Source organism: Canis lupus, chromosome 35 (assembly GCF_048164855.1).
Source record: "Canis lupus baileyi chromosome 35, mCanLup2.hap1, whole genome shotgun sequence".
NCBI lineage: Eukaryota > Metazoa > Chordata > Mammalia > Carnivora > Canidae > Canis > Canis lupus.
Genome location: NC_132872.1, coordinates 28,398,489 through 28,470,577, shown reverse-complemented (window position 1 = coordinate 28,470,577; position 72,089 = coordinate 28,398,489). Strand labels below are relative to the sequence as shown.

General features: G+C 37.3%; 1 long non-coding RNA gene and 1 pseudogene across 1 annotated transcript; both read right to left on the bottom strand.

Moving 5' to 3' along the window:
- Positions 1-14,010: 14,010 nt before the first annotated feature.
- On the bottom strand, positions 14,011-36,114 carry LOC140624710 (uncharacterized). The gene is made up of 3 exons (XR_012024189.1): positions 36,016-36,114; positions 35,463-35,520; positions 14,011-14,142 (listed from the first exon to the last, which is right to left on the bottom strand). It is a non-coding gene; the product is annotated as an uncharacterized lncRNA (long non-coding RNA).
- On the bottom strand, positions 26,726-26,823 carry LOC140625268 (U6 spliceosomal RNA; annotated as a pseudogene).
- Positions 36,115-72,089: the final 35,975 nt, after the last annotated feature.

The window sequence follows — 72,089 nt, the reverse complement described above, 5'->3', positions numbered from 1 at the left end:
TGTATCATATATATCAATATATATATGATATAAATAACTTAAATTTAATGGTTTTTTAATTTCTTCTTAAAGATTTCCAAGTGGCCAGATTACAATACATGGGAGAAAATGCACATACTAAAAATTTAAGTTCTAATTCTTTTGTATAAATCAACAGCAACAACCAAACACATACAGGGAGCCCTAGAGTTAAAAACCTGAGAACCAGAATTTAAAGGCCCAGCTCATTAAAATGATTTAGAATCATCTATGTTTGTTACAAAATATCTACTTGTGACTATAAACTCTCTTTGCATATAAGCAAAACATCATTGGAAATAATAATGAGTAAGATGCTGATGAAGTTTTGGAATATAGGTGAGGTTTGGTGGGGTGAGATCTGGAGCCAATGACCAAGAAAGAATTCTTGAGACGTCTCTGGTGCAAAATGGTGGTTTTATGAAAACCCAGGGACAGGACCCCTAGGCAGGAAGAGCTGCTGTCTTGGGCCTTGAAGGGTGGCTGGTATACCTGGGAGTTGGGAGGGGTTTGAGGATAGCGTACTTTGTAAAGAATTTTGGAAGCAAGGTCTCCAGGACCTTGAGGGGGGCTGGTTATCATTGGGAAAGGTCATGTATTACTGTCTAATAAAATCTGAGTCATGAGACCCTTCAGGTGTATATCTGTGGGCCATGTGCTTGGAGGATGATTGCCAACATGTATCTTGGGGGTTTAGAGATAAAGGAAATTTCTAAAGGAATTTTTATATGTTAAAGTAGACTTACTGGCTCCTGGGGGTCATGCTGAGATTGCCTTCTGCCCTTAGCAAGGTATTAACATGGTGGCAGCTGAGGTCCCAGAGGAAGGTCCCCCTGCCTGTTTCAAGGGCTTATCAATATACTGCCCAAGGTTTGTGCTTTGTCCTCAGCTGGCCCTGTTCCCCCATCAACGCCATGTGCTTCTCATCATACTATTGTTCTAAAGACCAAATTGCTACTTTGAATGGAGATTTTTAAATACATATCAATAATAAGTTTTTAAATGAGAAAGTAGGTCTAACCTAGGTAAGTACCCAATAAAATATGGTTAAATCAGCCTGATTGGCCAAAATTAATATAAAGTCTATTCATTGACAGGGTCCTTGATTTTGTAAAGCTTATGTTCAAAGAGGAAAGAGAGACTCCAAACAAGTTAAGATTAAATATAAAGCCAGGTGGGGGGATCCCTGGGTGGCGCAGCGGTTTGGCGCCTGCCTTTGGCCCAGGGCGCGATCCTGGAGACCCGGGATCCAATCCCACGTCGGGCTCCCGGTGCATGGAGCCTGCTTCTCCCTCTGCCTGTGTCTCTGCCTCTCTCTCTCTCTCTGTGAGACTATCATAATAAATAAAAATTTATAAAAAAAAAAAAAAAGCCAGGTGGTTGAGATGACTTACTTATTAACAATTCGTGCTCCAACTCCCCAAGTAAGGAGTTGGTGGGAGGCAGCTGCCTGCACATCTCTTCGCAGACACACACAGACTCTTTTGAGGTATTCTCTCCAAAGAAATTAATCAGAAAATATGTGTACCTTTTTTAAAAAATATTTTATTTATTTATTCATGAGAGACAGAGAGAGAGAGAGGCAAAGACACAGGCAGAGGGAGAAGCAGGCTCCATGCAGGGAGCCCGACGTGGGACTCGATCCCAGGACTCCAGGATCATGCGCTGTGCTGAAAGTGGCGCTAGACCGCTGAGCCACCCAGGGATCCCCCATGTGTACCATTTCTTAACTAGTATTTTATTTTTTTAATTTGTTTTTTATTGGTGTTCAATTTACTAACATACAGAATAACCCCCAGTGCCCGTCACCCATTCACTCCCACCCCCCACCCTCCTCCCCTTCTACCACCCCTAGTTCGTTTCCCAGAGTTAGCAGTCTTTACGTTATGTCTCCCTTTCTGATATTTCCCACACATTTTTCTCCCTTCCCTTATGTTCCCTTTCACTATTATTTATATTCCCCAAATGAATGAGAACATATAATGTTTGTCCTCCGATTGACTTACTTCACTCAGCATAATACCCTCCAGTTCCATCCACGTTGAAGCAAATGGTGGGTATTTGTCATTTCTAATAGCTGAATAATATCATTTCTTAACTAGTATTTTAAAGTGGCTGGTGAGGCTGTTGCTCAAGTTTTTACCTTCTTGGTTTTAGATTCCTTACCTTATAACTCTACCTTTGGTAACTGCTGGATGACATTTCTTTTGTTAGTTTTGATTAGATCCATTTTTATAATTCTACTCTGGCTTGTTTATTTTTTCTTATTTGACTTTGAATGCAGATTTTTTTCTAATTTCACTTTATCATGCAACTTCATAAAAGGATTATTTTGTTTGTTTCTTTTTCTGCTCTATTGAAGGCTATCTCTTGCTGGTTGAGAGGATGTTCCAGTCAAATGCTTCTCTGTCTGTATATGGTTTTTGCTTCTGTTAGAAATGTCCTTTCTCCTTTTTCTCTTGCCCTTGTTGTTCTTAAAAAAAAAAAAAAAATTCCCATTAATCCTTCAGGATTTAGTTAATCATGATTTCTTCTGAGAACCTTCTGCGACTCTAAAAATGTTTTTCTGTTCTGGCTTAGAACCTCATTTCTTACTAATATAAAACTTTACAATAGAAGTTAACCACAAAACAGTAATTGAATATTTTAGTTTATTTTTGTAAGTAGATTTAAATTTTTAAGTGAAAAAATATATCTAGATATTAACAGTACATATTATATATATATATATATATATATATATATATATATATATATATATATATATTCAGCCTCAAGAATAGTGTCTGGAAAGTAGTAAACCTTCAAAAATTTATAAATTGACTTCATTCAGAGGTACTAGGTCATTTTCTCTGAAGTTCTTCACCCAGTGCAGATGGCCAATTGTTTTACCATCATTCTACCATGTGTCCAGAGCTCCAGTGGGCTTGTATTAGGTTAACAGGTATGTGCGGAAATAGTGACTAGAAGGTCCATTAGGTCTATTAGAAGGTCTATATCTTTTACAGCTCCAAATACTATCCATCTACATTACTAGTAATAATGATGCTATCATTTTGATTTTATAATACAAGGTAAAATAAAGAAAGAGCAAATGAATTTCCAAGTCACTTTATTTATCTGTTGCTATTTTTCTCTCTGCTCCTTCCTTCTAGCCAGCTCTCTTCCCATGTATTGGTGATTGAATGAATGTAAGATTGAAGGACAAAGTGCTCTGGGAACTCCCACAAAGTTGGTTGTATGAGAAGAGATGGAATAGAAAGATTGACAGCCAAGTCCTGAAATGACAAGAATTTTATTTAATTTACTTTTGGTTTTCATCATTGTAAAAACACAGATAACCCTTAGGATATGCAGGTATTTCAGTGCTTGCCACTGTAAACAGATATCTAAATAATAACTAAAATGGAGAAAAAAGAACCCTCTTGCACTATTGGTAGGAATGTAAACTGATGCAACCACTCTGGAAAACGGTTTGGAGGGTCCTCAAAAAGTTAAAAATAGGACTGCTCTATGATCTAGCAATTTCACTACTAGATATTTACCCAAAGGCTAAAAATAATGGTTCAAAGGGGCACATGCACCCCGTTGTTTGTAGCAGCATTATCAGCAACAATCAAATTATGGAAAGAGCCCAAATCTCCATCGATTGGTAAATGAATAAAGAAATGGTATATAGAGGCACCTGGGTGGCTCAGTCTGTTAAGCGTCTGCCTTCAGCTCAGATCATGAGCCCTAGGATCCTGGATTAGAGCCCCACATAGGACTCCCTGCTCAGCGGGGAGCTTGCTTCTCCCTCTCCTCCCTATTCATTATCTCTGTCTCTCTCTCAAATAAATAAATAAAATCTTAAATAAAGAAATGGTATATATGTGTGTGTGTACATGTATATATATATATGTATGTATATATATATTCACATATACTCAGTGGAATGTTACTCAGCCGTCAAAAGAATGAAATCTTGCCATTTGCAATGACATGGATGGAGCTAGAGAGTAGTATCCTAACTAAATAAGTCAGAAAAAGACAAATATCACATGATTTCACTCATGAAGAATTTAGGAAAGAAAACAAGCAAAAGGGGGAACAAAAAAAAAAGAAAAGAAAGAAAGAGAGAGAGAGGCAAACCAAGAAATAGACTCTTAATTAAGCTAAAGAACAAACTGATGGTCACCAGAAGGGAGGTGGGTGGGGGATGGGTGATATAGGTGACGGGGATTAAGGAGGCACTTGTGATGAGCACCAGGTGGTGAATAGAAGTATTGAATTACTATATTGCACACCTGAAACTAATATTACACTATATGTAACTAATTAGAATTTAAATAAAAAAATTAAAAAGCAGATTGGAAGAGAATAAGAGTAAATTAAAATATAAATATTTGCCAAACCATGAAACAAAGTGAAAATTAATGGATTTGTGAGAGAATTATTATGACAGATACAGATATACATAGACAGTAGTTTGATAGAAGTGTACATATGTAGATAGAAACCTCTCAGAGAAAAGCATTAGTTACAAAATAATTTCCACAAATTAATTATGATCCAAGTTAAAGAAGAACAAGAGATAAAAATAGGCAAGTTATAGAGAAAACTCAGCCAAGAAAAGTTTGAAAACAGGGAAAACCTAAGTAATAATCAAAGAGATATGCATTGAAATATTAGTGAGATATCATTTCTTAGCCACCATTCTAAACAAAAATAGAAAAATTCACCAATATAAAATTTCAGACTGGACATAGAGCAACATCGTTCATAGGAGTGAAAGTAAAACGGTAAAAATGCTTTGGGAAGCCACTAAATAATATTTAATAATGTGAAACAAAACCTATTCTATAACTCATGAAATACACTGTTACGTATAAACCCTAAAGAAATTCTGCAATGTGAATGTATGTGTTGACATATATTTTCAAATGTCATCCAGAAAATAATAAACTAAAATTATATGCAACATTAAAAAATGTCTTAAAATACAGTGATGTAGTATAAAAGTATCAAGGAGCAACATTCACACATATCAGATTTACATAAGGTTTCTAAACATGCAAAAATAACACCAAATATTTTTATGCTGCCATATATAGGTTAAAGTTATACAAATATAATCGGAGTCATAGACAGCAAATTTGAGTAATGGTCATCTCTAAAATAATGCAAGGAAATGGGGTCACTTTGTGTAAACAAAGGAAATGCCAGCTGTATCTGTAATGTTTTAGTTATCAAACTCTATGTGGACACGAGTATCTGTTATACTGGTCCCTATGCTTTGTTTACACAAAATAATTGAATTAAAAAAATGACAGGAGAACACTGAGTCGGAAGCTCATATGTGCAAAGTGAGTTTGAATTAGGGGATCTGAGAAGACAGTGAGAACCCTGAAAAAGCAGCTCTGGGGAGAAGCATGAAGAGCTAAAGGTGAATAAAAGAGAATCCACATAGGTTAGTAGAAGATCCTGACATAACATGTGGTTCCTTCCACCGATGGGGTAAATATCCATAAAAGCAAGACCATTGCAGTAGCCCAACGGTTCTCTTCACCTTCCTTTCAATACAATCTCCTCTCTGCCCCCGCACTGCTCCAGGTATCCCTGCAGGTGGGCACCCAGTGGATGCAAAACAACGGGACTAAATGACAATTGTCTGAGGGTGAGGCTACTGCTCTTCCGCAGAGGGGAAGTCAGTCAGGCAGTCCAGACAGCCAGGAGAGAGTGGGATGTCCCTGATCTCTCATCTCATTAGGCAAGACCAACTAAGGATCTGTTTACTAAAAAAGTGAAACTCAATTAAAATGAGGAATCATGCAAGGTAGGGGCAAAATTAATGAAAAGTGCTTTGACTATTTTTAACTTAAAATTGCCCTACACATCTATTTTAATTTCAATTATATTAAAATGTCTCGACTATAAATAAATCATCCCTACTGCTTGAAATTGTTAACCAGGTAATAGATCCAAAACTAAGATATCACTGTCAACTAGAGGTAGATTATCTTAATTGCCAGGTCTTAAAATTTGAATCTGCCAAGGGTCAGATTCACTTTCTTGGAATAAAATATCTTTATTAATTATGGCATTCTATTACCCAAAGTCACAGGACATGTTGTTTTCAAAATGACTTCCTCAAATTCGTACAAAAATTAAGAAATAAAATAAATGCAAATGAGAACAATCAAAGCTATAAATTAACAGTAATTTCAAATAATCATTAAAAATGATCACTTTCAAAAACAACCCAAAAAACAACTAAAGTGATATCATTTTAAATTTAGAATATATACAGGCTTTCCAAGTCAAACTCTTTCAGTGTCTCCAGAACAATTCCGCCTTGTGTCGCTGTGATTCTCACTGTCCTAATTTGTGAAATGCATGTAGTAGTCATTCCTACCATGTGAATGGTGAAAAGTGAATATGAAAACACGCGGAGCATTATGACCAGTGCTGGACCTAAAATAAGTCATCAATAATTGCTGGCTATTTGTAATTATTATTATTAACATACATACCTTAGAATGCTTCTTGTTTTGTGAATAAGTTACCGTGAATGGAAATTGTGCAGATAACACACACGTTAGACTTCTTTTTTTTTATGTCTCCAGAAGGTGAATTACTAAACACTTAACATTAAATATGAAGTTGCTTCCTGAGTGGAATTCTAGAATACAAAGAATGTGTGTGAAAGATAAATGTTCTTTATTTGTCCTTTAGATTCCTTTCCTAATATCCTTTGCTAAAGGTCTTTTGCTTTTGACTAATTAATGGCTGAGATTGAGTTCAGATGTGAAAATTATATGAAGTTAATTTTAGACTCTCTTGAGTCTTCTATCTGAAATTCATTACCATCTATCTGGTCAGGAAATTCTTTTGCTTTACAGACGAGTCTCATAGTTACCTGTTGCTAAAAATATTTAGTGTCTTGGGTTATCATCCTTTCTGTGGAAACTGTTGCCTTTTCTTTTGTTAAAGGGAATCTATTGTTAACACTTCTTTTAATTTTCACTGATTCTTTTGTCAAATTACAAATTACAAGTGGAGATGAGTTGCTAATCAAGCTGCCAACCTCCAAGGAGGCTAGCAACGTATAATGAGTCATGCTAATTCTTTTCTGAACAAAATTTCAGAGAACACACTTAAAATACAAAAAAGCTGTACTTATTTCCACATCCATCATCTATTTCCTACATCAATCTTTTTTAAGGTAGGTGATTGTGAATCATAATAGAACTAAGCAGGACCTAGCCACGGCTAAGCATGTAGGTCTGATATGAAATCGGCGCTATCAAAACTGAATAAATAACACTTTTGCTCCTTACTTTCCTAAAAGATTAAAAAAAATGTAATATTTAGTTACACACATCAAGTTCTTCCTTTTTGCAGGAGAGTATGTAATCAATATTACTGTGGCAACAGTGACATCAAAAACCCATGCACTCGGGCAGCCCTGGTGGCTCAGCGGTTTGGCAAAGCCTACAGCCCGGGATCGAGTCCCATGTTGGGCTCCCTGCATGGAGCCTGCTTCTCCCTCTGCCTGGGTCTCTGCCTCTCTCTCTCTCTCTCTCTGTGTATCTCTCATGAATAAATAAATAAAATCTTTAAAAAAATTTAAAAAAAAAACCTATGCACTCAAAACTCACGATTTTAAAATAAAAATGTAGGGCTGGGCCACTAGGGCCCACACCACCTCCATGGGTCTGGGGGTCTGGACTCTATCTCCTTGAGGGCCTCACGTATGCTCAGTGGTTAGCTTGTGTTTGAGCAATAAAGCCTGGCAGTTGTTTGTATGCTAAAAAAAAATAATAATAATAAGACAAAATAAAATAAAATAATAAATTAAATTAAAATTTAGTAGCCTCCCCTTAACCATGGTTTTGCTCTCCACAATTTTAGTTACTCACACCCGACTGCAATCCAGAAGCAACGGTCCTCCTTCCAACCTGTCAGAAGGACAGCTGGTGGCCCACCACTACGTGCCTCCGTCACTGACCTCCCTTCATCCCCTCACGCGGGCATTTTACCATCTCATGTCGTCACAACATGAAGGAGGAGTACAGTGCAATAAGGTATTTCGAGAGGAGGAGAGACCCAGCATTCACATGACTTCTATTACAGCGTACTGTTAACATTGTCCTACTTTATTATTAGTTGTTGTCTCTGTCTTCCTGGGCCTCATCTGTAAGCTAAACTTTATCTTGGGCAGGAAAGTAGAGGAAAAACCTAGTAAATTCAGGGTTTAGTATCATGTGCAGTTTTAGGCATCCATGAGGGATCTTGAGGGTCCCCCCTGCAGATGGGGGGAGGTAGTGTTGCAGCTCAAGAAAAAGCTGCCCGTGGCTCTTCTGAGCCGTCAGTGTCAACCGAAGGCAGATGAGTATGCACCGGGGTTTAAAATGCCAAGATAAATTATCAGACAAGACAAATCAAGAGGGAGAGTTAGAATAAGTCTTCAAATTAGAAAGGCAGGGCTCAGAAAATGAGTGGCGATAAAACAGAAAAGGCTGAAACCAGTGTTATTAAGCCATTCTCACAAGCACCAGAAGTCAAAATAAGGGATTGAGAAGAGATTTTAGATTTACAGCCTGTAAAATTTTTAGCCTCTATCTTAGTGGACTTAGCAGGGTAAGTGGCTCAATAGTTGATTTTTAAGTTAAACTAGAGAGACAGAGCCTCAGACCTAAAAGGAGAGGCCATCGGGCTGTTAAATGGCTGATTAATGCCTGTGATGGAAACTTCTCAGCACCCAGCCTGCCAGCTGCAAGCTCATTTTGGACCATGTAACCCATGGGTTACCCCAGAGGGTGGTGACTGCGGACAATGAGTGCGTCTGCTTGACAGCAGGGGTGGCCTGGTCCAGGCACTCCTCCCCAACAAGGAATGACGGATTGATGGAATTGAGTGGGATCCGGAATCAGTATCAGTTACCAGGCTGTCGTAGCAGGGCTGGTCTTGAAAGAGCAGAAATACCAAATCCATTTTGGGAGACACTCATCTTTTCTGATAAAAACCAGTAGATCGGCCCATTTCAAGGATTGTGAAGCAAGATTTACTTCGTTTGGGTAAAAAAAAAGTCTGTGATGTCCCTGTGTTCATATAAACTTAGGACTTCGGTGCTGTTTTATAAATGTCTTAAGGTTGTGCCCTATTCTTTCAAGTTGAGGCCTGGGTTGGGAGGAGGAGGCCCCGGTATTGGAAGAGCGAGGAGTGTTCCTCAGCGTTAGGCAAACGTGCATGGTCCTGTGATACAAACAGATGCTTTGGTTGCAAAATTACATACGTTATTGTCTTTTGAGCAGTTGACAAAGGGACCCGGTGAGGACGAGCTAGGACAAAGGGACCTGCAGAGAGGTGAGAGGGCAGGTTCTTTATTTCATGGCGAAGCAGAGGACATTACAAAAGAATCAAACGCCATCGCTGATGTTAATTTGGAGTAACCCCAAATGTACCGATGTTGAAGGGCTTCCGAAGTCATTTATTTCATGAGGAGCAACGAGTGACACTGAATCGAGATTCCCTCTAGTGTGGGCCGCTTGTGTGTGTATGTAATCCTGTGACACTGTACGTGTTTTCGATGCCAATCTTTCTGAGAAGAGGACATGTTGAGACAGGAGATGGTGAAGAAATCCTACTAAGGCCAGAAAGGACTTTTTCAACATCTCTACTATTCAGATCAAGTGGGGTGGGGTGGAGGGTGCTGTCTTATGCATGGTAGGGTATCAGCAGCATCCATGGCCTTGAGCAGCTAGGATGCGACAGACCTTCCCAAGCAGGTGTGACAGCCAACCACGTGTCCAGGCCCTGAGCAGAGCCTGTGGGGTAGGGAACCAGCGGGCAGGCGTCATCAAGAAACAGTAAGGGAACAATGAGAATAGAAATAGGTTTGGGTCTGTTAACATGGAAAATATGCACATAGGATGGCAGTTATGACTGTGACTCTGTGCTCCCCCGGATTTTCCCTGAGCCACTACTGGTGGAGCTGCAACACGGCATGACCACCCGGCCACACGATGGCCCAGCAATTCCAATCTTAAATATTTATCAAGAAAAATGACCATTTTCCTCAAGAATAAAGTTTACAAAAATGTCTATTGCACCTCTCATCATAATAACCAAAAACTAGAAACATGCAAGGGGTGCACCTATAGAAGAATGGGTAAATAAGCGGTGCTGTAGTTATACCATGGTTTACCCCTCAGCAATTAAAAAAAAAAAAGAGGATCTGCTAATATACACACAACACACATGAATATTAAACCACACCGTATGAAAGAAGCTTTATGCCACAGAATACGTGGTGTATGCTTTCGTTTGTGTGATATTCTGGAGCAAGCAAAAATGATAAATGGTTGAAAAAATTGAAAGTGGTTGCCTCAGAGGTGGGGATTGATGGGAAAAGAAGAACAAGGAAGCTTTCTGGGATGATAGTGATGTTGTACATCTTAACGGAGGTCAAGGTTACACCTATTAAATAGTATTGTTTTGTCATGGTATGTTCAAAATAAGAGAAAGAGGCCTGAACAAATGGTGACCTCTAGTAAAGACATACACAGTGAAGTATTTTTGCAAGACACACTATACATCGAATCATGTTGCAAAACATCAAAAAATAAATGAATTGCTGGACGAAGAGATGAATACATGGGAAAATACGTGATAAAGCAGGTATAGTAGGCTATGATAGCAAATTCTAGGTGTGGAAGGCTGGTTCCTTGACTCTTACCTGGATGTCATCAGGTGAATTAATATCTTTGAGTTTCAGTTTCCTGAAATATTAAACAGAGTCATCCTTTAAAAAGAATTATTATGAACCATTGAGGTAAAACATGTGCGCACTTAGCACATTATGGAGGGATCCTTATGTTTTCATTGTATCTAAGTCTCATCTGAGTTCTGGAGGGTATATATTCCTGCTTCCTTCTTTCTTGGGTTTGGGCTGGAATGAAAATTACTTTATTCTGACTTTCTTGTTTAAGAGTTGAGGAACAACCACGAATTTTTCTCCTAATTGTTTTGTCTCTATACTAAAATATATATTGACAATTGTTTTGTCTCTATACTAAATATATATATATATATATATTTAGTATAGATATACAGTATGTATATATACAGTAAAGTATCATTTGTTATCTTTTTCCTCCTTTTAAATTTTCTCTTAGTATTTCTAATCCCTTTTTGTCTTTCACCACTTGAAGCTCCTTCCCTTGCTCTCTTTGTCTACTGGCAAATTCCCTTCCTTGATTAATAATCGCTGCAATTGTGCTGACCAGGGAAAGTAGAGCATCTGACTTCTCCATTAAAATAATTTTAGAAGATTTAAATATTTCTTTTAAAAAACTATTGTCCAGGGGCCCCTGGGTGGCTCAGTTGATTGAATGTCTGACTCTTGGTTTCAGCTCAGGTCATGATCGTAGGGTCCTGGGATGGAGCCCTGCATCAGGGTCTGCACTCAGCTCAGAGTCTTCTGGAGATTCTTTCTCTCCCTCTTCTTCCCTCTGTTCTCTCTCTCTCTCTCTCTCAAATAAATAAATAATCTGAATAAATAAATAAACAAATAAAATATCATCTTAAAAAATAGTATAACATATCTTAATATCAGGAAAAGATACATGATTTGATAAATTTTGGGGAGTCAAACAAATAGACATATGTAAAAAAATAAATAAACTGGATTCCTACAACAGATTGTGTGTAAAAAATATTTGAAATAAAGAAAATATTTCAAGGTGAAAAATAAGTCATAAAAATATTGAAAAATATTTAGAGATATTTCTTTTATATTCTCAGTTTAGAAAAGACTTTCTAAATATGGCACACATTAAAAAACACTAAGAGGCACCTGTGTGGCTCAATCAGTTAAGGGTCCAACTGGTGATTTCGACTCAGGTCATGATCTCAGGTTTGGAGGATCAAGCCCCATGTCAGCCTCTATGCGGAACATGGAACCTGCTTGAGATTCTATCTCTCCTTCCCCCTCTGCTCCTCCTTCCCCTTTTCCTTCCCGCTATCACTCTAAAAAAAAAAAAAAAATCAAAAGCTGAAAATAGGGCAGCCTGCGTGGCTCAGCGGTTTAGCGCCATCTTCAGTCCAGGGTGTAATCCTGGAGACCCAGGATCAAGCCCCACCTCAGGCTCCCTGTGAGGAGCCTGCTTCTCCCTCTGCCTGTATCTCTCTGCCTCTCTCTCTCTGTGTCTTTCATGAATAAATAAATAAAAGCTTTTTAAAAAGCTGAAAATAGGACTTCATAAAATCATAAGATATTTTAGAAAACAAAATTCTTGGAACTTATACTATAGATATACCAGCATATGTGCAAAATTAAATATATATATAAGGAAATTAATTGCTGCATTGCTTTAAATATCAAGTGTTTAGAAACTAAATAAGTACTTATTAATAAATATTAGCTAAATAATTATAAAATTAAAAAATATAATTATAATTCAAAATATAATTTCATAAACTAGAATGCCGTACAGCTCTTGAAAAACAATGTAACTATATAAAGAGTATTTTTTAAAATTTTATTTATTTATTAGAGAGTAAAAGAGAGCACCCACCAGTTGGGGGGAGGGGCAGAGGGAGAAGGAGAAGCAGACCTCCTGCTCAGTACAGAGTCCAACTTGGGCTCTATCTTGAAGCCCTGAGAGCATGACCTGAATGGAAGGCAGACACCCAACCAACTGAGCCACCCAGGTGCCCTGAGAACCCATTGAAATTATTTCCAAAATATTTCAAGTAAGAAAAAAAAAAAAAAAGATGGAAAATGTTATATTTTAAGCCACTATCTGTGTAATTATGTGTTTCCATGGATAGCAGAGCTTCTTATTTCAGGGTCATGTGATTCATATGAATAGTGGACAGGCATTGCATGGTGCTAAGGTTGTCCTGCCATATGCCCCTATCCTGACATATGGGATAGAGTCTCTCTGGAAGGATATTCAGCAAGTCTTACTAGAGGTTGTCTCTGGGAGGAGAACTATGTAGCTTGGGGAAGGAATGGGAGGCAGATTTATTTTTCATAAACACTTTTTAGAGATTTTTTTTTTTTTTCAGAGAGAGGTGGGGGTAGAGGGAAAGAGAGAATCTTAAGCAGACTCCACGCCCAGCATGGAGTCTGACACAGGGCTGTATCTCACCACCTTGAGATCATGACCTAAGCCAAAATCACCAGTTGGAACCTTAACGGACTGAGCCACCCAGGCGTCCCTAAAGATTTTTAGTTGTATGGGCTATGTGTACCAATACCTATTCACAAAGTGAACAAAAATAAATTTAAAGAATGAATAATAAAGCATTGGTATGCAGAGTAACCTATTAGATAAGATCTGAGTTTCTGCTTTAGGTAAAACTTCACTATTAAATTCCTTTTAGTCAGCTCTATTTGACACTAGAGGACCTTATTTTTCCCTTGAACACAAACATGTTGTTTGGGTCTTACTTCTGAGAATAAAGTGCTACTTAAATCTAGAATGTCACTTCAGGGGTCACCATATTAGGTAAGCAATATTTCCTTCAAGTTATATGAACAATCATTTATAGTATTTGTAGTTTAATTTTAGGAAAAACATCTAGGAGAATTGCTAGTGACCTCCATATGGGTCTTGCTACAGATGTAATTTCCTTTACCTGAGAATCTAGATTCTTTTTTAAAGCCTTGATATATTTTCTTCAAAAAATGCTATGAGCTGTATCTGCAGTCTAGGTTTTAAAGGTTGGTAGAAAAATGAGTTGTTAATAATTTGAAACAAACTGACTTCCTTAGCACAACACACACTATAACCCAAGGTTAATGGCCCGCTCTATTACCTGTTGGTGCTTTAACTCTTCTGTTCATATGAATACATTTCCTTAAAAATTGGCATTTTCAATGATTGAAAATAATGCTATTTTTCTTTCCCTTTTTACTGAATAATGTTTGTTTCTTCAGCTTTGCTAATAACAAACTCTACAGTGAAAAAAACCTCTCCAGTAACCTACAATCAACTCTGTGACTTAGAGACTTGTTCCTATGCCATCATTCCAGAGGATGTCCTCCTGTGTCAGTCTGGGCAGGAACATCCAGCAGTGATGGATTCAACAGGGCCAACGTCAAAGGGCAGGAGTCAGACATTAAGGGACATTCTGTTTTAAAAAAGCATTTATTTAGAGGATTAAGAAATTCAATGCAATATCAAATAATAAAATGAAAATCTGCCAAATACCAATGCAAACATAATAAAGAAAAAAAAAGAATGATCAACTACAAATCATATTTTTAACTAAAAATTATATGCAATAAAACTGATATTAGATCATGCAAAAACGTATCACAAAGAAGGTTATTATATAAACAGGAGTTTTCATTTTCTGAAATCATATTTTCAAGGGTATTTTGATCTCTTTTATTTTTTTAAAGATTTTATTTATTCATAAGAGACATAGAGAGAGGCAGAGACACAGGGAGAGGGACAAGCAGGCTCCCCATGGGGAGCCCCATGCAGAACTTGATCCCAGGACCCTGGGATCACAAACTAAGCTGAAGGCAGATGGTCAACACTGAGCCACCCAGGTGCCTCTTGATCTCTTTAAACTTGAAAAAAATTTACATTTCTAAGTGGACCTTGTGTTAATAATCATGTGGAACTGGGATCCCTGGGTGGCGCAGCGGTTTGGCGCCTGCCTTTGGCCCAGGGTGCGATCCTGGAGACCCAGGATCGAATCCCATGTCGGGCTCCCAGTGCATGGAGCCTGCTTCTCCCTCTGCCTGTGTCTCTGCCTCTCTCTCTCTCTGTGTGTGACTATCATAAATAAATAAAAATTTAAAAAACTAATAATAATCACGTGGAACTTAATGATATTTTATCCTAAAATTTTAATTTTTAATTTCTTTATATAATATCTGATTTTAATATAAACTTGAATTAAAGGTCATTTATTCCTAATCCATATAAGAGAATTGTCTTACTTAAATACATGTAAGAGACCATGTAATAATGTCTTTTATCTACCTATCAATATACCAAAATTTTCAGGTATCCATACATTCAGTTACTAATGAATGGTGTGGTTGTGTGTGTGTGTGTGTGTGTTATATGAGGTATTTACAAAGGAATACCAATGTGTTAGGTAGGAAATATAGGAAAAAACAAGACAAGAGATTTGGTTATTCATAGCCTATATCCATTTTACTTTTGAGTTTGCATGGGGTACAGAAATTTCTTGACCATGGTAAGTATAATTCTCTTGGAGATTATGGATGTTAAGAACATCTTATTCTGGCTTGTTACTAATCCCTATGGGACTTACATAAGAAGTTTTAGATGTGATGATAGAAAATAATTACGGAAAATATTTTTATCACTCGATAAACTAGTTATAATATGGTATTTGCCTGCAATGCAATACTACATGGTATCATGAAATAATTAATTGGATGTACACAAAGCAACATGAATAGATTTAGCAAGTGTAGCTCTGTATATAAAAAATAAATGGAGAGATGTTGAGAGTGTGAATAAAATGAAAAATACTAAAATAAAGCAATAGAATGTTCTTGCCTTATACCGGCTGATAATGCTTTCATGACATGTCTCAAGAGATAAAGACAATAAGTTATTGTAAAACTGGCCTCCTGAAAAATGAAATATACATGGAATGTGGCTCATTTGGAGTTTATACTTTTTTTTTAAGATTTTATTTATTTATGATAGTCACACAGAGAGAGAGAGAGAGAGAGGCAGAGACCAGGCAGAGGGAGAAGCAGGCTCCACACAAGGATCCCGATGTAGGAATCAGTCCCGGGACTCCAGGATCACACCCTGGGCCAAAGGCAGGTGCTAAACTACTGAGCCACCCAGGAATCCCCTGGAGTTTATAATTTAATAGAATTAGTAAGAGATTCATATGACCAACTACCAGCATTAGGTAAAAAATGATGAGTACGTATTGAAACACATGGGTGTTCCTTTATATATTCTGTTGACAAAGCCTGTTGAGTGTCCCTCATGGTCTAAGATTCAGTGGAGAGCGGATTGATCAAGGCTGCTGCTATATTGAGATACTGAAGAAACAAATAATGGAATACTATACCATGTAGAGACACCACCCTAAATAGAGGATGAAAATAGCATGAGAGGCAGGGTGACTGAGTAGTTTCTTTAGATTGGGTAGTTAGGGAAGGTCTTCTCCAAAGAGATGACTTTAAGCTGAGATGCCCGTGACTAGAACCAGCCATACGGATCTGGGGAAAATAAGTCCAGGCAGAGTGGGTAGAGAGGATCTCAGCCCATTTGAAAACCTGAAGCCTAATGGACCAAGAAGAGGAAAAGCCAGTAAGAGTTTTGAGATACACCGAGGGAGTAGACACTTAGGTTTTATTTTCCAAACTAGAGGTTTTTTGTTTTTTTTTTCTCTTTCTCTCTCTCTCTCCTGTGTTTCTCATGAATAAGTAAATAGAATCTTAAAAAAAAAATTAAGCATCCCCAGGTAGCAGGTAGTGAAGAAGTAAGGATATTGTATTTGCATTCTGGACAACTGGATTCCAGTCAGGGTTGTCATTATTTCGCTGTGTGACCATCAGCACGTACTTCACCTTTCTGAGCCTCGGGTATGTCGTCCCCACGATAGTGTGCTCTGGGAGAGGCCCTTTCAAGGCCACGTAAGCTTGACTGTGCGGAGGGAGGTAAGAAAGAGACCAACTCAGAATTCTAGGCTCCTGCCCAGTTCCAACTAAGCAGTTACACTTGTACTGGTTTTATATATTTAAATTAATGGAAGTTTTCATCCAAATAAAAAATGTGACAGGGATCCCTGGGTGGCACAGCGGTTTGGCGCCTGCCTTTGGCCCAGGGCGCGATCCTGGAGACCCGGGATCGAATCCCACGTCGGGCTCCCGGTGCATGGAGCCTGCTTCTCCCTCTGCCTGTGTCTCTGCCTCTCTGTCTCTCTCTGTGATTATCATAAATAAATAAAAATTTAAAAAAAATGTGACAGCATCAAATAATTTCTAAATCCCTTTGAACTATAGCATTCTACGATCCTATAATGTTCCAGTGGGTATGTCACAACTGAGAGAGGAGAATATGTCCCAGTGGTTTCCACCACCAGGGACAGATACATAGTAACTGTCCAGAAACAGAAAAACTAAAATACAATGTATATAAAACACCCATATTGTTGGATTTTTATACAAGAACAACATTATATTCACAAAATAACTTTTTTTTCCATCTGGGAGGGTTTTTTGTCCATGCCTAATGTTATGTTTACTGGCTTAAAATATTGTTTGAATTTAAAATATAAAATTTTCTCAGACCTCCACAGAATGTGAACTTCACAAGCATTAGGTATTTTTATTTCAAAAATCACCTGATTAACTTTATTATAAAAGAATACATCTAATTTCATATAAGCTAAATGTCTTTTAATGAACAGTAAAACATATATGCTTCTGGTATGCAAATTTAGGAAATTATAAGGACTGTTAAGTATATTTACTTTAAATTTTAAGATCTTTTTATTTTGCATAAACTGAATATGTAAAAGGTGATAATCAGGTAAACAACAGAATATAGACTCGGTAAAAACTCCAACCAGATTTTGGGTCCAGCTGCTACTTTTAAATTTTTTATGATGCAGTATAACATACAACCATCTAAATTCACACTTCAGATTAAAAAAAAAAAAAACAAGTTTGAGAAGTTTCAAGAGAATAAGTGTTTCTAGCAAATCATAAAATATCAAGGCTCTCACCAAATAACTCTAGAACCAGAGAACAAGAACACTCACAGAATATTACATGGGCCACTTAAGTGTTGGTATTGCTTTTTGGCTTTTATTAAAGAAAACAAAAAGTATTGGGGGCATTTTAAACTTGTCTTCCACATTTAACCATACTTATTTAAATCGTATTCAAGGACTTCACTGAAAGGTAAAAATGATTAAAGAAAAGGTGCTTTATATACTTAAGAGAGAAAATGTTGAATTTCAACCTCATCACACTAATACCAGAAGCATTAAAAAATTTCTCTTTCATTGGATCTGTCACTTACCATGATTTTACCATTTTATTGAGTACGTAATGCATTCAAGATACTAGCCTAAGGGATCTGTATACATTATCTCCTTTCATACTCAAAACAATCATGTGTTCAATAATTTTATATATCTAAATGTACCTTCTATTTTAGGCTTCAAGCATCATTATGTCAGGCATTTCCAGTAAGAAAACTTTCACATATTATCTGTTTTTTTTTCAGTGACCAAAAATATGCAAATATCATAAATAAACCAATTTTAATGTATGGAAGACTCCTATAGCAAAAGTAGTTTTAGATTTTAAGCTTATAACATTTTCACATACCTAATTTCATATAATAATCACAAAGACCTGGAAATGAAGGCAATACCACTATATATTATTTTTTATATAAATAAACTTAATTCATGGCACACCCAGCTTCACACTAATAATGGCAGGTAGCTCTTGAAGAATTCCTCTGTCTCCATCTTTAGTGTTAGTTTCGCCATCATACATTTGCAAATTGCAGTAGAAATGTCTGTATTTCAGACCTTATTCAAGGATATATTCTTGGAAAATGATTTATATTTATCATATGTCCATTTATTTTTGGAAATACTTCCTTTTTTGTGTTATTCTATCACTTGAGATAAGTCTTAACAAAGTACAAATGCAAGATACTAAAACAAAAACATAAACAAAAACAAACAGACAAACAAAAACCAAGCAAACTGCTACTCTGGTAAAGTCTACCACATCTCTTGGAAAAATAAAATAAAATAATAGATACCTGTAGTGAAATTTCCAAACACATGGAAGGGATGTGAATATGCAGACTAGTAAAATAATGTAATCATTTTTTCATTTTTGTAGCTGCTATTAGTGACTTCTCAAGTCGAATCTCTCAATTATGATTATACTTTATGTTATGCTATTATTACAATTCTTATATGTTATGTTATTATTTATTACATGTTATAACACATTAAATATACAGTAATATATATTTTAAACAAGCTGATGTCAAAGACATGGAGTCTGAAACTTTAGAATTTTTAGAATTATTATTTGTGCTTTATTTTTAAAATAATTTTTGAACATTAAAAAATTACTTGACATATTTTTGAAAATATCGAGAATATTGAATCAAAATACTTTTAATTATCTGAATCTTAAGCATAGAATCAGGATGTTATTCATAAAAAACATAAAACACTAGTTGAATTAATGCAATTCTTTAAAATTTATGAATACTACACCTTAGTCAATTTTAGACTGAGTTCATAGAATCAATCTATAACACACAGGGAGAATTGCAGTTGTTAATTTTAGTAATTCTAATCACTGAGTTATATATGAAATAGTGATTCATTAGGCTATAAGATTTTATTTGCATATTCAGTCAATATATTCACTACCAAATATGTTGTTATATACACTAATATATATACATATATTGTTTTTCTTTTTTTTTAATTTTTATTTATTTATGATAGGCACACAGTGAGAGAGAGAGAGGCAGAGACACAGGCAGAGGGAGAAGCAGGCTCCATGCACCGGGAGCCCGACGTGGGATTCGATCCCGGGTCTCCAGGATCGCGCCCTGGGCCAAAGGCAGGCGCTAAACCGCTGCGCCACACAGGGATCCCCTTGTTTTTCTTTTTTAAGTAAACTCTACACTCAACATGGGGCTTGAGTTCATGACTCCAAGAAGAAAAGTCCCATGCTCTACTGACTGAGCCAGTCAGGTATCCCCAAAAATATATTTTAAATGCCAAAAGAAATGTCCTAAAGTTTTATCACCTTAAAAAAAATATTCTTTTGGGAGATAGATTATCAGGTTCTTCTCCATGACTCTACCACAGATATCAACTATACGGCCATTGACTATACTCTTAATGTGTGGACATTTATTTCTTCTCTAGAATGGAAGATTATATAAAATTATTTTAAATGTTGTACATTATTCTATAATTCCAAGAAGCAATCCTTTATGGAGTTCCACATGAAAGTCAAATTGACATTAACAACTCACTACAGAATGATTAGTTTTCATAAAGCATGCCAAAACTTTGAATATTTTATCATTTACTAATCTAGATGTTCAATTACCCTGTCTTTTCTGGGAAATTACCAGAAACTATTGTCCTTACTAAAAGTTCATTTCATAATTTTATTGATATGTCATGAAAAAAATTGCCAAAGTCTGCTAAACTTCATAAACTTGATAAACAGATATTTAATATTATTATTTTCTGACATTCATAGTTTAAAAAGTTTCTGGTAGAAGCAATAATTTTTATTCGTCAGAATAAAAAATATTGTAACAGTTTTAGTAAGTATAAAAATGTTTCAGTGAATCCGTAAAATGAAATTCAGAAAGTGCTATTTATTTCCAATTTTATGAAGTCTTCCTCTGTGCTTCACAGTGAGTGAGAACCTAACTTGGAAATTTACACTGTCAAAATATGTGATGATTTTAAAGTGTCTGCACTTCAAGTAATTTCTTATTTTTTAACTTATAAATAATATCTATAAAAATTTAGGGCTTCAAAATAGTTTTCTTAATTTCATACAAAAGTTTCAAATGCTTTATCAATTAAAATAAATACTTAAAAAATACTGAGAAAGCATCCCTCATGAAACAGGATTGAGGTAGGAAAAAGAGTAAGGACTGAGGTAGGAAAAAGAGTAAGAACCACAAGAACGTATGAAATTAGTGCAGATGTTTCTCCCCTATAAAACAAAAGCCTTCACTGATAATGAAAATAGACAAAGACATGAAAAGAAAAGAATTCCATAGATAAATATCTTTCGTGAAAATAGAAAGCTCATCAACAAAATATTAGCACATGGAATCCAGAAATATAGAAAAAGAGTAATGTATCACCACAAATTGGGTGAACCAAGGCTGTTTGAACATTTAAATTGTTTCCACAATTAAATTAATTCATCATAAGAATCTAAAGAAGAAAAACAATTTTCTCATAGACGAAGGACAAAATTTGTCATCTACTCATGACAATATGAAAGCGAACCGCAAAAACAAACAGGATGCTAAATAGTCTCTCTCCATAATTTGGTATGAGATAAAGATGTTTTTTTTTTAACATTCCATTCAGCATCATACTGGAAGTCCCAAAACAAGGCAAAACAAACAAAACAGGAAAGAAAGAAATGAAAAAGGACAAGAATAGGAGGGAAAAAATACAACTATCTCACTGTCTCTATTTACAGATGATATCATTGTCTATATTTTAAAAATTCAACAAAAATACCAAAAGAAAGCTCTTAAATCTAATAAATGGCTTTAAGCAGATGGCAGGAAATAATATCAATACAAAAATATCAATTGTATTTCCATGATATAGAAATAAACAGTGCCAATTGTAATAGCAGCAGCAAAAAAGGTGAAAATCTTAAATGTAAATTTAAAAATATTGCAGGTTCTTTACATTGAAAATTATACAGTGCTCATGAAGGAAATCCTAGATAAAAGGGAAGCTAAACAAATGGAGAGTTACACCTTGTTCATGAATTGAAAGGCTCAGAATTATTAAGATATCAGTCCCCTCATTTGATCTATAGATTTATTATACTCCCAAACAAAATCCCAGCAGATATTTTGTAGCTATTGATAAGTTCTTCCTAAAATTTATATGGAAAGGCAAAGATACCAGAGTAGTAAAACAAAAGAATATATTTGGAGGACTTGTGCTGCCTTTTTTGTTGACTTAATCAAAAGCTACATTAAGACATTATAGTATTAGTGAGCAGATAAAAGCGTAGATCAATGGAGTATAAGAAAGGATCCAGGGACAGAGCATACAAATATGGTCTTGAGATTTTGGCAAAGCCATAATGTTAGGAGCATTTGGACATCCACATGAAAAAAGTAATATTAAAAACTCTTGACTTGTATCCTATACCCAGACAAAAACTTACTTAAAATAAATCAGTCTTTTTAAAAAATATTTTATTTATTTATCATGAGAGACACACACAGAGAGAGGCAGAGACACAGGCAGAGGGAGAAGCAGGCTCCCTGTGGGAAGCTGGATGCAGGACTCCATCCCAGAGCCCCAATATCATGACCTGAACCAAAGGCAGATGCTCAGCCACTGAGCCACCCAGGTGCCCCCAAGTGCATCAGTCTTAAATGTAAAACATAGAAATGCGAAACCTCTACCTAGAAATGTAATAGAAAATGTTTATTATAATGTGTTAAGGAAGAGACCTTTAAGATTTTATTTATTTATTTATTTATTTATTTATTTATTTATTTATTTATTTGGGGGGGGAGCGAGCGTGGGTGCACAGAGAGAAGGGTAGAGGGAGAGAAGGAGGCAGACTCCCTGCTGAGTGGGGAGCCAATTGCGAGACTCGATCCCGGGACCCTGAGATCATGCCTGAGCTGAAGTCAGACACTTGACCATCTGAGCCACCCAAGAGCCCCATGGACCGAGTTCTTAGATGGGACACCAAAGCACAAAGATATTTGCAAATCACATAGTTGACGAATGAGTTTTATTCATAACAAAGAAATCTCAAAACTCAACCGTAGACAAACAAATGTATAATTAAAAATGAGAAAACATTTGGGTAAACAGTGAAGCTGTATGGATGGTAAATAAGCACATAAAGACACCCAATGAATTAGCTTTTAGGGAAATGTCATTAAAACAACAAAGCTATGGGCAGCCCTGGTGGCTCAGAGGTCTAGCGCCGCCTTCGGCCCAGGGCGTGACCCTGGAGACCCAGGATCGAGTCCCTCGTCGGGCTCCCTGCATGGAGCCTGCTTCTCCCTCTGCCTGGGTCTCTGCCTCTCTCTCTCTCTCTCTCTCTCTCTCTATCATGAAATAAATAAACAAACGAATAAATGAATAAATAAACAGAACCGTGACAATCCGCGTCCTCGGCCCTTGCCGTTACCCACGGAACCATGGCCCCGTGGGAAGAGCATATGACCCTTGTTCTCACCAAAATTACCCAAACTCTGACACGGAGTAACGACCCTGGTCCGGGCCACCGAGCGGTGAGAACGACCACGGGGGGGGGGGGGGGAGGGGGCTCGGTCCTCGGGCGGGGGCGGCCGGGGGAGCAGCGGGGCTCCCCGCGCAAAGGGGAGCGGAGAAGGGGGCCGCTGGGTACACCCGCCGCCTCCTCTTGCCCGGGGCGGGATTGGACCCGGAGGGTATGACCCGATTCCCAGGTGGGGCCGGGCCGGGCCGGGTTCCCTCCGCGGGGTCCCCACGGAGGCCCCCGCCGGGGAGGAGGGAGCACGCCCGGGGTGTCCCCGGCCGGGAGGTGGCCTTCCAGGCGGGGTCCCAAGAACCCAAGAACGTGCGACGGGGACTCCTGTGCGGGAGGGACTGCCCCTCGGCGCAGCCTGCAGGGTATGGGGCCGAGGAGGCTGCGGACGGACAGAAGGACGGAGTCCGGGCCTCAGGCTCCCCACACGGACGCTCAACCCCGCCGCCGCCCAGTTCCTCGGGGCGAGAGCTGGACTCCGCAGCTGCTGTGCCGAATCCCTCGCTGGCAGTGGGGGTGGGGGGGGATGGGGGGAGGGATGGGGGGAGGGGGGTGGGATGGGGGAGGGGGAGAGGAGAGGGACGGGGGAGGGGGGAGGGATGGGGGAGGGATGGGGAGGGGGAGGGATGGTGGGAGGGATGGTGGGATGGGGGAGGGATGGGGAGAGGAGGGGGAGGGATGGGGAGAGGAGAGGGACCGGGGAGGGATAGCGGAGGAGGGGAGGCATGGGGGAGGAGGGGGGAGGGATGGGGAGGAGGGGGAGAGGAGGGATGGGGGAGGAAGGAGGGAAGGGGAGGGATGGTGGGAGGAGGGGGAGGGATGGGGAGGGAGGGGGAGGGGGGAGGAATAGTGGGGGGAGGGAAGGGGAGGGATGGTGGGAGGAGGGGGAGGGATGGGGAGGGAGGGGGAGGGGGGAGGAATAGTGGGGGGAGGGAAGGGGAGGGATGGTGGGAGGAGGGGGAGGGATGGGGAGGGAGGGGGGAGGAAGGGAGGAATGGGGAGAGGAGGGGGAGGGATGGGGAGGAGGGGAGGCATGAGGGAGGAGGGAGGGATGGAGGGAGTGGGGGAAGGATGGGGGGGTGCCCGCCCGCCGGGGTGCTCCTCGTCCCCGAGAACAGTCAAGCGTCAGGAGAGGCCTTTGGGAGCACTACTCCCAGCCCCGGGGGCGGGTCAGGCCGAGGGACCCCTGTCCATGTACCGAGGCCCCCTGCCCCCCCCCCCCCCACCCAGGGCACCTACTGTTGCCACGTGCCTCTCGGTTTCTCAGGAACTAGCCGGGTGGGAACGCGCCCCGCAGGTGAGGCCTGCACCGAATCCAGATCCCATCATTGTCCATCATTGTCCGACGGGACTACCTGAGGCTGTTCCTGTCGTTCGAGGCATCTGCAACCTGATGCCCCTCCTGAAACAGCCACACGGGCTTATTGAAAAGCCGGACTCTCTGGTGAGCGCTGCTGTATCACGGAGAAAACCAAGTACTTAATAAAAAGGAAATAAAATGCAGGAAAATAATACGCCGCGTGCTAGTAGTATTACCCCAATAGAGCCTCGGGTAGTGCACACAAAGCAAACATGCTGCTGGCCTAACCTGCTACATTGAACGTGGGTTTTTTTGTTTTTCTGTTTTCACAGAAAAATGTAACACCGTCAAGTAGTAAATATTTCTCTCAGTGACTCTCCCCCTTTGTACTCTTCTCCTCTCCAATCCCTTTAATTCGTTCTCTCAATCACTCCAAGGGCTGGAGACTCTCCCCCGGAGCATCTCACCTGTAATCCCCCCTCTGTCTTCTGCGAAGCACCTCAAGCTCTGGTCATTTCAGCCTCTCTCACTTTCTCTCAAAATAATTGCCCCTATAGATCTTTTAACCTGGACCCAAACTTAACTATAGTTTCCTATCAATGGCTCAGATTCATTAACAATTTACCTATGTCTCAATGGCTGCCCTCATTTTTTTTTCCCTTTTCAAGGGAAAGTTACATGGGGAGACAGTTTAAGTCAACACCAGGATGCATACTGATTGCACCTACACTAGAAAAGGTTTTTCTTCCCCCCCTCAATGGGATGGGCCTTCTTTTAGAGTTTTATCCTTGTAAGAAAAGTACATTCACATCCTAATAACACATTCCTAACACTAAAAAATAAATAGCGCATTTGAAAAATTACTGTTAACCTCCATGGAGCCCTGGCTTCCAGAGACCAAGGTAAGGATTTCTATACCTAGATCAAATAGAACCTTTGGAAGTAAACTTTCTTTGGTCTTCCCGACAGAAGTTGTATTGTGACTTGGAGCCTGGTACCTGCAAAAGTTAGGCTCTGATCCTCCCATGGAAACTGAGAGATAAGAACACTCTTTTCCTTGATTACAATTCAAAGAGGTGGCTCCCAGGTCCTTGAGGGGACAAGCCTGGGCTGTAAAATGGGCAAGAAGCTTTTTAAAAAGATTCGCATCTCCAGGAGGCAATGAGAAAATTTATAATTACAAGTTTTCTGAAGTTTGTGCTCTAAAGAAAAGTCAGTTCAGGGGTGTAGAGGCAGGAAGAGGCCTGTCCAATATTTTGCCAAGCTGAGAGGGACATTTATGCTTCTTGGTTTGGAATTCTCACTTTCTTTACATATTTCTACTCAAATATTACTTCGTTATGTCACTTTCTTTCTTTCTTTTTTTTTTTTTTTAAGATTTTATTTATTTATCCATGAGAGAAACAGAGAGAGAGGCAGAGACATAGGTAGAGGGAGAGGGAGGCTCCTCAAGTGGAGGCTGCCCTACATATCTTCGCAACATCTTTGTTCTGTTTTCATACATAAAAGAGAATTGAATAATAAGACATTTGGTGGTTAAATTGTTACTTCCCCTCCCTTGTCATTGGAAATGACCAGTTAGATTTTGGTACTTTGTTGAGAATTAGCCTGGGTATTTGTAAATCTTTTCACCTTTCCCCAATTCAGCTTCTTTATCTCAGGAAAATGTCTTTAAGCCTTTGATTTTTCCTTGTGTTACATTTGTTGTTTTATTTTTCTTTTGTCTTTTTATTCAAGCATAGTTAACATACAGTGTGATATTAGCTTCAGGTGTACAGAACACATGTTTCAGCCATTCTATGCATGTCGCAGAGCTCCTGAGGGTGAGTGTACCTTCCATCCCCATCACCTACTTTACCCACCCCCACACTCGCCTCCCTCTGGAAATCACCGGTTGGTTCTCTGTGTTTAAGGTTGGTTTTTTGTTTATTTTTCTCTTTCCCCTCTTGGTTTATTTGTTTGTTTTGTTTCTTAGATTCCACATGGATTGAAATCATATGGTATTTGTCTTTCTCAGACTTACTTCACTTAGCAGTCCATCCTTATTGTTGCAAATGGCAAGATTTCATTCCTTTTTTATGCCTGAGTAATTACATATATATATATGAAATATATATATATGAAATATATATATATATATGAAATATATATATATATATTCACATCTTCTTCATCCATTCATCCCTTGACACCTGGGCTATTTCTGTGTGTTGGCTATTGTAAATAATGCTGCAATAAACACAGGAGGGCATACATCTTCTTGAAGGGGTGTTTTTATTTTATTTTATTATTTTTATTTTATTTTATTTTATTATTTCTTTGGATAAATACCAAGTAATGGAATTACTGGATCATATGGCAATTCTATTTTTTGGAAAAATATGGAACATGCCATGAATTTCCTTGTACAAAGATCATGCTAATGTTCTCTGCATTGTTCCAATCTTAGAATATGTGCTGCTGAAGCAAGCACTGTTGTTTTAATTTTTAAATTCTTTACCCCCAAAAAATGTTTGAGCTGCATTGCTTCCCTACACATTGGTCACATGCTGTCTCAGCTTTCATCTTTAGTCCCCTTTCTTCTGCACTCTGGGAGAATTTCGCCTACCATCAGTGATTTAATTTTCCATAATAATAATTCTCCTTATTACTATATCCATTTTTTAAAATATCTGTTAGTACATTATTGAGTTAATTTTTTCCTTTACACTACTTTTTAAAATTTTCACTGTATTCTTTTCAATGTAAACTGTCCCTCCTCACCCTTCTGCCAAGGCATTATATATAACTTCCTAATTAAATCTTTGTACTAACAGGTTCCCTTCTCTTTTCATTATTTTTATAAAATACGTTATTCTATTAAAAATTCAGCAGATGTTCATAACTGCTGGTGATAGTAGTGGTATTCTTTTTATCGGTTCATTACATTTTGGAAGAGGGAACTTTTGTGATTCAGCTTCACCATTTGCAATAGGAATTCTCCAAACCCTAATTTATTCTTTGATCCTTTAACTTTTGTGATGACGGATCAAGTTTTGGCATTACCAAATTCTCAGTGACTTCTCATTTCACAGTAATGGAATTAAATACAAATCTCCCTCTAAATAAATCTACAATATGGCTATATCCCAATATATAAACTTGCTGGCTTCTTGTGCTCTGCACAGAGCCTCTGGTCTAACCATGGAACTACGTTGACTGTCACCTAAAATCATCCCACAAATTTATTCCCTTGCTAGTTTGTACAGATTATTACCCAGACCTGAAATGTACCACCTATCTCTACCTCCAACCAATTTTTTTTTAAATCCGCATTTATCTCAAAGATACATCCTTCAAAAACTTTTTTTTCTGATTTTTCCACTCCAATGTCTTTCTGCTTCTCTTATGTGACTTGTCATGTGTCATATACCATGGTTGTCTGTGAAATCTATTAGCCTTATTACCATAGTAAGATTTTCTTATGGAGAAGGTTACTTTTAGACCCTATCCATCTTCAGGAAAAAAAAAAAAAAAAAGGTAGAATGTACACTATGATTGTTTTTCATTAAATATTTCTGACATGTAAGAAAACATTCTTTTGTCTTTAAACATTTCAATGACCTCCCAAGGCCTACTAAATAAAGATAAATCCTTAATATAGTATTAACTATTCTCTCCTTCTTCTTTCCTGATAGTCAGGGTTCAACAGCGACTTAGTTTCTTTTTCTTTTTTCTTGTTTTTAATTTACTCATTACTAATACTCCAGACAAATTATGAGAAACTTGGTTGTTTCTGGAACATCCCACTTTTTCCCATTTTCATGCATATACTCAAGTGTTCTTGTCTTAGAACATCTTTACCGTTGGAAAATTATTCCAGTATTTAATGGAAGATTAATTTAATATTATTTTAGATTTAATACAAGATTAAGTTGCCTTTTCTTCCTTTATAGCTTTATTGTCTACCTCAGTCTTGAGTAATTTTTCCTTTTCAATGTCCTTTGGTTTTTCATTCATAATATACATCATATTTTTTTATTTGTATTGCTATCAATTCAGTCTACTGTTTAATTTCCACTCTATTATAAACATTATAAGTGATAGAATTTCATTTTTTCACTTTTATAGCCCTCCCAGAACACAATTCACAGGTTTGCATATATGAAAGATTCCAAATAACTGCTTTTTAAATTTATATTGATTGTAGAAGAAATATATGAGTGAATGGCGAAACAATGTGATTCTAATAAAAACATTCCAAGTCTTAGCATTGAAATATAGTAATTAAATTAATTACCTAGAATTTTTAAAAGTCTGATAGATATAATATGAATTGCACAAAAGGTGATATTTCTATAAGTCCGTATACTATTCTTTAATCCTTTTAAGGAGAGAAGCTTTTAAATACTCCATAGTATGTCGCATCTGGTTCAGTGTTGCTTTATAACTGCACAGCTTTACAACAATGTATATGGAAAGTTCTAGTTCTTATAATAACTATATCAAAAAGATTTTCCTGTTTTTAGTGCCAGATTCTAATGCTACCGGTTTCCCATGACATGGGGATGGAATAGTAGGTAAGGACATACATGCCTTTTGTTAATCTTCTATAGGATGAATCTTTTTAAGTTAAAACACTATTTTTTCCAGGCAGCCCTGGTGGTGGAGTGGTTTAGGACCGCCTGCAGCCCAGGGTGTGATCCTGGAGACCTGGGATCGACTCCCATGTTGGGCTCCCTGCATGGAGTCTGCTTCTCCCTCTTCCTGTGTCTCTGCCTCTCTCTCTCTCTCTGTGTGTCTCTATGAATAAATTAATAAAATCTAAAAAAAAAAACAAAAACACTATTTTTTACATTATTAGTCTACTCTATCTTTAACCTTTTTACCCTTTAGTGTTCAAGTAATTGGAAGACAAAAACCTTTCTCCTTCTGTCATAAAAGAAGGAGTAAGCAAGAGTAGTCTTCAAAAGCATAATGTTTTTTCCCTATTCCAGTCACCATAAACACCATAAAACTCTATGAGGGGTGTGGATTTTATGTATATAAAGTCCATGTGTGTATGTATATATAGAGAGACACTATATATAGACATAATACGGTAGTAATAATAGAGACAATAAAGACATAATAGAGTAGTAATTCCCAATGATTTAATTTGTATATTTTTGTGTTGCTGATTAATTTTACAAACCACTATTGGAAGTACACAAGTGTGCATTTTATATTTTTGTCATTGCTATTGATCCCCAAAGTAAACTCTTCCTATATAATAGTCTTATTCATCTTTGCATTTTCAGAACATGAGTCATATATGGTTTATAGTGTTGGAGACAGTTTTATGGAGAGTTTTATAATATATGTGAAAATCTTCACATATGCTATAGGTCATCCAGAGGAATTCTATCAATAAACCTACATCATAGAGGCACCGAGAAATGGTAAGTCAAAGGAAGAAAGAATTGGGAGCAGACCCACTCTATTTTTGCAGCAAATCTTCCTACTTTTGAGTATATTTATTCTCACAAATAGAGAAACCTCAAGACTAGTGAATAAGTAGTGACCAACTTCAGAAACCAGTATACTACTGCAGTGAATTAGTCTCCACCTGCATATATTAGAGACCACTTTTTGGAATTTATAAGGGAATTTTTCTTTTTTTTTAAGATTTTATTTATTTATTCATGACAGAGAGAGAGAGAGAGGCAGAGACACAGGCAGAGGGAGAAGCAGGCTCCACGCAGGGAGCCCAATGTGGGACTTGATCCCGGGTCTCCAGGATCAGGCCCTGGGCTGAAGGCAGCGCTAAACCGCTGAGCCACCCGGGCTGCTCTATAAGGGAATTTCCCTAAAGGAAAATTCAGATTTAGAAAATTCGCCGAGTCAAGCTTTCATTACAATATATTTAACATTATGTAGAAAACAAAAAGCCTGAGAAGATAAAATTTAGAGACTCTTTTGTTACGAATACAATACAGTGTAAATAATTACTGAGAGGAAAAGAATAAATTGGAGAGAAGGTCATCATTCCTGCAAACAGGATGATTTTTCTTGTGAGTCACAAAGGGCAGAGGGACTCTGAACTAGCTATTCATGCTCTTCTAAAACAATGACAAGAAAAGTGTTTGGGACTTGAAGAATAAATTATGTTCTCTAGAATACAAAAATAAAAAGGAGCTTAATAACCAATAAAATGTAATATGTAAAGGGACTACAAAATCTAATGTGACAGAAAAAGCATTATTTTCATTTTTTAAGCACATCAGTATATATATTTTTTAAAGATTTATTTATTTATTTATTTATTTATTTATTTATTTATTTATGAGAGAGAAAGAGCATGAGCAGGAGACAGGGCAGAAGGAGAGACTGAGTCTCCAGCCGACTTCTCGCTGGGCACAGAGTCTGGCCCCCTGCCTCGCAGATCCCAGCACCCTGAGATCATGACCTGAGTCAAAATCAAGAGTCAGCCACGTAGCCGACTAATCCATCTCTGTACCCCAAGCACATCGGTATATTTGAAAACCAATTTTAATTTTGTTGTTCCTACTTGAAGATAATTTCTGAGTATGCAAACTGGTGGCCAAAACGTTAGTAAATTGGGATATAATTTTGCTTGTAGTCGAATGATTTCAGAAGCAAAATAACAAAAAGAGTTTTAATATGTTCTAGCAGAAATATCCTTAATTTGTAATAGAGGTTTATTTGATATGCTTAATTTGGAGGGATGCTTCCAACTGCTACTACTTTGGGCCCATGAAGTTTTAAAAAAGCACTTGACTGTTAGTTTTTTTCAATGTAGGAATATATTTGAACTTAATTGTTCTCTCAACGAACTGTAAAATCTTTTTGTCACCACCGGAGAGCATCTACCTGTACGAGAGCCACTAAAGAAGCAAGTAGACAGAATGAATCCAGCTGCTTGCCATCAGCCATTGGCCACTGACCATCCCAGGCCAGTACAGGGGTTCGTGAATACAGTTTTGGGAACAGAACTAGCCCTATCTGCCCACTCACCAAGCCTTATCTCACTAAACTCCCGGCTAGTGTCACCCACGCCAACAACAGTAACAGCAAACTCCCAATTCAGTTTCTCAAAGAGATTAAGGTGTTGTTTGTTAATGAGCTAATTTTACTGGATCCTTTCCACACTGGAAGCCACAGTGATTCATTTAGACTGAAATTAATCTGTTCTGGGTATGGATTGGACTTTCTTTCCCACGGCTCTTCTGACAGTACAATAATCTGAGAACTTAGAGAATATTTGATCTACTGACAAGAAACCTTGCATAAGATAAGTATAGAGCAAGGAAACTTTTTGAAAAGGGAGGTATGAGGGCATCTGGGTGGCTCAGGGGTTGAGTGTCTGTCTTCAGCTCGGGTAGTGATCCCAGGGTGTTGTCTATGTCTATGTCTCTGCCTCTGTATCTCTCATGAATAAATAAAGAAAATCTAAAAAAAAGAAGAAAGAAGAAAGAAAGAAAGAAAGAAAGAAAGAAAGAAAGAAAAGAAAGAAAGAAAGAAAGAAAGAAAGAAAGAAAGAAAGAAAGAAAGAAAGAAAGAAAGAAAGAAAGAAAGAGAGAGAGAAAAAGACAAGGGAGGTAGGGTGTTCCATACATGAGGATGGGATCTACTTTTGCGGCATGTGTATCTTCAAGAAACTTCATCCTGAGAGAGCAATAAAAGAGCCTTTGAAGACACTGCTGTTGTACTGGTTTGGAGATGATCCCTTGCAAGCATCTGTTGCTGTCATGATGGTGCTGTGTCCCCAAAAAGTAGGGCCTGATCACTGAGGGATGAGAGTGGAAGAGGTTCTGCTTACCACTGCTCCTTGTGATGCACCGTCGGTGGCGGTGGGGTGGAGGGAGTGTGGCTTCTCGTCCTTGTGTTCTGGATTAAGAAGATTGAAAGGTTCTGTTTCCAGAGAGAAATCTCTTCCATCAATGGACAGATCAATAATTAAACCTTATGCTATGGCTGCCACCCAATTCACTGGGCCCTGTGCCAAGGGACCAGCAGGCCAGGAAAGGAGACATCATCCTGGCAGATTATTGACTGATCATCAGGAGAAAGTACAGCTGCCGCTACCCAGTGGGACAGACAGGAATGTGCTTGGCATCAGGGCCGTGTTGTGCCAGTGTAGGCTCTACAAACCCGGTCATCAGAGCCTGGTATCTGCCTCTCTTCCCCATTCCTCGTCCAGTTACGCAATACTGATAGCTTGAAACCAGACATGGTTGGAATATCTCACCATAGAAATCAGAAGATGCTTTAAAGCAGGGCTTCTGTTTTCTCTGTCTCCAGAGAGCTAGTTGTTAAACGTGAGCCAGGACATCATTCATCTGCGTGAGCTTCAGAGCCATCGCTTGGTACTTCCTTTGCCAATTTTAATTTAAATTACTGAGTGCGACAGTCATAGCATGAGAAGAGGTTGGTGATCAAGTGCCACAAAGATGAGTGTCCTGGTCTCTCCTCCAGGTGCACCACTTACACGGCCCTGCTGATGTAGGTGAGATTCAGGGGGAATTCAGGCTTGATATCAGAGGAAAAAGATAATAATCATCTCAAAAACAGCTACAGCAGTGAGGACTGTAGGTTTTCCCATTAAGTTATTCTTTAAGGTTTTCCAGAAAAAGAGACTGAGCAAAATGCCTAAAGATGCCTTCCCGGGTGTATTGAACATATTCTAATACAAGTGGATTTAAGGCTGTAGTGATATTGTCACGTTCCCCTTAGATTCCCCTTGAGGACTGAGGCACTTATGCCCCAGGTGCTGGGGTTATTGGCTACTGAGGGCAAACAACTGAATCCACCCATGGGAATTATTCTCCATCTAAGATATGCCCTCTCTCCAGGGCCACCCCACATTCAGGGAGTATCATCTGATTCCAATAAGGTAACAGTTGATTTTACCATTAAAATCATCCTTTCACCTTAAACAAAACTTTTTTTTTTTTTTTTTTTTTTTTTGCTAGATATTTAGCAACACCTATTAGAACAGAGTATGTGAAGGAGTGTCTGGATGAGCTTATAAGGCTCTGGAGAATGTGCGCATGTGCGTGTGTGTGCACACATTGGAACACATGTTCGTTCACCTCAACTGCTTTTTCATAAATGGCTGAATTCATCAAAAAAAATCAGTCGAGTATTTGCTTTCCTTAATATGTTACCTGGTCGTGATACAGTAGGAGAGAAGGTATCTTGTCCTCATTTATCTTTAATTATTAGCTTACTGGTCGCTATAAAACTAACATAATTATGGCAAACACCATATTAGCTTGGTCATTTTTGCCACACTTGATTTCTTCCTTGAAAATACTAACTGAAACCTGAAAGTCCAGTGGCAACCAAGTCACAGACTGTGTTAAAGCATCACCCTCACAACTGCTGGCATCACAGCTATGCAGGATGAAGATACCTAGGCCAGGAAGGAATGCTCTTTTGAGGGAAAGAAAGGGAGATGAATCCGTTGCCTTATTTCTTTCATGATAATTACGATGAAGATCTTGCAATTAAGAAATTAATTGGCTGTAGGCAGAAGGTTAGGTGATGGAATGTACTAGGTCTTCCTTTTATCTCCTAAATAACTCAGAATCGATAAATAAATAACTCTGTATACTATCCCTGCTGGAATTCCTACCTCGGTTCCTGATCTCTTGCCAAAGGATGTTCAAAAAGAAACTGCTACTTATCTATAGTAAAGAATAATCATATAAGGGTGCTGCAAATCTAATCCCTTACAGAATAAAAATACATTATGAAATGAAGCTTATTTTTAAGTCACATCCCCCACTTCCCTTGCTGAACATTCTCCTCAGATCTTCATATTAAAACTTACTTTTTGGTTTCATTGTTTTATGTTTTAATCAAAATACTTGTTAATATTTGGGGAATGATCATTTTGGAAACTAGATATTGCTTAACCAAGTATAAAACAAACAAACATGTGCCAAAGGTGGGGGAAAAAAAAAAAACCCTCCTTGGGTCATTACAACTCTTCTTTGTTTGTCATGGGGAATTCTTACATAATTCCTTGCATTATCTCTGTTTATATTACTTTTGAGTTTAACTTTTCCAAACAGCATGGATTAACTTACTGTATTGCCATCTATGTTGGTTGTAAAGGACCCAGGAATGAAGGGACATCATCAACTTCCTTGTTAGAGTTAGGAAAAAAATTTGCATGTAAAATAACATACAAGGTAAAACAATATCAGTGGCTATTATTCACTGCATGGTTACTCTGTCTTACTTTTCTTATGTATATTTCATGTGCCATATCAACCTACTCAGAAGAAATAACAATAATTCATATTTGGAATAAAAAGGGCTCATAGAAGTTAAGTAAAATTTTTCCATTACAAGGCCAAATTTTGAATCAGGTATATGATCATGTTTGAATTGTTTCCATCATCTTACCTATGATTCCGCAACACAGTACAATACATAAGAAATATAAGGAAAATGAACTGAACATCTAAAAACGTAGTCTTTAGCATTTTCCGTATATTTACATCTTACTTATTTAAGAGAATCAAAATCAAGATTCATTATGAATGGGAATCACTATTTAAATAAAGAAGACTATTCACCTATGATTTGCCAACTTCAAGACACGTGGAGATACAGATAAGATACTTATTTGTAGGGTGGTGAAATTACAGATGATTTCAAATCTAGATATATATTAAAATACATATAAAACAGTATAAATGACAAACTTGGTATTTTAAAAATGCCATTAAAATAATATTCAATAATGTAACTGTTCATAAAGTGAGAGTATCATAGAAGAATTGAGGCATTGGCAACCAGGGAAAAATTCAGTGGGAGCGTTGCTCTCCTCACCTTTGATAAGAAGTTTGCCAGCTAAATGAGCAGAGAGAGAAAACACCAGTATAGAGAATATTTGGAAAGATGGTTTTGCAAGAAGGAATTTAATGTGTTCAAAACACTAAAAAAGCCCCTTGTAGCAGGAACGGGACGAGTCAACAGTAGATTGATGCACTAGGACAATGAATTGTTCCCCAAAGGTAACCTGTGATTTCTACTAAGAAGTGCATGTCAGACTGGTTCCATCTTTTAATTCAAATAAGTGGTAACATGGAGCCATTTTAGACCAGTAGTTCTCACCTATTAGAGGTCGAAGAGTCTTGCCTGGTCTCCACGACACATTTAAGAATTCAGGACTCTGAAAGGCAGAAGGAAAAGACTAACTGGCTATGGACCTTGGGACCCAAGCAACAACAAAAAAGTGAGTTTTCAGTGGTGGTGGGGGGTGGTGCTTCAGATATCCCAGATTCCGATCTGGAGAACCCAGCAGTCTAGAAACACCTTTGAATATAGACACAAGAGACCCCTTTCCAGCAGGTTAGAATCTAGGAACTCACAGAGACACTGGAATCGAGGCCGTGACCATTATAACACAGACGGATTCCTACCCGACATATGTCGTAGGACTTAAGAAATGACCTGAGGCAGAGATTGACTCCACCTCTGATGGGAAGGGCTTGGGTCATGGTGTTACCGAGTGCCCGAGGAAGTCTGCTGGTGCCTCCCGGCCTACTGACCTGGAGGCCTGAGTTGCCACTGAACTCCCTGCGTGTTCTTCAGCCTGGTCAGGACTTCCTCCCTTGGCCCTAAATCCCACACCACCACTTCCCTTATGACTTGCCCCAACTCTCACCTGTTCCATTTCTTCTTTCTGACAATCCTCCATGTAATTCCAACGAATAGAGCCCGGAATCATTTAACTCAATTTTCCTTCCCATCTCCACTTAGCAGGGCATTCATTTAGGTAAAAAAAAAAAAAAAAAAAAAAAAAAAGTCAAGGTTATTCTCATTCCAAACATTCCATTTCTGCTATGAATACTCCAAATAGAGTCTTGATTGCTGAGCCCTCTCCTTGTGTTAACCTTAATAATAAACCTATCAATGATTCTACCAGTAAAAATGTGTTTTTCAAGAATAGCAGAGAATTGGCAAGCCTGCCCAGACAAGCCACAGCAAAACCGTAGGCAAGTCTGGAAAACAAGGGAGGGGAAAAGTCCTTCTATCCAGGAAAGGTGGGGGAGTTGTAAAGACTTCTGTACACTAGAAGTCCTTGGGAATAATCCTGGAGTTTGAAATATAGTTGCTTTTCATTGGCTCAGTTGGGACACCCTCTCATCGGCTGGGCTGTTGCCAAGGGAGGAGAAGAACCGTTCCTCCTTCTGCTGGGATAGCCAAGTAGTAGCCAGAATAGTCTAGTCTTGCAAGGTCCATTTCTTCCTGTTGGGTGTGCCTTTGAGGAACAGTGATAGGACAGGGGAGCTCCTCCTGCTGGTCTTCAGACTCCATTTTTAAATGAGGTTTTCTTGATTTTCCCACTTGGGACCTCGGTTACGTCACTGAACGAAATCGCACACTCTCAGAAATGAGACGCCTTCAGAGTCAGCTGACAATGCTTGCATTTGAGGATGAAGTTTTTCACATCAACAGCCTGCCTGCATCTGATGAGTCTGCAGGGATGTCAGAGGGGTCATTCTTAGATGGGCCACACCACTCTATCCTTACAGGGCTTTCAACATTCAGAAGCCAAGGGATGACACCTGTTACTCTACTCTCCTGCTATGTCACAATCACTTACCGAGCTGCATGTGCCTGGACGGTTTACCTTCCTGAAGCTGTTTCTTCTTTGATAAAATGCTCGCAATATTTTTTTTTCTTGTGGACTGTAACAATTTTTGTTTAAAAATTCTTTCAGAATCACCAAGATGAATCCCTCCCTCTTCAATCATTGCATGACTGTTAATTTAGACCACAGCCAAAAAGTGGAGAGAGGACAGAGCCTCAGGAGGATGTTATGTTGGGGGAAGGCAATATAGCAAAGAGGAGGTGGGAAGAGAGATTTCAGAGTCATGGAGAAGGAATCATCAAGAAGGAATTTTCAGAATACACAACTTAAGACACCAGATTCCTTAAAAGAATTCTAAATAAAAGAGGTTCTGTTGTCCTTGTGATATCTTCGGGGGCAAGAAATGAAAGATGTATCACGGGAGGCCTCAAGAGGACTCCTCCAGCATCTTTGGTGTTTAACATCTTTAAATTTAACATTTGCGTCCTCTGTCTTACTAATCTGACCTCACCTCATACTTCACAAAATATCAGAGGTAACATCTTCTAGAAGACTGTCTTGGAATTTCCAAATTGTGCTGTTGTGCCACTCCTCTGGACTCCATCATATTTCTAACCTAATATACTGAAATCATGAATAAATTTGTCAGTTATTTTCACAAAGGGGACCATGTGTGTTCCTCTCTGGCCTCTCAGAACCTGGAGAGTACCTGGCTGCCTGGCTCACAGTAGGTTGTTTTTAATATAAATGGAACTAAAATGTTCCCTTAATATTTGCATATATCTCCATGCCCAACCTTTTGTCTTCAAGCTTCCAAATGCTATGATCTTATTATTCAAATCCTATCTCCAACTCAAGTTACATTTTTCAGATTCTTCTATTCATTTTTCAGACATTGATTCCTTTGTTAAAATCAAATACGAAATAAAGGCCAGACTTAAGAATTCTCTGAGCGGACAAAACAATTTAAATCATGCCGTCAAAACTAAATCTAGCTTATTTCACGCACATGGCAAAACTCGGGTTATCTCTGGTAAACACCTTTGTTAATCATAAAAGAAATTGAAGTCATCTTACTAAAAATGGTATAAGGCAATTATTTTTAACCGACCTCCTGGCATCCGGAAGCCCCCATTGTAATGACCGATCACTGTAAAGGTTAAACCATTCCCGGATTTTCACTTGATAAGCCATCCTGTAACATCACGTACCTGAGCCACATACCAGTTTTAAATTTGAAAGCTCCCAGTTTCGTGAACTGTTCATGTACGCCCAATAAACTCTTGCTCAATACCATTCATTCATTTGGTGGTTTCAATTTTGCTATTTCTGAATTTTGGGCACCTTTAATTGGAATATTGTTCCCCAAGGACCTTGTTGGAGGCCTTGCTTCTTTGTAGACTTACCTCAGGTCTTATCTATAGGAGGTCTATTTATAAGAAACTTGTATTGACCCTGCGGTAAGAAGAACTTTACCCTCTTTTCCCATTGCTTTTTCCCTCCCCATTTCAATGGATTAGCTCAATTCCTTTTACTGTTCTAAGAGAAATCCTGTTTTCATTCCGTGAAAAAGGCAACAAGTTAGAAGTCAGAAGAATTTGAATTGTGTCCTATCTGCCATCAACTAGGTTGTAGACTTAACCAAGTCATATGATTTTTGTAAACTTAATTCCCCTTATATTGAAAGTATATAAGCACACACCTAAATAAATTATATCGTACTCTCTTACATTTTTATGTAATATTATATATTTAAGATATACAAGAATAACTAGAGCTTAAAGAAGCTTATTTATTTGATATTCTTAACAAGTGTGGCGATTGGAAACAATATTTAATAGAGTGAAAAGGAGCATAAAATCAAAATATGTGTTCTGCTACTATAGAAAATATGTTAACACCATCTAGTCACTCCTTGTCCCAGAAGAATGTATAATGTATTTGTTAGATTATGCAGTACACTTCTTTATGTATAGTCTATAAATTTCAAACTATAAGCATGAAAAAATATATTGCAACAAAGGATTTATTAGCAAAATGGTCTTATTTTTTATCAGTTCTTGAGGGAGAGACTATGCTTGCTGTAATATCAAACACTGATCATGATTGATAGAGCCCTTGCTATACTAATAACTTTGTAGAAAGAGACCTGTCATACTATCCACTAGAATCTAAAATGCCTTCTTCACTTCCCATCTCATCTTCCCACTTCCATAATTCAATCCAATGAGTTTCTACAATCACATCTTTAACTTCCCCTGTTTATTATCATAAATATTCATAATACATAAAAATCATGCCGCTCAATTGGAAACCATTCAGAATTATATAATATTATCATTTATTGTTAAGTGGTTTTTCATTATTCTTGATTTCTACTGGATATGGCACGTTGCTATTCTGGTGATGGTATTTCTTTTTAATTAATAGTTACAGGTTTTAACTAATCTGCGATTTCACTTGGGAGAAATAAGAGAATGGTACTATTCTATTATTTCTGAGACTAAAATATCTTGACAAAATTATTACATTTTTGGGGATCCCTGGGTGGCTCAGCGGTTTAGTGCCGCCTTCGGCTCAGGGCGTGATCCTGGAGTCCCAGGATCAAGTCCCACATCAGGCTCTCTGCATGGAGCCTGCTTCTCCCTCTGCCTGTGTCTCTGCCTCTCTCTCTCTCTCTCTCTCTCTCTCTCTGTGTCTCATGAATAAATAAATAAAATATTTTAAAAATATTATTACATTTTTTAAAAATGTAGTTCAATGTCATAAATATCATGTCCTATACTATAATACTATAAAACACCATCAAATCAAACACAAAATTAAGAAGAAAAAAAAAACCTAAAACTAAATATGTGTGTGTACATAATAGCTTCATTTTGGTAATATAGTAAAGACTTAATTTAAAAATTAGAGAAAATCTGCGTTAATTGGTATAAACCCTAGATTATAGTTTTTTTAAATGCAGCTTTAATTTACCACTATCAAGTTTATACTGTACATCTTGGGAATAATCCTTACTTTGTAGAGTCCCTTGGGAGAATGGTTTTACTGCTTAGATAAGAACTATTTGAGATTAGCATTTCAATTATTTGAAAGCAAATGTGAGCCTCAAAAGTGCTTTAAGAGCTCTAAAACACTTATTATCTTAAGTGGTTAGAAATAGTATTTCAGTTTATGTATACTATTAAGTTGATTAACAAATTCTTTCCTAATAGAGCTCATAGAGATAAGTTTCAGCCTAAAACAAGGCTGAAGGGCTACAAATTCTGAATTAGATCAATGCCAACTTAAGACCAGAATGTACTGTTGTTCTTTTTTTTTTTAATTTTTATTTATTTATGATAGTCACACAGAGAGAGAGAGAGAGAGAGAGAGAGGCAGAGACACAGGCAGAGGGAGAAGCAGGCTCCATGCACCGGGAGCCCGACGTGGGATTCGATCCCGGGTCTCCAGGATCGGGCCCTGGGCCAAAGGCAGGCGCTAAACCGCTGCGCCACCCAGGGATCCCTGTACTGTTGTTCTTACACCTACATGGAAATGCTTAATGTCCAGGCACCCTGAGTTACTCCGAGAGTGGTGTGAAGTAAGTGCAAGATTATTCCTAAATTACATATCGACATTTTATTGCTTTAAGATATCTTAAATATTTGTATAATAAAATAGGGGACTTTTATACTTCATAGAGTGATATTCCTACAGTTCTGAAGTTAGGAAGAAAAAGAAAATATTTATTTAGCAGCAAACTGGCACAACAGGAAATGGACACTCTTGAAATGCAAGCAAAAGCAAGACCCACATTTATATTTTTTAAGATTTTATTTATTTATTCATGAGAGACACAGACAGAGAGGCAGAGATATAGGCAGAGGGAGAAGCAGGCTCCCTGCAAGGAGCCCGATGTGGGACTTGATCCCAGGACCCCGGGATCACGACCTAAACCAAAGGCAGATGCTCAACCACTGAGCCACTCAGGCATCCCAAGACCTACATATTTCAAAAGGAGCTCTCCAATATTAAGTTTATGTGTTAGATTTTTTAAACCGCCATTGGTATTTTAAAGATAAAACAGCAGGATAGTGATATCATGGGAAAAAAAATAATGCCTCTATAAACAAGCCATGTTTATTGACTCATATGGTTGATGGGCATACCAAATTTCCTTGGTAATAAAAGCAAGGATGTCCCCAAGCAACCTACTAATTAATTTGTAGAATAGACAAGATGTTGGGGATATATTTAATAAATCTCTAAAAGATTTATTAAATGCCCAGAACTGACAGAGTCAATGGGAGAAGTAGAAATAACAAGTCTTCAGATCCCCAGACGTCCTTCAAGCAACATGCTTAGCTCTCTACAATGATATGAATTACCAAACACTTTGTCCTTCTTGTCCTCTTTTGACTCATTCAGGATCCCAGTCAGTGGCGAGGCCTAGATGAAATACGCAGCGCCCAGGGCAGTTCCACAATGCCAGTGCCTCGAGGCGCAATGTGTACCTAAGCACTCACTTTCTGGTATTACCAAGGTACTTTCTTGATAATAAACCCAAGTACTTATTTCTTAAATAGTATTTAAACCTGAACATGATAATATATTTTGCTAATTTTATTTCTCATCTTATGCACCATCAGTTTTGATATGATTATTGAATTTTGAGAGGTATAATTGGACTCGCATTTCATCTGAATCAAAACACTAATGTTCTGTGTTATAACCAGATGACTCTGTAATCTTTCTCGCTCAGAAGAGGCCGCTGTTGTGATTAACCTAGACACTGGGCACTGTTCCATAGGATGTGGCTTCCTTCCTACGAAATTGCTGAAGTCTTTGAACTGTGTGTGGTAAAAATTGAGTGAATTACCTCTGAACTTATAATTAAGTATGTGACAGTTGATTGAAACTTCTTCCTTCAGGAGAAGAGCTCGTAGGTGATGCTGCATGACTTATATGTTTAAGTAGATGTGCTATGGATAAACCGTGATTACACAATCTTTAAAACCATAACTCCCCCTATTAAATTAAAAGAACTTCCCTTATTTATACGCCCTTAAGTTGCAAGTACTACTAGTTGTGTTATCACTGATCAGTTTGATAATTACGTGGGCACTTGTAACCTGACCCTTCCCAAATCAATAAAATATTTCTTTAAAGCTATGCTAGACCAGATACATCAGAATATATATGAATATTATGGACATATTCCTTAACACCCAAAATAAAATTGCACAGATATCACAGTTGCAGTATATTTTACATATTTGAAATAATGCCATGATACTATGGATGCGCTATACCATCAGCATGTCTATTTGATCCATAGACATCAATTTGCATAAAACACTCCCCATGCCTGCAGCATTTTAATTAGAAGGAAAGTGTTAGAACTTTCCTAAATAACTGGTGTCAGAAGTCTAAGACAAATAGATTTGGGGGAAAAAAAACCTCAAAACTTGTCAAATCAAGGTTGGATAAAATTATCTTGGATTATGAACATCAGTGGTAATGGTTCAGACGGGAGAAACAATCCAAAACAACAATAAAAGTTCAGTTTCAGGCAGTATTTTCTTCTTCTTTCTCTAACAAATAGAAGAATATATATACAAAAAATTAATTCAGAAAATGCTGAGTGATGATTATTGATTAATAGTTTTTGGTTAAATATCAGCCTCAGTATCTTCTTTCTTCCAAATACTCTGTCCTACAGAGGACCATTTAAAATTGGCAAAGTGGGGATGCCTGGGGGGCTTAGCAGTTGAGCATCTGCCTTGAGCTCAGGTCGGGATCCTGGAGTCCTGGGATCGAGTCCCACATCGGGCTCCCCGCATTTAGCCTGTTTCTCTTTCTGCCCATGTCTCTGCCTCTCTCTGTGTGTTTCTCATGAATAAATAAATAAAATCTTAAAAAAATAAAATCTGGCAAAGTGAACGCTGTGATAAGAAAATATTTTCGAAGTTACAGTTCACTGCAACAAGCTCAAGGCCTCCATTTTCAGGAGAGCGCGGTAGGAGGGACTCAGGAGAAATGCTAGTGTTAGGAAAGCGTTCTGACCGCCTACAGTGAGGTTCTGCCAGGTGGAAACCAGGGATGAGCAGTGGAAGGAATGCCCTGCGCAGTCTCCATTCCTTGACATAAAAGGTTTCAGTGTCCCAAGTTCTGGAGTGGGGGGATGATGGAGTGGCGTGGCAGTTAGACAGACGTGAGCTGGAAGGCGAGGATGGTGATAAACAGGTTGCACATTAGAAGCCCAAGGACAAACATCCTGATCCTGTGGCCTCCCAGACCTTGGGGCTACAGACCAAAAGCCACAGGTGTGGAGCATGTGCTCTCCTCTCCCATCTCTGCCCCAGGGTAACCCTGAGACTCCTTATAATGCATTTACTTTGTGGGTACAGCCCCCCCTCCCAACGGAAGAAGGCTGCCATGGCAGTTCTGATACAAACCTTGTATCAGAAGGTCAAAAACTTCCCTCCCAACCTGTGGGAGGAGTCCCTTAGATGTTTGGAAACAGCCTCCATCAGAGACCAAAGCACTGTGGTCACTGTTCCTCCCAGCCCAGAGAGACCAATAATACCCAATCCCAAAACAGCCCAGGGTCCATGGCCACCTTGCAGAACCTGCAGGCTCTCCTCTAGAGAATGTACCCTTCCTTTCATAAACTTTCTTCTTCTTTCCCATTGGATGGCAAGACCTAAATCTTTAGGTGTGGATGCCCAGAGCCCAGACACAGTGCCTCCCGTGCTGACATCGTTTTTGGTGTTGGGACTGGATTGCCCCACCCCTTTCTTGACTGGCTCCCATCTCCTCAAACCCTTCAAACTTGGATTGCTACTGGATGTTCGCCTTCAAGGTCTGTCGGGCCAACCTCCCCAGTCTAGCCCAGGCTTCCCTGCAGGTGTTTTCACTCATTGTGATTTTAAGCCTCTCCTTTATTACTGCTGGGGACCAGCAGTTTGTCAGATGCTCATTTTGCCGTCTGGTCTGTTGTGCGCTTCCTGGCTGCATCTGTGCCAGCCACCACCATCTCCACTAGAGTCCTTTCTTCACTTGTGCCTCTGACCTCCGGGAGCCTGACCTTCTCCTCCTCACCTGTCTTGCAATGCATCAGATGCGGGGCTTTAGGGTTTCCCACAATGGAAGCCTTAGCGGCAGCCACACCTGAATTTCTGTCAAAGTGGAGGACATTCTTCCATTGGGTAGATGCTGGAAGAGAGCTTCTCCCAGTCTCTCTCCTCTGGAAATTCTGGCCTCTCCAATCATCATCCAACACATCTGCCAAAAGGCTACCCATGACTTAGAGGCAGTCTGTGTCCAGCTGGATGCCCCCAGCAGGAGACTCCACTCCAGCCCTGGGTGCATCACTCTAGGTCTCCAGACCTGGGCACAAAAACATGGAAAGATGAAGGAGCCCATCCAGCCCATCCTTCTCAGGACTGCCTGGAACAATTGGCACCAATTAAGGCTGAATCCTGAGGACCCTTGGGAAGGGCACCTAACCCAGCATCCCCCTAGCTCAAAGGGATACCTTTCCTCTTATCCCAAGAGCTTAGACCTCCAGATGCCAAGCTCTCCAGCTCCCCTGTTGTGTCTCTTACAGATGGGTAACCCGGCCTCTATAATTCCTCCTGAGTTCCCCTGGGTGACAACCTAGCCCATTGGTCACTCTGACCCTGAGACCTTAAGGAGGAAGAGACTCATCTTCTTCTGCCACTGTTGGTCTGAATGTAAGCCGGACGACAGAGAGGTTTGGCCTTTAAACGGGAGCCTTAACTGGAACACCTGACTTCAGCTAGATTTCTTTTGTAAAGAGCAGGGAGAGTGGAGGGAAATTTACTATGTCCAGACTTTCTTTGCCTTAAGGAACATAGAGGATATCATAAAACCTGTAAGATTGACCCTCATCTTCTCTATCAAAGGGGACACCCTACCAAGAGACTCTCAGTCCCTCCTGGAGAAGGAACCCAAAAGGCCCTGGTGCTGCCCAAGCCCCTTTCCACCTTCTGTCCCTCCCTCTGTGCCTCCTCCCTGGGCACCTGGTTTGTATGCACCTCTCCCAATGTGCCATCCTCTCCCTTCACTGCCTCCATATCTCGGAGACTTCCCACCCTAAGCTGTGCCCTGTGGTCTAACGGGCCAGGGAGTTTAGACCTCGGGTTATTCATAAGTCCTTCTCTTTAATAGACTTTAAATGGATTAAACAAGACTTGGGACTCTGAAATCCTTCAGGTCAAGAGAGGAAGGTTCCTCTCGGCATTCCTTCCACTGCTCATACCTGGCTTCTTCCATCAGGTCGTGGAAGCAGTGAATTAAGACTCAATCAGCTTGGGACGTCTCCAAACCAGCTGTGTTTGAAACTTCAGCTCTAGAAGAGGAAATTCAAGAAGAGGGATGGAAGCCGGTGCATGATCATGCAACTAGTATGTTATTGGTTCTTTGTGACCATGTTATTTCCATTAACTGTTTTCCTTCCTAGCTCCAATGTGCTCAGCTATGATTTTGTACTATGGTGCCCCAAAGGTTGGCTTGAGGAAATCTATTTCCTGGTTTAATAATAATAATAATAATAATAATAATAATAAAATCAGTAGGGATGCCTGAGTGGCTCAGTGGTTGAGCATCTGCCTTCGGCCCAGGGCGTGATCCCGGGGTCCTGGAATCGAGTCCTGCATTGGCCTCCCTGCATGGAGCCTGCTTCTCTTCTCTCTGCCTATGTCTCTGCCTCTCTCTGTGTCTCTCGTGAATAAATAGATAAAAATCTTTTTTTTCCCCTCCATCCCGCCCCTAGATAAAAATCTTAAAAAAAATTCAGTAAACTCTGTATGTCATATTTGATCCAGAAAACATTGTGCCTCATGGTTTTAGAGTCGATATTAAGGATTGTGGTTTTGTATGTGGTTGTGTGTTTGTGTGTGTGTGTGTGTAAGAGAGAGAGAGAGAGAGAGAGAGAGAGAGAGAAAGCATGCACAGAGAGACAGAGAGACCGGGCTAGGAAAAAAGGGGAGCAGAAAGTAAACTTCGGTAAGGGAATTTTCAAGTTAAGAAGTTGGTTAATGATCACAATTAACCTAGATCCTTAGTCAATTTTAAATCTGTTTTGCTATCTACAAAAATTATTTTCGCTCTGCTTGCTAGTTTAAATAGGGGTCTGAGACACTTCAGGGGAATCAGCACCATCTGCACTATCCCCCGATCTAAACTGGAAACAAACCTTCCTCTCGTGAACCTGTGGTCCCAGCTCTTGGCCCCCTGATCTGTGTGTCAGGACCCGCCATCAGCTGCCATCCTCGTCCCTGTCCCCCACACTGCCACGCCATCTCCAGCTGGTCTCTCAGACCCATAAATTTACTTTTGGGGAAACTGAAGAGAAACCAATTTTACTTCACATCAGTATATGTGATATTTGTCCTAAGTGTGTGTGTTGATCATATTTTCATTATTATTTTTATTGAAGTAAAATTTGCGTACAGTGAAATACACAGTCTTAAGGATAGAGTTTGGTTTTTGTCAAGCTTACACCAACAAAAGCCAAACCTCAATCAAGATATAAAATATTTTCTTATCCTAGAGTGTTTCTTGCTGCTTCCTTTTTTAGACAAGACCCTGCCACCCCCAAATTAACGCTGTTCTGATTTTTATCATCATAGATTTGCTTATTCATGTAGTATCGCCAACATTTGGTAAAATCAGTATTCTTAAACTTAGCAATTTTGGTGAGTATGAAATACCTTATTGTGATCTTATTTTTCAATGTCCTAATGACTATCAATAAGCCCTTTTTCATGTGTTTTTCATTGACATATATATATTCTTGGTAACCATTCTTTTAAAATCTTTTTTTAAATTTTGAATTTAAAATTTGATTTTTATTTAAGATTTACCCATTTTAAGTGGATTGTGTGCCTCCTTATTAATGAATTATTCTTGTTCTTATATATTCAGATCACTTGATAGACATATATTATGAATAGTTTCTCTCAGATTGTGACTTTTATACTCATTTTCTTATTGCTAAATTTTTACATAGTTAAAAAAATGTGGTTAGGTCTAACTTATCAATTTGTTTCCATGATGGTTAATGCTTTCTGTGTTCTCTCAGGCAAATTTTCCTACCCCAAGATGGACAACATATTGTCCTAATCGTTCTCCGAGGTGCTTTCCATTTTGAGTTTTTATATTTAGGTCTCTAATCTCAGCTCAAGATACTTCTTGTGTAGGGTAAGATAGGTGTTTTTTTCTATGTGGTTATACAGTTGTCCCAGCACCCTAATAGGTAAGGTTTTCATTTGTCATACATTTCTTTAGGGAATCTGTGGAACTTCATATAATCGTGGATATGTGGGTACATATCTAGGTTCTGTTTTTGTCCATTGATCTATAAGCCTTAGCTATCACAATAAGCCAAGAAAAGGAAAACAGAGGCAGATAGATTGAAAAGAAAACTATACATATTGGCAGATGTTATGATTGTGGATATTTAAAAAAAAACAAGCAAAAATAAACAACCTAAGAGTCATCAAAAATCCCCTAAGAATAAATAAATGAGTTTTCAAGTGTCTAGAATAAAAGATGAACACATGGAAATCAGTTATATTTCTATATGATAGTAACAAACACATAGGAACTCAAGTTAGAAATGCATACCATTAGCAATTGCTCTGAAGGAAAAAAATGAAATACTCATGTATTAATACAGCATGTGAATGAGGGTTTCCCAAGGAACTGGGAGAAAGATCAAATAATGACAATGCTCTAGAAATGGAAATTTATGAAGAACTTCAAATGTAGCCTGCTTCTTCTAGTGGCTGCAAGGCTGCTGGTTACCAGAGTTATACCATGGTTGGTTTTCAAGGCTACCACAAAGTTGAGGGTTAAGTTCAAACACTAGAATATAATGCCTGCTATTCTTACTAAGGGTCAGTAATATTTTCTTGAATAAATAAGTTTCAGGTTTGCTTTATGCTTTGGTTAATTCCCAGAGTTCTGTAAAACTTGACTTTTGCATCTTTTCCTTTTTTTTTTTTTTTTTTAAGATTTCATTTATTTATGAGAGAGAGAGACATGCAGAGACACAGGCCGAAGGAGAAGCAGGTTCCATGCAGAGAGCCTGACGGGGGACTCAATCCCAGGTCTCCAGGATCAGGCCCTGGGCTGAAGGCTGTGCTAAACCACTGAGCCACCGGGCTGCCCAATTTTTTTTTTTTTAATTGATATTATGGAGAAGTGGATTTACAGAGGTCTTTGGTCTTTGTTCACTATTCTGGAAGTGCTGTCTCTTTGTATTATTTTAGCAGCTTTATTTTTTTATTTAAAAATAAAAAGTTTAAAAATATTTGATCATTCAAGACATAAAATCATTTTAGAAGCACAGAAGAGCTGGTGAGATATAACTCATTAGATAAATATAACTGAAGGTAGAAATTCATATAGAAAGTGCTTTTGCCTAAGAACATTTCCCAAACTGTTGGAGGTGAGCTGTAGTTTTAATAATTTAAAAAAATATGAGTATAATATGACAAAACCAAGATTCTGACCAAAAGAAAACTATAACAAGTGACAACAAAAGGCCAAACTGTCAGTTTAATATAAAGTAAGCCCACCTCAATCGCTCTCCTCTCTTAAATGACTGCAGGAAACCCTGCCTTGGTACAGAGCACAGCAAGGAAAACAACTGTGCCAGAGAAGGGAAAAGATGAACCAATCCTCAACTGAATTCACAATCTGCTGTATATGTGCCCATAAGTTATCTAATGCTCTTCCTTTTAAGATATAGAACCTCATTTCTTTCCCCTTGATGATAGGTTAAATTTAGTGATTTTTAATAAGTAGAATAAAGGGAGAGTGATGGTTTGTGATTTAAAAATCTAGATTTTTCTGCTTTTCTTTCCTCTTTCTTAGATTGCTCACACTGAAGTAAAATTCTATGTTGAGATGAGCTCTATGGAGAAGTACATGTCACAAAGAACTTGACAGCCAAGCGAGAGAGCTCCTTTATGAGCAGATTCTCCAGCACTGGTGAAAGCTCAGATCTCTGTAGATACAGACAACATCTCACTCCCAGATTATTAATCTTCAGAAACATTGTCACCTGATAACTTTTCTGGTAATAGACATTTAATACACAGCCCAATCTTTTTAATATTCAGGAGGTTAGAAAAACAAGTTGTAAATTAAACATGTATCTGCCCAGTAGGCCTCTGGTTTCTTGATGAAAATAAGAGAAATTCTCTCCGGAGAAATATACCTTAGTTCTCACAGAATTCTGAAAGAATTCCCAAAAAATATTATTCTCAAAAGAAAATGAGGGTATTTAACATATTTCTTTTTTTAAAAAATATTTTATTTATTTATTTATTCATGAGAGACACACACAAAAAGAGGCAGAGACACAGGCAGAGGGAGAAGCAGGCTCCCTGTGGAGAGCCCAATGTGGGACTCGATCCCAGGTCCCTAGAATCATGACCTGAGCCAAAGGCACACGTTCAATCACTGAGCCACCCAGGTGCCCCTAACATAAAATATTTCTAAGCCACAAAGAAATTAGATATCTGAATTGGAAATGTATGTAGTAAAAGATTTGTAAAAATTATACTGGAATTAACAGAAACAGATATGAGGGAGGAACAGACTATTCTTGCTATTTTCTGAAAAAAATTAAAAAGTAACTTGAGGGGCACCTCAAGGTATATATACAATGGAATTATTGCTCAACCATAAAATAGAATGAAGTCTTGCCATTTGCAATAACATGGATGGAACTAGAGAGTATCATGCTAAATGAAACAAATAAGTCAGAGAAAGATAAAGATCATATGATTTGACTCATACTGTGAATTTAAGAAACAAAACAAATGAGCAAAAGGGAAAAGAGAGAGAGAGGCAAATCAAGAAACAGCTTCTTAACGATAGAGAACAAATTGATTATCAGAGTGGAGAAGGGTGCGGTTAAATAGGTGATGGGGATTAAGGAGTGCAACTTTTGTGAAAACAATTGTGGATAAAACAATACAGCTAAAAGACAGTTGTTTTGAGATTTGCTTTTTGAAAATATCCAACTTGTTTTTACATGAGACATAGCTAAACGTGTAGTTAACAAAAATGTTAAAACGAAATTGCAAAAGATGCATTTCTGGCAGAGATAATTGCCAAAAACAAGCTTATATAATTATATTAATGTAAAATTAATGCAGATTTTTCTATAAGACCAAGCATTTTCAAACACAGCGAGTTATTAAATAGTGATTTCAATTCCCCAGAAGGAAGCATTTATTTTAAATGTGTAGGCAATTGATAATAAGGTCTCAAAATATATAAAGACAAATTTATGTAAAGCAATTGTAATTATTGTTAATGATAATGCTAATTGTTGCAGAGTATTTTCCCTGTGAATATCACTTGGTTGGAGCATCCTCTATAATTGGATTCTATAATTACTTCTTGGGGACTCTTTCAGTACTTATTTTGAAGACTAAGTCTCTAACTGATAACTAAATGTATTAGTGTTGATGATCATCTGGCTCCAGCCCCTCAGTTTTAGAAATATAGGAATTGAGATCCATGGATATTAAAGAAGAGCTGCCTAAATAGTAATTTTGTAGAAGAGCAAGAGATTACTCTTCTAACTTTCCAACCAAAGTTCTTGGCACTATTTTACAATGTCTGCAGTTACCATTTCTGCACTAAACTGAAAGAGGCAACATAAATATTTCACTCTCTGAAAACTTTAATTTCAAGTAACCATTTAGTTTTGGCTTCAAGCTCTACATGAACTTTCATGCACTGGAGACCTGGTCTCACAAAATAGCTCACATTGCTTTCTCCACAAAGCCCCACATTGTGATTGTGTGCACATATGGGATCCAGAGAATATGATGGGAAAGACTAATAATGTGCTAACTCTACCAAAAATAATCTGTGACAAAAGAGTAGTATTTGGAGCAATAGCAAATTATCACTGCTAGAAACATATTTATAATGAGGACTTCACTAATGGATTTAAGACTTAAATATGCTACTGTTTTAAAAATAAGTTTATTTTTCTCCACAGGATAGATGATGAAACTTCTGACTTAAAAATGAAATTATAGGTTAGAAATTTAATCAGAGGACTTTATTTCATGTGCTTTAAAAAAAAAAAAAAAACACAGTACCTCAAATATTTAAATTTTAAGATTTACATTTAACAGTAACTCTTATTTCCAAGGAAGAGCTACACACTTTGTAGACAATTTTTTTTCTTATATTAATCAGGTAGAGTAGTATTTAAAAGCACAGGCTTTGGTATTATATTATCTCAGATTAAATTTCATTTATTCTTATCTGAGGCTATGGGCAAGATATCTTATCTTGCAAATAGAGGAAATAACTGGATTAACTTTTAGGTGCTGTAAAAACTAAGCTGTATTAATATATATGAAGTCCTTAAGCAGTACCTGCACCTAGTTATCCCTGTCTTAGGCATATTTATTATTTTTTGAAAGAAAATAGATAAGTAGTACGTATTTCAGAATAGTTAACAAATAGAAAAAGGAGATTGACGTCTAGAAAAGGACAAACGTAGAGAACATACTATGTATTACTGGACAGGAGACTTCCACAGCTCATCCTATCCTCTTGCTCTACCTCTCAGAAGCAGCAGTACAGACTGGCCGAAATGAGGACACTCGATGCTAGGGGAAGGGGCTGTAACCCGAGAGAAAAATAAAATCACTGTCTGTTGGAACAAGTTCTGTCTTGTGCTCCCTGGCTAGCTTGATTTGGGCTGGTCTTTGTCAAGTTATATTAACATCCAAGATTTCGGTGTGGGATTAAAGGGAAGTGGGAAAAGAAATCAATCTGCCTTATTGCTCTGCCACTTTTGCTACTTAGCTGCGTCTTAAATCTGCCACTTTACCTTCCTTACTTACCATCTCCCTAATCGGTATCACCATCAACTTTCACCTAGACTATTTCTTTTTTTCATAAAATTTTTTAAGATTATTTATTTATTTATTCAGAGAGAGAGAGAGAGAGAGAGGCAGAGACACAGGCAGAGGGAGAAGCAGGGAACCATGCAGGGAACCCGACGTGGGACTCGATCTGGGGTCTCCAGGATCACACCCTGGGCCCAAAGTGGCACTAAACCGCTGAGCCCCCCTGGTTGCCCTACCTAGACTATTTCAATAGTATTCTAACCACATTCCCTGCAACTATTTTTTGCTCCTCCTATATTCGGTCTTTAAAATCAACTTGAGGGACGCCTGGGTGGCTCAGCGGTTGAGGGTCTGCCTTTGGCTCAGGTCGTGACCCCTGGGGCCTGGGATGGAGTCCCATGTTGGGCTCCTCTCAGGGAGCCTGCTTCTCCCTCTGTGTCTCTGCCTCTCTCTGTGTGTCCCTCATGAATAAATAAATAACATCTTTAAAATAAATTAATTAGTTTAAAAAAATCAACTCAAGAAATCTTTTTCAACCAAAAATGTTCATTACCGTTCTTCTTCCAGGTCTTAAGTCACCAAATTTTATGTTTGAGAAATCTCAAATCATGTGTCCTTCTATGAAACTCTAACCCTCTAGCATCATTCACCAGGAGACCCACCTGCCCCAGACAGTCCGCTGACCCTGTGTTATCTTCAGTACCTTAGACAAGCTTTATTTCGGGTGTCAGGGTTTGGCTGTGCTGTTTCCTCTGCCTGAAAGGCCCTATTACCCAGTCCTTAGCTGGTTAACCCCTACTCATCCTACAGATACCTTGTCCTCAGAAATGCTGTTCCTGATAACAATGAATCTAATGGAGTCCCCTTTATCAATTAAACCTCAATTACAGGAGGACATACGAAACAGCTCTGGATATTCTAATCAAAAATAGATTTATTAGGGAGAATTTTCAGGAGCTCTAGAGGGTTAAGTGGTCAGATGGCCACTAGCAGTTGCTCCCAAGCAAGGGCCTCATCTGTGAGCCGGGAGAGCCCGCAGAATCGGAAGGCCGTTACCGGTACTGGCCTCGAGATCATACTGCTGGAACCTGGCATCCCTAACCTGGATTTACAACCCACTGCCACATCCCCTCAACTCCTACAGAGCAAGTGACTAGATTCTGGAATTACAATGTTCCAAAAGTAATAAAATAATAAATTTCTCTACAATTAAGCTATATGGAGCAATAGCCCAAGAAACCTCATTTTTGCCTCCAACATCTCAGGACTTCCAAGACCCTGAATGCAAGTTTTCTGGCCTCTACAGAATAGAAGCTATACCAGAGGAAGTTTAAAATGGGTGCAGGGTGCGACCACCGTATCCACCGTGTGCCCCACCCGTAGCATGTTCTGCTTACCACGATTTTACTTGCTGCTACATACAGTAGGCTTTCCTTGATTTGTTTTCTTTTATACTACCTTTCTGCTCCATTAGATTACAAGCTTTGTGAGGACATGAACCAATTTTGATTACTACTACCTAGTGCCTGACCTGCGGAAGGTCTACAGTAAATTGTTGTTGAAGGAATTAATTGGAAACATCAGGCCTCATTTCTAAGTGGGTTCAATACTCGGCTCACTCACTCCTTTGTTAAATGCAGAAACTTCTTAGCCTGTATGGGCTTCACCAATATGTCTGGAAATAAGGCTAATAATGTGGTATGAATAGCACCCATCCCTCTCTGTTCTTTTATGTCAAGCAGCTTGTGCTAAATATAAGGCCTAAACTTCTTGAAATGGTGCAAGCAAGATCTTGCTGAGTGTACAATGCAAACAGCTAGCCAACTCCTGCAAAAGTCTCTGTCTACGTTGGTGTTTGGTACAACATATACCAAACATGGCTTCATTGTCCCTCTCAGGCTGTCACTGCTCAAGCACTGGTGACCTCGATATATCAGAGAGAGATCTAGCCTTATTTCAGGCAGGCCTATGTACTGAGAGTCACCTTCCATGGCCCCAGGGATACATTTGAACCAGAAAAATTCTCTGAGTCATTGACTTTCCCTGCGATTCTTGGACCAAGAACAAGTCCACACTCAGTGCATAGAATTCATGCCACTATGTTCTCCCACTGCTTAAGACGTCTCCCTCCTGGTCTGTTCTTCAGGCCTTCAAAAGAATTGCCCATAGTGGAGTCTTTGTGTGGGTGTGGTTGTGTGGGTATGTGGGGGGGGTGCGGTTGCTAGAGTAAGCAGTGAGCAACAGCATCTAGGTAGATCCTCTTTCTTCTGTATACATGGGAAGCTGGGACACTATCAAAATGGAGAGCATTGAAGGAAAGAGAGAGGGTAGAGGATTTCCTTTCCTCAAATCACAGTGTGGTTTGGAATGAGAATGAAAGTCATTATTATAAAGAAAATGCTTGAGAAGAAAAGCTATTCCCTGCTCCTAAGGGAGATAGGAACAGGAGTAGGTTAATTCTTCCCCTTTCCTATAACCTGTAAAATCCCTGGTTTATTGTTCCCTTTATCCTAATTCAATCCTTGCTCCCTTATACCCCCCAGATATACTACTGCAGCTCTCTCTTAACACGGGGCGGGGCGACACTGCTAGGAATGACCACTCCCGGCCACCCCCCACTAAGATTCCTTCAGGTGGGTGGAGAAAGAGAGCCTCCTTTCTGGTCCTTAAGGTCCTCCAGGTCCTACCTCTCACGTGGCCCAAGGAGGGTGGGGACCAGATAACATCTGAGCCTAGGAAATAATTGTCTGCCTGACACAGACGTCTTTAATGCAAGGCTAAGTAGACATGGTGAGGAGATGTAAATTTTTCCATTTGGGTGTCACAGATTACTACTCTGTCCCTCCTCATTCAGGAGCAAAAGTCACACCAGAATATCTGGGCTGCCTTTTTTACACAGAACTGTGGAATACCTCAGGACTTTAAGGGAAAAAGGAAACTAGAGAATCGTGATTCTCTATTGACTTTCAGAGGTTATTTGTATTAATGTTAAACCCCCAAATTGGTTTAGAAATCCTGACATTACCAGTTATCTCAACTTTCTTATTTTCCACATTGTCTGGAGCTAACATATTTACACACATTTTGTAGGGAGTATCTGAATTCCTTTTCTCTGATATCACGCCTGGGCTGTATAGAATACTGTAGGGAGAATTGGCCTATATGAAATTTATACTGTCCAGCTAGCCCAAAACCTTAACCATTTTCCTAGGGAACTCCCCAAGTAATGTCTCAAACATCTTATTTCACTGAGTTCTGATTGTTATAACTTTCCACTTCACTGCAGCCTGCAGACAGCAGAGAACATCTCTCATTTCTGAGAAATCCTATATCATGGAACATATATTTGCCCTCTTTCTAGCTCCATACAGCCTTTATTTATACCCGTCTCCACTAGAGCCTTACATGGAAATCTTTATTAATGTTTATCTTCTAAAGTTATCTGCTCAAAATAAATAAATAAATAAATAAATAAATAAATAAATAAATAAATAAATAAAGTTAACGGCTCCCTAAGACAAATCTCTATGCTATAGACATCATCTCTTCCTAAAAGACCTCGATCTTGTATTTATGCCTCCCTTTCCAGCATCATTAATCTTAATATCCCTCTAGTCAAGCTCCTCTACTGTCTTATATATTACGGCCTATGTTATGCTTTAAACAGTGATTTTATCATGTCACTCCCTTCTCTAAAATCCTCCAAAGACTTTTTCTTTTAATAACTTCCCAATTTTAAGGCCTTCTCTATTTTACTTCCCTCCTATTAACTCAACTCTATATTCATCATTTCTCCCAAACATAGTCCCTACTGTATGCAAACCAGTGTTTACGGTGACTCAGACCAACTGTATTCACAATACTCAACATGTAATGGGCATTCAGTACATGGCTGAGAAGTAGGTGTATGCAAGTTCATTTCTGTTGTCATCAATTCAAATTACTTACCTCTGACTTGGCATTTTCTCATTCTTTAGGCTATCAAAATCTTAGCTGATTTGAGAACTAACTTTAAATCCGTTTCCTTTGTGGAGCCTTGTAATACTCAAGTCTTAACTCACACGCTTTTATTTGAATATGATGGTACACACAGGATGTGCCAAACAAATATATGAGTTAGGGTTCAGTCGTAAGTAACAAAAATTCGCCAAATACTTCAAGCTAAAAGAGAAATTTATTTAACAAAGGAATATAGAAAATTTGCACTAACTAAATTGTTAGAAGGTAGTAAGAACAGACTTTCCATTAATGAGGCACACAGGAATGACATATCAGAAAATACCACTAAACTGAAAGGTCACGGAAGCTGCTAAGTCTGCAATAATTAAAGGAGACCACTGTGCCTGTTGATGACAGGAATGTGTTAGCTGGGAAGAAAGCATGAGAAAGATCCTACCAGAGTTATTGGCTCTAGAATTAGACTGTGTCTGTTAGATCCTAACAAAATTGAAACCTGCATCCCAACACCCAGAAATACATACAAAGACCTTGGTTAAAATTACCCCCCCACCCCCAAAACTTAAACGTTCCCATGATACTGCTTGCAAAAGTGCAGCATTTGCTGCACTGCCAACTTCTAAAACATGTATGAGTGCATACAAATGACTGAACTTTAATAACAGGAAATGCTAGTTGCAAGAAATTTTGAAGAGTTGGATTTTTTAGACTTTAGCCTGTGGAATATATCAAGAGGAGGAATAAATGTTGGATCTCAATTCTCTGTATTCTCCATAAGTGGATTTTATTTGCATTACTTCATTAATGTTTGACACATAATGACCATATCTTCCCAAATATATAATTACTTGTTAAGCAGAAAGTGTTTGTTTAATGTGGAGGCAGTCATTTGGTTTCTTTTGGTCACATTTAATTTGAGAAGGTTTTATAGGTGGTGTCGTGGGTATCCTCCTGATTTTCTAGTCTATCATTTCCTGATTGATTGAACCATACTCTCTGTTCAAGTAGACAGCCCATCCACTTGATGGGAAAAAATTGTGTTTGAGTATTAAATGTGTACTGAGTGTTTCACTTCAAGGGATACTAGAGGAGAGATCTAAGGGTCACATAACATTGACATTTTTCTTTTTCTCTGAAGAGTAGTTGAATGGACATACTTTTATTCTTTTTAATGATAGGTAGAAACTTGAAGTGCCCTGTCTTACTGCTCTTTGAAAGACTTTAATGAGTTACATGGAGCACTCACAATAAAAACCGTGTCCCTAAATCCAATTCTCCGTGACTTAGAGAGGGTCAATATCGTTCTAACTTTCCCCCAATACAAAACAACATTCTCTTGACTTGCTTTTTTTACAGTATGCTCTCAGCCATTGATCTCCCACTTAGAATGATGGATCTTCCCTATCTTTTGCTATCACTGGCAGACAGTTCTTAAACAGATGAGACTCCAATCACTCCCTGTGGATGGTCTCCCTAAATAACTACCTGTCGGCTGAGTGTAACTAGATTTGGAGACTGATGCTTATATTATCGCACAATAAGATAGTTTGGCATGGGCTCTATAGTGATTCTAATAACAAACTTGGCAATACAAAGAACCACACTTGAACTCTCAGTTTCTGGTATGCATAGCTTCTGATTTCACCTGGAATGGTGTAATTGGAGATTTGGCGGCGGGGTATCAATCCTTGATTAACTCCACTGCCAGATTCCCTAAGGAAGTAAGCAGGGATTCTCTACTGCACATAATAATTCCATCCTTACACCCAGAGAAAACAGCCAAACCTAACTGTCAATAAATGATGCTTAAAAGAAACTCTTCCAGAGAAAATCTTACAAAAATTCATATTTAAATGTAGATTCTTGTCAATATCCTCATGTATGCATACAAGACTTTTGTTTTTGGAAACATCAGTAGATAAAGATATATAACCAGTCTCTTATTGACTGCAATCATTGAGCTCCAGATTATCATCACCAAAACTATCCTGAAGAAAAAGTGTAATGAGTAATTAAATTTAGAGTTTTCTATGTTGTATTTTTTTTAAGATTCACCTAAATAGCCTCATACCCAGTACTACTGCCAAGGACTTCTATGGTTTTTGAAGTTAAATATTCTTTTTCCGTCATTCAAATGTATCACCATAGGTGAAAATAAATACAAATTAATACTTTTGGTGAATAAAATGAAAAGAGGCCGGTCAAAAAATCTTATATTTTTCTTTTGACAAGTATTTTCACAAGAGGGGAAGCGACACAAATTAAATTTATTCCCACTCTGAAGATGTAAATCTAAACTGAAATCTTGAAAGTCTTTTTTTACCAACGCCTCAGGCTCTATCAATTACAATGTTGATTTTCTTTCTTCTTAAATTAAACTTTGGACTTTATAAAAGTGAAACAAAGACAATAAGTTGCATTCTTGGTTTAGATTTTTTAAAATTTATTTATTAAATCATTATTTACTTCAATGTAAAAAGAGCCTACTATTCTAGAACACATTATATATGTATATATATATAATTTATTTTAAGTTATAATTTGCTAAAATAAGACTGCATAAATTGAAATTTTGGTGACAAGTCTGAACTGAATTTGATGAGAATCTGTGTGCCTTATTAGGAATTTCTGTTTTATGCTGACCATGGTAGGGTTATATGGACTCCTTAGGATACTACATATTAGGAGTGAACATTTCTATCAAGCACTTGTGAGTTTCATTGAAGCAATGGCATTCTCTATTAAGATTTTATATAGAAATGTATAAAAGTGAGCTACCTGGTTTATTATTCTTATATGGGTGAAATTTTTTTTTATTTTATTTTTTTCAGAGCTTTAATTCTCTCAATCTTGCCACCTAAGGTAGGAAACTATATATGTATATATATATTTTTTTTCTCTGCACACCACAAAGAAACATGGAAAATAATACAATTAAATATATATATACATATATATATATGTTACCCTGAAGAAATATCCTTTAAAGGAGATAATTTCAAAACTAATAAAAACGTCCTTCAAATAATACTTTCAAAAAGATAAAGTAAGAAAATTTTTGCATATTTACCATTTTAGGAATTATAACTGAAAATTACCAAGAAACACTTTTCAGTATGTAGTCTACAATCCACGAGCATTATTATATTCTTCAAAAAGAAATAAGACAAAGATGACTGCAGTAAACAGTATGTCTTCTCTCTTTGGCTTATAAATATGTTTATGGCAACATTAAAAAATAATCCTCTTAATTAAAATGGTGAAGCAAATGACTAAATCCACATAACTCATTATTTGTCTTTCTTTTGACTAAGTTAAACAAGTCTATCTTTTGTATTCTTATAGATTTTTCAAGTTTTTATTCAATATAGTCTTCACATTTCTTTTAACCTGAAAATACACGATTATGGGGCTAAGCAATTATAAAATAAAAGCAAAACCCTGCATCACAGCATATTTCTAGATTTCTGGTGTTCTGAGAATCATTTACAGTTCAAAAGTCTGTGAATATATTGGAATATTTTATGTAAGAGTTAACCTCTCACTGATCATCTTGCTTATTATAAAAGCATTGACTAATAGAAATATAATGTGAGTCATCCGTGTCATTTTTCAAATTACTTTTATTTTTTTAAAGATTGCATTTATTTGACAGAGCACAAGCAGGGGAAGTGGCAGGCAGAGGGAGAGAGAGAAGCAGGCTCCCCTCAGAGCAAGGAGCCCAATGCAGGGCTCCATCCCAGGACCTTGGGACGATGACCTGAGCCGAAGGCAGATGCTTAACTGACTGAGCCACCCAGGCATCCCATTAAATTACTTTTAATATCTTGTATAAGATAAGCCAATATATTAAAAATATTTCTATCTCAAAAAGTAAAATACAAAATGCATTTTAAAATACCAAGAATTTGAAAAGTATTTGTTATATGTGTGGCTTGTCTAACTCAAATGATAAATTTTCACCAAAATATTTGATCTGTACTTAAGATTTCATAAATTTATGTTTGGAAAAAGTAACTTCACATATCCGAGTTGTTTGAAACATACTTAAAAATTTCCAATAACTGAATCAATACTAAAAATAAATTTGCTTTAATATTTGCATCAAAATGGACAAATGAGTTTATCTTTTAAACATTGTTTTATTTTTAATTTGACTTTGAAGCAAAAGTGTATTAGTTTCAAAAATATTTCTCCCCAAGTCATATCAATTTACTAACTCTTATATCAACTCAATAGCTTTAACATCAAATTCAAGTAGAAATTGAACTGGTAAAAATCACTCTACTTAGCCATATCAGCAAAACATTCTTCAAATATTTTTTAAAGTAGTTTTGCAGCCACTTTATATAACACAATCTATTCTGCATATTTATCCATATTAGAAAATTATGAGTCATTATTACAGATTTGTAATGTGAAAAATTTCAGTTTCTACATATGTCTTAGTATCAACCTCTCTAGGTTACAAATAACCCCCACCCTTAAGGCTTCACATTACTTCATTCAAATACATTGGGATATTGGTGAGAAACCATGAATCACTTGACCATGTTTTGGTACTTGAATATTGGCAAGTATTCCTTCTGTTTCAAGAAAAACTTTAATTGGAGATTATAGTAGCATAAATTTGTGTGAAACATTCCCATCACCCAAATTATAATCATCGGCAATAAACACAAAATCATTTAATTAATTGTCATTAATTCATTGAAATCACTGAAATAGAATTTCTTTCAGAATTTCCACAAACTGGTGAGGATTCATACATTTGCACGAATACACTAAATGATTTTAACAACTGAACACTATTCGTGACACTTTTTTATTAAGTTTGCTTCAGAAAAACTGAGCACAGTTATTTTCAATGTGTTTCTAAGAGTGGAAAAAAGCAATACAGGAAGTTCAGTCTCTTTGTTTTAAAATTTCAATAAATCCAGAATTTGTCTCATGTAGCTGGAGAACAACCCACCATGCAAGAAAACAAAGTTTTTGTACCTAGCAGATACTCTATGATGCATATTGAAGATTCAAATAAATCTATGATGTGAATTCAATAATTTAGGCCACAACTTGAGAGCATTTCTTTGTATAATTGGAAATAAAACATAACCAAAGTATGAACTGAGAAGTATCTCCTATCTCATGTCTCCTTTAAGGCTAAAGAAAAATAATTTTTTTTCAAATATTGAATCGGGCAGCCCGGGTGGCTCAGTGGTTTAGCGCCGCCTTCATCCCAGGGTGTGGTCCTGGAGTCCCGGGATCGAGTCCCACGTCCGGCTCCCTGCATGGAGCCTGCTTCTCCCTCTGCCTGTGTCTCTGCCTCCCTCTCTCTCTGTGTGTCTCTCATGAATAAATAAATAAGATCTTAAAAAAACAACAAGAAATATTGAATCAATTAATCTGATATTACTTGAAAGAGTCTGCATTTGACTCACAATTTTTTTGTAGCTCAATTGAGATCATTCACTTTTGTAAAATATCTTTTTCTGGTCTTTCCCTCATTTTCTGAGAAGTCTTCTATAACTGCTAATAATTTCTTCCACTACTTCTTCATCTAAAAGCAATTTTTTAATGCAGTAATTCAAGCTGTTTTTTAGCTAGTCAAACTTATGAGACACAATTTTGTTAAAAACTCATGTAAAAAATTTCTACAAGACATTTAGTTCTAATTTTAAGAAACTGATTTTATCTATTCTTTTTTTACTACTGAGAGAAAACATCAAATTCATTTTATATTTGTTGAAAATGTCTCATAAAATTTTCCATGTTATTTCATTTAATATTTTAAATGAACAAACAAAATGCTTTTTTTATTTTGCTCTGCCACAACCAAGTAACTCAACTTCTATTAATCATGAAATTTTCAAATAACTCTTTCCAGTCTATTTGCTTTAATGTTCTGTTTGTAGTACTACCTTCTGTATCCCTGCTTGATTCTGTATCAAAAGTAGTTTGTTTTAAATTTCATTTTAAAAACAATTTGTTTTAAATTAAATTTTTAAAAATATTTTATTTATTTATTCCTGAGAGACACAGAAAGAGAGGAAGAGACATAGGCAGAGGGAGAAGCAGGCTCCCTGTGGAGAGCCCGATGTGGGACTCGATCCCAAGGTCCCAGAATCATGACCTAAACTGAAGGCAGATGCTCAACCACTGAATCACCCAGGTATCCCTGAAAGAACTATTTTATACAACTTTAGGTTTCAAATTTAAGTTACAGTAATTAAAATAAAATAGAAAATTCCATTCCTAAACCACACTAGCTACATTTCAGTTGCTCAGTATTTGCATGTGTTTAGTGGTTGCTGCAGGAGACAACATGGCTTTATTTTATTTTATTTTAAAAAGTATTTTATTTATTTATTCATGAGAGACACACAGAATGAGAGAGAGAGAGAGAGAGAGAGAGAGAGGCAGAGACACAGGCAGAGGGAGAAGCAGGCTCCATGCAGGGAGCCCGATGTGGGACTCAATCCTGGGACTCCAGGATCACACCCTGGGCCAAAGGCAGGTGCCAAACCGCTGAGCCCCCCAGAGATCCCCACAACATGGCTTTAGAGTAATAGATGTATACAAGTGAACTTGCAAAATATTATTTTATGAATTAAATGAAATAAGAAAGATTGCCAACTGACATTCTTCTACTCACCATAGCTACTCTTTTAATTCATTTTTCATTGTGTTTCATAGTGAAAGATAATTGCTTTCAGAAGTCTGATGTGGGTTTCATAGTCTCTGCTTTGCTTGGTCATCTTCAGAGATCTAAAGTATGCACCACTGTTGAGTTCTAAAAATCCATTAGCAGGAAACATATTAAAATGCATAAAATAACTCTGTGAAGACCTACTCACAATAAAATTGGTTTATCATTATTGGAAATTCCATTCATGTTCTAATTTAGATAATATGAGTTATGTATAATGGTTATAATGGTGCATAGCTCATAAGTTGTGAATAGGTGTTAACAGGAAAATGATATTTTCCGTCTGCAATAGTGCAAAAGAGACTAAAATCCACCCCAGGGTATGAAATTACTGTAGACTATTAAAGAACAAATTGTCAAGGATGGCACCAGAGAGATAAACAACTCACACACAAGAGGAAACAAAACCACATGAAAACAAGAACACTGATGACCCTATTCAACTGTGTAAGTGAAGAGAACACTATGCAAGGCTCCATTTTCCTAATGAAGAAGGTAAGTAGTAAACCTAAAATAATATACGTAAGAACCACAACCAAATTGTGTTGTACAATTTGTTCATTTCAGTAACGTGCAATAGGATACTGGTCAGGAAAAAAGCATTTTATAAATATTGCTTATACATAAAACATTGTAAAACAATGTTATGCATTTTTTATCACAATTATGAAGAGCAACAATCTTAGTTTAGGACACATAACACAACCATTCGATTGAAATATGGGTAGCTTCACTACTAAGTAAGCGCAGCATAGCTGACGTCTGTGTTGCCTACGATGTAACTGCTTAAAAAGACAATGCATTTGGGGACTGTTAAAAGAATTTACAGCACGATTGACTACATTTAGTTAATTAGATTAAATTCATTTATTTGTTTATATGAGAGAGAGAGAGAAAGAGAGGGGAGGGGACGTACAGAGGGGGAGAGAGAGAGAGAGAGTCAAGTTCAGGACATGGCCTCAATCTCAGAGTCCTGAGATCACAACGTGAGCCGAAATCAAGAGTCGGGTACTTAACTGACTGAGTCACCCAGAACCCCTAAATTTAATTTAATTATGAAGAATACTTGCTAAGGTAATTCTAAACATTCCATATTTTGGCTACAGAGATGTAAAAATAAAATTCAAATAAAATTCAAAAATAAAATTCAAAATATTATTCAAAAATAAAATTCAAAAAGAGTGTGTGACTCTGAATCCGGTAACTGCAGTTACTCAAACAGAACTGATCAACAGCTGGAGGAAAATGATCAGTGATTAGAGTGAAATGCATTTTGTTTTTCAAGAGAAATAAAGATCATCCCACAAATTTGTCAAAATGTCAAAGTGTCAAAGTGTCTTTGAGAAAATAACTGTAGCATTTAGAAAACTCTGTGGAATTTGGGACCTAATGTATTTGACACGATTTTTCTGCCTTATATCTGTTGACTGCTGTTCGGCATGAGTGATAGTTAACGGATTAATCATAACCTTGAAATTAGGATAAAATCAAATCTAATTGGAAGGCTGACTTTTCTATGTTTCAACCAAAAGCTGCCTGCTTTAAAAAATCTGGAACGGGAGCATATTAAGAAAATAATTTTTTGTATAATTTGAAGATGATGTACATTTTGGCACCTACGTTTTTCCTTACACGTAACAATAAGCTATATATCATCATATAGAGAGGGAGAGAGAGAGAGAGAGAGAGAGAGAGAGAGAGAGAGAGATGGATATCTCCTGCTGTAACAATAAAATCAAAATGCCTCCATACCCTTTGCTCAGTTTACCATTTGAGCTAACAAGAATTCCTTTCGCTTCTTTGCACTTTTCCTTCAGTTATGCTACTCACGTTCATCCTATTGTTTCAGTTTATCAGATATTTCTATCTTTATTATTGGTTTTTACTAGCTGCTGCCTGTTGAAAGGGAGACAGAAGGAAGCCTAGTCAACTCCTACACGGGTTGTATTTCTGACTTCTCTGTAGGGAGTTTCCTGCTTACCTGCACACGAAGTATGGTCTCTCTTCTGCGTGGTATGGTGGCAATATTTACCTCTTCCATCACCTTTTTCATATTATAAAACACATTTTTTTCAAGATTTTATTTATTTATTCATGAGAGACACACACAGAGAGAGGCAGAGACACAGGCAGAGGGAGAAGCAGGCTCCATGCAGGGAGCCTGACCTGGGACTCGATCTCCAGTCTCTAGGATCACATCCCGGCCTGAAGGCAGAGCTAAACCGCTGGGCCACCCGGGCTGCCCTATAAAACACATTTTTGATGCTTGCCCAGTCCTCTAGGTTTTATGCTTCCTGGTCATTTATGTAGGTCTTGGTCATCAATTATTTCCTGCAAATTTACCACAGTGCTTATTTTCTTCCTTCCTCCATCCCTTCCTCTCTCCCTCTCTCTTATCTTTTTCTCTTTCTTTCTTCATCCTTTTATTGTTAAACGGTTAAACTTTTGTGCAGTTTCAGATGTATGGCACAGTGATTTGGCAATTCTATGCATTAGTCAATGCTCCCCACAATAAGTGTGGCACCATTAAACATTGTACAAAATTATCACAGTATTCTTGACTATATACAATATTAATATATAATATATAATATTATAGTCAAGAATAATATATATAGGGCAGCCCTGATGGCCCCGGTTTGGTTCTGTACTTTTTGTCTCCATGGCTAATCTATTTTATTTTATAACTGGAAGTTTGTACCACACAGTGCTTATTTTCAAAAAATATTTATGTAATAAATCTATCTTAGAAGTCTCAGGCTATATGTATTCACTTCTGTGGTTAGACTATCAAAATATAATTAAAATAAAGGACAACTAGATATTTTGAGGACACAGGATTTAGGTATATAAAGCTACTGTGATTTATGATTACAGTAACATCTGTGTACACTATGAATCCTATAACATTTATTTCCAATGATGATACCATTCAATTTTTAAAATATTAATTTTACTATTTGTTTTCACCTCTTCTGACATCAACTATTTCTTTTTATGAGTAATTATAACATACAGTGTTCCAAAGAATGTCAAAAAAAAAAAAGAAAGAAAAAGAAGAAGAAGAAACTTAACCCAGTCAATTTAGTATATCTGAAACAAACACAAATAGCAGGAAATGAAAGGAAATGAAATGAAAGGAAACTACAAGGAAAAAATGAAATGAAATGAAAGGAAACTACAAGGAAAAAATGGGTTAATTATTCCCTATTATTTCAAATTCTTTATTATCACCGCTACTAGACACCATCAAAATTGAAGGTGGGTGTATATATACAGATACGTATGTGTTCAGATATGTGTATACACACATACATACACAAGCACATTTAAATTCATACACACTTTAGTTACACAAATTCTTTAAAATTTTTACATTTAAAAGTTAATTTTCTAGATGGTGATTTACATATATCCTTTTCTTAAATAGTTAATGCTATAAAAATGAATCTAGAATCAAGTTATAAATAATAAAAAAAGAATATTTTGTCATGCAAGTTTTCCCCTCACATTTGTATTTATTTAACTAAATTATACCATTCAAATCTAAATGATCTCCACAGGTCTAAATTTTACACAATCTAAGTAATTTTCCCACTGACAAACTAAAGCTAACAATAACTATTTGCATAAGAAAATTTAAATAAAGACATGAAGACAAATAAAAACAATACCACTTAATCTTGGGAGGAAATACATGAGGGCACATTAAGACTCAAGTAAGTATATTAATAACTCATTTAACAATGAATGATGAAATTGTTTAGAGATGTACAAGGCAACTTCTAGCTAGATAAGCAGAATCCAGGGGAAAGAAAATAATTGGACTTTTCAGTTGTATTCTAGTGATGAGGGCTTGTGTTTTCTATCAGAGGCTAGAGTCAATTTCCAAGGCAAATAATTCAAATGGCACCAAGCAAAGGATGAGCACCCCAAGTAGGCATTTATTATAAGGGTTTAGTGGTTTAAGTTAACTAACACAAATATACAAAAACAAATAATAAAATATTTATTTGCAAAGTCAATGCGCAATGGTAGATTTAAAATATATATTTATAAGGCTGATAGGAGATCAAGAATCATCTCTCTCTATAGTAACACTAGATTTCTTACAAATTGAGAAGAAAACTTATAAAAAAATAGAAGTAAAATTGCATTCTAATTCATAATTCACAGCATAGCAATCAAATGACAAAAGAAAATGGGGAGATGCTAAAATACATTAGGAAAATGTAAGATAAATACAATAAGGTAAACTTCATACCTCTTAATTCATAATTTTTATGAATTCATGATTCATAAAAAGATTCATAATTTTTTTACCATACAGAAAAATTATAAAAACTACTGGTAGAGATGGGACAAAAAGACACTAGCACATTGGTCATAGAAATATGAAGTATTATGCTCTTTTTGTTTATTTATTCAAGAGATATGTTTGAACATAATAGATGTTGGCACTCTTCTGAACACACTGCTGAACAATAACAGAAAATTCCATATACTCTTCTGTACACTTGGGATATACTGTTGAACAACAGAGCTCCTTGTGGAGCTTATATTGTAGCATAATCTCCAATCTGGGAGCATCAGTTAAAACTAAATAACCATGTGTATTTCAACATAGAAATTCTAAACCTGGTTTGTTTTCTCATAATTGTGCTTTTATGCATAAATTATTAAAATTTAAATATTTTAGTATATAATTTTATGAAGAGTAAAAAAAATCTAAAAACCAAGTGAATGTTCAACCTTTAACGAAGAATTGACTCAATTATATATATTCCAGAAAATATTATGCAGTCATTAACATAAAAGAGTTATCTCAGATGACCTAGGGGAATGTACAGAAGTTATTTTTTAGTAAAAATAAGAAAAAAAGAAAAAGAAAAAAGTAGCACTATGTAAATAACACATTCTTACTTTTGTAAAAGTATAAGACCAAAAATCTGATGTATATATATATATATATAGGTGGTATATATTTATGTATATTACTCTACGGAGTTATATATCAATAAAGAAAATACGGTGGATGCACTCTATTCTTAATACCACTGGGGAAATAAAGTAGAAGAGTGACTAGGAGAATGTGAAGAGGGTACATAAAATAGTTTGCATTTGTGTATGCATGTTTTCCACATAAATTAAGATAAAAGAAATATTAGTGACTATAGCCACTACTTACACATTGTTCATTATTTCCTAGAAGCATGCTACTAAATTCCACTCCATCTTTCACCCTTGTTTCATGCCATTACTATCCTCTTTTAACAAATAAAAAAAAATTAAGTTTGAAGCCTTTCATTCATTTCTCCCAGTTCAGAAATCTGGAAAGTGGAGTTAACACTTGAATCACCTGACCAAGGTGTCTTAGTACGATGTGGTACCAATATTACAAAATGTAAGATAACTTGATCAATGATAAAGGGAAAATGACTTTGCAACAATAGTGAATATACGTTGTAGTTGGTTTTCTTTTTTTTTTTTTTTGCAGAAAAAATTCTTTTTTGAAAGAATTAAATACGTATGTATGTGCTCTGTGATTTTATCATAATTCCATTAAAGGATTATAGCTAAGAATGAGTGGGCAAAAAAAAATTGTTTGTGATTATATATGTAAAGTCAGTGGACTTTGTATAACTGGTGAGAAAGCCAGATTTTTTTTTTTCTTTTTTTGGTGTTGTCTGTTATTGATTCCTCGTTGATGCCATTTTAGAGGAGCAAGCTGTGCTCCCAACCATGTTATTCCTTATGACAGCAAGTCACATTCTTACCTTTGGGAAACTTAAAGGTGTTGAACTTTACAACTGTCTCTGCCTTTTAACTATGCTTTTCCCCTACTCCATTTTGTTCCCATGACAGCCTAGTGTCCAGCATTTGTTGAGCATTGTGTTGCCCAAGAGAGAACTAGTCATGCAGTGATTTTGAGTATTTTCTTTTCTTAGAGGGTGACTCTTTGCGCTTCTTGAGTTGCAATGACAGGAAAATTAAGGTTGCTTGATTTATTAGCAAACAATTTATATGAAGTCAACCTCATGACTGAGATATCACATCAGAACAGTAAGTCCCATCCTTTTGTGTTTTGATTAAAAGTAAAATTCTTCACCAATCTGTATCCGTTTATTTATAATAGTATGCAATTCTCATTTCCTAGAGATTTTCAAGAATAGAAGAGATTCATACTTGTGTTTTATAGGAAACAAATATCTGATGACTTCAGAAGGCCAACTTCAGCTATATTATTGGTAAACATTTTACCAGGAAGTAGAATTTATTAAAGTAAATTGGGAAGTTTTCCTTCCATTTCTATTTTTTGGAAGAGATGGAGAAGAAGTATTAACTCTTCCTTACATGTTTGGTAGAAGTCCTGCGTGAGAGCTTGGACTTTCATATGTTAAAGAGTTTTTTGAACACTGATTTAGTTTCTCTGCTGGTTATTAGTCCGTTCAAGTTTTCCTTTTCTTCCTGTTTCAGTTTTGGTAATTTATATAGAGATTTATCCATTTCTTTCAGGTTGTCCCAATTTGCCAGCATATAGTTTTTCACAATATTCTCTTATAATTATATTTCTGTGGTGTTGGTTGTTATTACTCCTCTTTAATTTGTGCATTTATTTATTAAAATAAATTTTAGAAACTATTTACATGAGTATACCAGAAAATAAAAAAATGTACTATCGCTGACTTTCAAACAAAACTAGCCATGATAATTTTTCTATATGTCAGTAGGTTAATTAGATCTAAAATAATCAGATATACGTCAAAGGAACTTGGACCTATAATTTAAAAAATATTTTTAATATCTGGTGTTTCATTTTATTACCTTTATAAGATTTTGAGAACATGTGTATTGGTTTGAGTTTTATCTGTAAAGTATATTGGACTATATATGAAAATTATTATAATTTGTCTGTGCTTCCCTATGGAGGATCTTACCCAAGTCCTCAATGGCTATTCAGATACTAGTTTACTCTTACAGTAGTTGCTGTTCCTTTTAAAAATCATCTGTCAAAAATGATTTCAAACATTACCAAACACCTGAAACCTGCTTCCAGTTTTTCCATTTGTAAAAAATAATAATCATATCTCCCTCTCACTGTTACAACAATATTTAAAATAAAGTAGAAAGTAAAGCACTTTCTGACCCATAGATAAAGAAAAGGAAAATGGTTGACAAAGTATTATTATGAGTCTATTTTTTACATAAATCCATGCATTTTAAGCCACTATTGTTAGAAGCTTAGGAATTACATGCTGTATGTTAAGACAATGCTTCTTTTTGTTTCTGTAAAGGACCATTTACTCATGATTTAGCAACTCAGAGAAACACTTTGTAAGGGAATTCATTTAGTTATGTGAACCCAAGACCTCAATTTTCACAGGTAAATAGTAAAGCAGTTTGACTAATCTTCTAAAGCCCATGCACTTATATTTGACATGGCAATGCTTGTTAGGAAACATTTCATGGGCAAAACTGTGGATAGCAGAGCTATTTGTGTTTTCCCCTTTGGTGAAATGTGAAACTAGTGATACATATAATCCAAGACTGATTTTAGGTAGAGGGAACCAATGTATAGATTTTAACAGCACCATTATAAATAATTGGTCCTATAATCTGTTATACAATGGGATGTATTCTTATGTGCATACCTGAAATATAATTAAGAACTGTAGGAATAAATGCTATTTCCTTATAAACTCACTCCAATTGGTAGCAGTGTAAGAAAATATAATTAAACCTGTGTGAGGTTTTTGGAAGCAGCTACATTTTAAAATGTGTGTGTGTGTGTGTGTGTGTGTGTGTGTGTGTGTGTTTAACGTTTTATTTATTTTTTCATGAGACAAGAAAGAGAGGCAGAGGGAGAAGCAGGCTCCATACAGGGAGCCCAATGTGGGACTCGATCCTGGGCCTTAGGTTGAAGGTGGTGCTAAACCGCTGAGCCACCCGGGCTGCCCACATTTTAAAATGTTTAGGAGGTATGACTGCAAAAGTCTTTCTTACATAGGATGATTAACTCAAAAACAGATAATATAATTTCGTACTTTCTTTCTCTTCATTGTATATCATAGCATATTTGACAAAATCTTTGCTAACGCTGTCATGTATACACATTGACATTACATGAAACAAATGGCTTGAATTAAAATGAAAACTCTTTCATGCTGTGCTGAAAATAACCGAACTGGCTTGAAAACCATGTGGATCAAAACTAGCTAGACTGAATGATTCAACATCGTATATTTTAGCACTAACATCAGATAGAAACATAACAAATACGTAGCTTCTGAAATATAGACTTTAATGAAGTATATGAAAATTTTAGTTCTTTAAAAAATTAGTTGGATGCAAAATATGTTTAAAAATTTACCTTTAAGGGGATCCCTGGGTGGCTCAGCAGTTTAGTGCCCGCCTTTGGCCCAGGGCGCGATCCTGGAGACCCAGGATCGAGTCCCACGTCAGGCTCCCTGCATGGAGCCTGCGTCTCCCTCCTCCTGTGTTTCTGCCTCTCTCTGTGTGTGTGTCTATCATAAATAAATAAATCTTAAAAAAAAAGAAGAAGAAGAAAAAGAAGAAAGAAAGAAAAGAATTTACATTTAAGAATAATTTTTTTTTTAATTTTTTTAAGATTTTATTTATTCATGAGAGAGAGAGAGAGAGAGGCAGAGACACAGGCAGAGGGAGAAGTAGGCCCCCTATGGGGAGCCCGATGCGGGATTCGATTCCAGGACCCCAGGATCATGCCCTGAGCTGAAAGCAGATGCTCAACCACTGAGTCACCCAGGCATCCCAGGAATAACTGGAAAAAAAAAAAGAAAAAAGAAAAAAGAGTATACCTTTAAGAATCAGTGTCCAGGCTGTTTTTTTAACTTTTGTGCTTTCAAATTAGTTAGTTAATAGTTACTTTTTAAAAAAATTGATCACTCAATTTTCCATTAAATAGAATCACTGCATCCTCCTATAAATATATACCACAGTGTTTTCAAAATTAATAAAATACTATTCGGGTTTTGTAGCCCAAACTACTATCATAATGATTGAGGTACAGAAGCTTTTTCTAAAGTAAAAGTTTATTAATGAGTAAATAGTTTTAGACTTTCTTACTAAATCTAGATATACTCTGTATCTTACTACATATAAGAATGCGATGTGGGATATAGTCTAACCAAAAATGATGATGCAGTTGGCGCAATTTCCATCCACACCAAGTAGAAATGTTTACTGGACAAGGACTCCTGCAATGCAAACACTCCTGATTTACTATCTCGGTTTGTTGGTCTACACATTTATTCTTCTCACTACTCCTCAAACTCTGAAATTGGACATAAATTCCATTTAATATTACAAAGGAAAAGACAAAATGAACCTTAGTTTCTGCACACAAAGTATGTTCAAGGGTCATATTCTATTAGACATGTTGTATTTTCATTTTCTTGTTTTCTTATACATAATATTTCAAAATGCTAAATGTTACTAAAACATTCTGAGTTGTATCGAGATTATTGTCCTTTTGTTTGCTTTATTTTTATCATACTTTTTTTGTCTTCTTTGCTAAACCAATAAACAACGTT